The following is a 72,089-nucleotide window of genomic DNA, read 5'->3' on the forward strand; positions in this document are numbered from 1 at the left end:
TTGTAATTTTTTTTTTTTGGGGGGGGTAGAAAACGACCTAACATTTGTGGTGAAGACTTTTTTTGTCAACATTTCATTCAGCTTGCAACCCCCTCCCTCCTTTCAAAAATCCAGGGTACGTTACTGAACATCATTATGGGGTAGTTAGGTCTATTAGCCCGATTCATGATCCACAATATTAATTCCCTCTATACATTCCTTTTATCACCCTGTTTATCTACTGTATTTCCTCTCATAATGATACTGGTACCCACTTTCTGCATAATTTACAATGCAGCCATAATAAGCCCGCCTCATTCCATCAAACTACAGAGGAGTTTCAAGAGTCTCACTACTCATGCAGGACTATATTGCAAAACAACAGAACGGCGAGATAATAATTAAAAAAAAAACTTCTAATATGAGCCATGGTCAAGCTCGTACAGTTGGCTATCGAAATAGGTCTATAGGTATGCACTAGAAATCAGAAAGCTGTCGACAATCCCGGCTGAAATCACCCATCATCATCACGGTGATCAGGAATATATTCGTTGTGGTGCTTTAAAAAATAGATACATTCTTATTTTTTTCCTAATCGCTTTTTTTTGTCTCGATTCTTCGTCATAATGGAGGTACATGAGATAATTCCCGATGTCATCGATGTCGTTCCCGAGCACGTCGCCGAGATCGTCTGGTCTGATGACGTCAAGGCAAACATGGGCAACGAGCTATCTCCTACCCAGGTATGTGTTGCTTGATTATTTCAATGTTTATTCAAAGTTTGATGGTTAATTATATAGTTCTATGGAAATAAGTGATAGACTGGAATAAAATCAACACAAGTTGTATTGAATTCATTATTAAAAATTGGATCAAATTACACTTTGTCTTGAAATGTGTGTAGTTTTGTGGTTTATTACAATTTTTTGCCGAATCATCATAGAAAATTGGTTTGCGATTCCCGGGAATGGAAATATCTTTTAATTATTATATTAAAGAATATATACTATTCTCCCCTCAATCGATTTTGTGCTCTAATTTGCACTAACTTTAGAATGAAGATTATAAGAATTTAGGATTCAAAATATGTATATTGGAGTATAGGGCCAATATATAAATATCTCTCAAATATTCCAATTGATTACTGAGAAAATTTTATTTTTATCACGAAACACACATTTTCAATCCAATACTAGAATTATTCCATTCTAATTTTGATTTAATCCATTCAATTTATACAATATAATGCTATAAATGGGGGGGGGGGGGGGTACAGGGAGCAAGCGCATAAATCGCACCTCATCCGTCATACTGTCTTTTTACTTGTTCATCATAACTAAACTTTAATTTTTTTTTAATTCCCCTTCCCCTGAATTATATGCAATTCCTGTTCAGTTCAATTTATTTATCTCACTTGCTTTCAAGGTTTCTTCAAATGAATCATTGACACTTGCCATATTTCTTCCCCTTTATTGCGCCACTGATGTTTTGTATAATATGCCTTGGGATTGAGTCAAAATAAAATGAATCATACTGAGCATGTCAAATAAATCTATATATATCTCATTCAATTTCGTAGGTGAAATTCCCACCGACAAAATTCTCCTGGCCATCCGAGCCTGATGCTTTATATACCCTAGTGATGATTGACCCGGATGCTCCATCGAGAGAGGATAGGTCAGTGGGAGAGGTCATTCATTGGTTAGTTATCAACATACCAGGATGTGAGGTCAGTCAAGGTCAAGTTCACGCGGAGCACATTGGCTCAGGACCCCGAGAAGGATCAGGTAGGAACCTAAAATTAATTTGTGTCTTAGACGTAAACCTCATTTAATCGTATGAGATATAATTCATGATCACCACTATCTCGTTTGTCACGTTCGTCACCCTCGTAGCATCATCACCATTTAAAAGTTATCTTCGTCTTCATCTTCATTATCATCATTATCATCATCGTCATCATCATCATCCTTATCATCATCAATGTCGTCGTCGTCATCATCATCATCACCATCTTCCTCATCGTCGTCCTCATCATTAGTAATCTTCATATCAAGCAGCATTATATTACCATCTTTATCTAGAAAACGTAAAGACAGTCATCGTCACCACCATCTTTTTCGTCATCTTCATAATTATTATCCTCCTCGTCATCCACATCACCACCGTTGCCATCAATATCATAATCATTGTCATCATCATCATCATCATCATCATAGTCATCCTTGTCTTCGTCGTCATTATCATGAGTAATCTTTAAAGCAAGTAGCATTATCATCACCATCCTCACTATCATCATCATCATCATCATCATCACCACCACCACCACAAGACCATTACTGTCCCTGAATATCACTATTTGAAAAAAAATAATCATCTTTAATTCACCTTTTTTTAAACCAAACTATTATGATATTTTATTGTCTATATGTTACAGGTCTCCATCGGTACGTTTTTCTGGTCTACCGCCAGTCAGGTCTCCTGACCCCACCCTCGGGAGAGGATGCTTACAGACCCCGCAACAGCGAGAGGAGAATCAGGTGGAGAGCTATACGTTTCGCTTCGCAACACGATCTAGGGGACCCTGTTGCTGGTAACTTTTATCTGGCCAAATACGACGATTATGTGCCAACATTTTACAAAGAACTGCATGCGAATGATCCCGATCACGCTGATTAAGTACCAGGGGCCCGTTGCATAAAACTTTTGCCATAAAAAAACTCTGGCAAACAAAATAATGCCATTGAAAAATACCCATACCCTTCCGCTCTCAGCCCCTTTCTCCTTCTGACTTTCCCCCTCTCCCTTCGCCGCTCCTCTCCTCCCCCCCCCCTCACCACAATATCTCCCTTTCTCTCTCCGTCACTGTACATCTGTTCTTTTTTTACTACCCCCTCTTCCTACTCTCTGTTTCCCCGTCCATCCCATTGCCTCCCTCCCCTTCCCGACCCCCTTTCCCTTCACCTATCCCCCTACTCATCACAGTCAGAATTTCACTCGTACCTCTTTATCAATGCTATCACCCATCTTCAGTAGATGTAGATGTATTATTCCATATCAACCATAACAATTCTACTCGGTGAATTCTAATATCATTCATCATCATCCCTATGTTAATAAAATTATCATCAATATTCATCTGCAGTAGATGTAAATGTATAATTCGATTGTAGCCAATTTCATCAATGCCTGTTCAGTGTATGATATTCACATTCATAATCATTAAAGCCATCATGATCATTAATATCATCACAATCTTCATAATCCCCTTGTTATTTTATTTTTTATTTTGATCAAAATCTTCAGTAGATGTAGTTGTATTATTCAAAACAGCTAAGATAACAATGCTATAGTCAGTGAATTTCTGTGTCATTCATGATCACAATCAACACCACGTTGATAAAATTATCATTTTTATCAACATCATCAGCATCACCATCATGATCACCATCATCACAATCACCACTACTACCACCAGACCAACAAAATCATCGCCACCATCACCACCATAATCACCATCACCACCACCCCCACCACTGGAACCACCACCATACATTTTTGCTCTTATCACCATTATCACATTCACATTTTACCCATGATTTGCATAAGCATGAGATGACAGCTGATTAATTTGGTTGATAAAATTTATGATATATTTTAAAGAAATAATGCTGATCAAACATACATCACACAGGAGAGTTGACATACATAATTTCATATTGGCCCAAATGCAATAATGGATATCTTTATTGTTATGGGAGTACATGTTCATATTAAGACAGTTGTGAGCAATATAACCAGCTTTTATGAACATTGCACTAAACATGATATAGATTTTCATATCAAGATGTTAATATCTAGTAATACTCTTTAAAGGTGCAATAAACAGATCAAATTTAATGCCAAGTCTACCCCAAACAACATGATTTAAACATTGAAATTTCATCAGAATTATAATTTTAAGTAGGAAGATTAAAGCATTTTGAAATTCATATAAAAAATAGAAGCACTCACAGCAAGAGAGGTATTGAGGATCCAATGATGTACATTTTACAATTCTTCTTTTTTTTGGGACAAAATTCATCTTATCTTGCTACATGTATGTATCAACTTTACTTTCTTTGTTTAACAGGAAAGATTTAATTCTGATTGTTATTAATTACAGAATTTATCCATAATCTACTTAAAATATAGTTATCAAAACATTAATACAAATGAATAATTTGTTTATGATAAAATAAAGAAATTTCATTAGCTTTGGATATTTGGAAACATGATACATTTTAATTTTGTATTCAATGCATTTTCTTTTACTATTTACTCTTGGTGTACAAATCAACATCATTAACATTAAATTTTAATATCACCTAGATTCTAATTTATATACCCTCCTTGACTTAATTCGATTTTGAATAAATCATTTATATAATCAATATAATTTGTAGCACATTCAAAAGTAAAGCACAATTTGAGAGTGCTGTTTTAGTGTACCAAGGAAACGAATTCCACCAAAGTAGCAATAAAATAGGTCATCTCACATCACATTCCTTGCACAGTCAACAAAAAGATGTGAGAATGTGATATATATGTTCCATTGTATGTAAAAGTATACAATATTCTGCAAAATGTTGGTAAATAAAATGCTCAACTGTGAACCCTCAAGTTTGTCTGTTTCTTCGTTTGTTTTTTATCTATGAACAATTTCTAATAAACAGAACGAGACCGCTACATAATCTGCTTTTCAATGTCAATGAGGTGAACTTTAAACATCAACAAATCCCGGGGGGGCCACTTCTATTGACGAGTGGACACCATGCGCGACCATGGGGTCTCGAAAACACCCTAAACACGTATTTTCCATATTCTGAAAATACACCCCTTAACAAGTATTGGTGTGTGAAACCCTACCCTTAACAAGTATTGGAAACAAAACGATACTCTTGGCAAGTAGTCCCTGAAATGAACCCCTAAACAAGTACAGCGATATTTTATTGTTATATGTCACGGATCCGTCGGTTTTACCTTTACACATGGCGCAAATCGGACTCGTAATGTTTGGGGCAAAAAGGACATCCTTTATAAAACATTTTAATTTTGTTTTATCATCCCCGCTGACCCTAAACACGTAGCTTTCCTAGCGAAATAGATACCCTTTTTTCATTATTTTTGTGTTTTTGACACCCTTATCACGTTACATACGTAACGTGCCCTATCTTGAAAAAGACATCCTTTTTACGTGTTTTTTTGGTCGCGCATGGTATCCACTCGTCAACGTAAGTGGTCCCCCCCCCCCCCCTGGGAGCAAATTCAATGGAAATGTGCTTAAAGACAATCAAGACTCCTATTTGGATTTCCATATTTTCTCAGTTTTAGGGATCAATAGCATGATGATCAAATACAAAATTTGCCAATAGTGCTTGTTTAACCAGAAAGTATTATTTAACCATGACTAAAAATGTTAAGCATCTGAAATGACAAATAAGCTGGAGGGGCAGGCTGTTTGGTTTCTACTGGCCATTTCCAAATCCTTCTGGCACAGTATGAGGCCGGAAATTATATTAAAAAGAATGATCTCAGGGAGCGTTTCACGAAAGATTTCTCAGAAATTTCATCCGACAAGACTGTTTTATCAGATAGTTATCTTAGTAACAATGCTTCTCAGCCAATCATGATCAAGGAAAGTTGACAGATCTGACAAACTTTCAGATACAAAATGTTGATGAAATGCCCTCAGGTTACTTTCTCTCTCTTTCGATCCTTCCAAACGCCATTTAACTATGGGAAGAAACTTGACACAAGTGATCCATGTTGTACTTGGACAATCGACCATCATGTTCGAGTAAGAAAGACACACGCAATATGAGCATCTTTCAGCAGTGTATAGTGTCAGCACGTGTAACAACCATAACGATAATAACTCTTTCTCCTCCGGCCTTCTGGATCCTTCCAATTATCATTTTACTGGAGGAAGAAACTTGCCGTAATTGATCCACAGTGTGCTTGGGCACTTGACAACCTGAACAATAAGAAGAGGAACGAGAAAGAAAGGAGTTACAGAGAACCAATGAAGGAAGAAATAATAAGTAACAAATGGAAGTGATCTGCAAAGGGAATGTGAGAAAATAAAGAATGCCAGAGAATATGTGGATTACAGAGTTAGTGAAGAAGTGGTACTCCCCCCCCCCCCCCCCAATTTTTTAGATTCGGTATTACATCTCCATATCTCTAGAGACCGTTTCATAAAGATGTTTGAAAGTTATGCATAACTTTATACATGACTGGTAAACCTTTCTTGACTATCATATGATCAGCAGGTGTAATTCATTATGAATGTTGATCTTTGAATACTGGATGACTTACAAATATAAAGATATATTTACAAAATGAGAAAATAAAAGTGGTTGAATTCAGCGATCCTTACCTTGGTGTCAGTGTGGTCCATGACTGCATCTAACGTCAGAGGGAGCGGCTGGGGCGGTTCAGGAGTGACAGGCATGTTCCTCCTACAAAGAAAACGCCAAAATAATGGTATTTACTCAGAAAATATTACATGGGGGCTCAGGGCTAATTCACCCAAAAGGCCCCTAAGAGTCCTGAAAAACTACAGAAGAGCCCCCTGAAAATTGCCATAGGGTCAAACATAAACTTAAGAAAATGTAGCCAATTTTAACTGGTGAGCTCAAAAAGTAGCCACTGAGAGTTTTTTTAATTAACTTTTTGCCCTTGTACATTGAACTATAGATGAATATAATAATTGTATCTTTTTCTTTTTTGTTTTGGTCTATGGAAACATCCTTTGAAAATGAAGATTAACTTTACACAATGGACTTTAAACTCAGCAATATTTTCAATCTTCAAATAAGGCATAATAAAGAACCCTGAATATTTCAATGAAAATGCACTATACCAGTCAAATCTCAAGTAAGAAAAATTTATTCAAATTCTTACTAACCACCACCTCCCCTGAAAAAAGAAATCCATTTACAGATCTTGCACTACCGAAAATGACACAATAAATTGCTCAATATGTGTTCATGAATATGCACTATATCAGTCAACTCTCAAATGTTTCAATCAGACTTGTGCAAAAAAAATCCATGGCATATTTTGCACTAAATCTTATTTCTCTTTGATTTGATTCGACTGCAGCTTTTCTAGCCAAGAGACAAAAATTTAAGTCTTATAATGCCTTGGAAGCATTCTTTTTATCTGCTTTCTCAATAAATTTGTGAACAAAATATTGCCAAATTTGCTCCCAAACTTTGTTGTAAAGATTTATTAAGCCAAGTATGAACAAGGCTTTAATAAAGAAGGCACATTACCTCCTCTCTGATTCCGTAGACGTCAAGGAACTTCGTCTGCTCGACGACCTGCTGGAATAGATGATGAATTTCCCCTCCTCTTCTTCTAAATCTCCTTCCTCAGATATCCTCTCGATAGCAAAACCAGGGCTGGGTTGTCCAGGGTTGCTGCGGCTACGGCTTGGTCCTTGACTGGGAGATGAGGAGTTGGGAGGAAGCAGGGCTAGTCTTTCCACTCTGTCCTCCTCCTCCTCGGCTCCCTCATTAGCCATCCGCCTTGCGATATGGGAAAGCTGCTCAGATGGGTCCTGGGCATACAGCTTTGTCATTAAATTGAAAGAAAGAAAAAGGGCTAAATTGGCAGTTTTTATATTCTAGCTTGAAAAGGGGTTTAGGTACTATTGGAAACATCATTGTTAAATTAATCCAAGGAATACTTTTCCTGGTATCACATCACAATTTGCTCAGAATATTTTTATGCCTGCTACACAAAATTTCTTTTTATGTTGCAAATTTCTTTTACATTGGACTGTACCAAACATAGTTTACACCTTTTTCTCTTACAACAAGAAATGCTAATCAAATTTGATAGGAAAACATTTCCCCTACAATCTGTTGTCTTCTGAATTCAGTAATTTCAATAAGGTACATGGTTATAATAATACAACCCAGATCTAACTCATGACTAAACGAGAATTTTAGTCAACATTCTATGGAATGCTAGGCTATATGTTACTTCTAAGAAATTCAAATAATTAAATTATTCATTGAAATTTCTAGATTCCTCATTTCATCCTAATTTTATAACAAAGCTCATTAAAAAAAAAAATCTTGTTAACACAGGATTCCAATAATTTGTTCTTGATGAATGGTGTGGCAAGCTGCAAGCCATAAAAGTGTTGGAAGTCAACCTACAATTAACCAAACCAATACTATAATATCACAATGGATGTTGTAAGGGAACTCCCTGGGTTCAGCAGGCAACAGTATGACCAAATAACTCATTGATTTACATTCTATTTATTAACCAAGAGTGGCTCATTAAATGGCTGAATGCTGGTGTAGTACACTGAAAAAAAATCTTTATTTTATGACTGAATTTCCCTTTTTTTTCATGACAATGATATTGAAGAATTGATTATAACAAAAGGAAAAAAGAACATGAAACTCACCACATCACCTAGAGATGGTCCATTCAACACTCTGCTGAATTCATCTTTCATATCAAATATTCTGAAAAAGATTGAAAAAACAACAGTTAGTTACACTCTGATGGCAACACATTGCTTGTTGATTACTCTGTTTTCACATAAATGTCAAATTTAAACATTTCAAGGAGAATCCCTGTCACACTGTTTTTGCTACCCATAAATCATTATCATCTACATAGAGATTAATTCCTTAAAACTGTCATGAAAATTATAGACCTGAGAGCCTGTATTCTTGAAGGGTTTTCAATTGTGCCATGTCCATGAAACCATGGACTACACAGATTTGGTTTATTATTTCACTTCAAATCGGCGCCCTAAAGTGAGCATTTGTAATTGTACACAAAAATAAGCGTAATTATGTACAAAAATCTGCGTAGTCAGTGGTTTTGTACCATGGTAAAATTCAATCCTTTTTTAAGAATGCGGGCCCATTGGTTTTGCCATGATGGTGATAGACTATTTGAGAATTAGACAATCTATTTTGCAAGACAATATTTGCAATCAATCGCAAATATTCTGTTGCAATTTTACAGTTGATTTATCACTTTTAACTTTAGCAAATCAGATTACACTCCTTGTTTCATGGAGCAGATAAGCAATCAATCGCAAATTTGCAATTAATTGCAGGGCATATGCTTGATTTCGGGAATGAAAATAGACTTGCAATTGATCGTAAGTTTCTTGCAACGCCCCATGAGTAAATACAAAACCATCTAAAGCTTACCTCTGTGTAGCTGCATTGTTTGTGAGGGAAGACTGGTACATCTTACGAAGTCGACCGATTTCAGCGTTGCGTAGGCGAGCCCTCGTCCGGAATTCCTCCCGCATCAGCTCCACTTCAGGATCTTCCTTCGGAGGCTCAAGGTCAAGGGTGAAAGCTGCCAATTTAGGGAATTCAACCTGCGAGAAGGGTTTTGAAGCAATATCAAGGCATTATTTTAACTAGTGAAATAGAGTAAAAAGAAGTAGAGTATTGGAGACAAACTGACAAGATGAAAAATGGAGGAGATATCCAAAGAGAGAGAGAGGGAGAGATAACATGAGAGAAAGTGAAGGCATGGATAAAAACATACACATGAACAGAGACAGAGAGAGAGAAAGAACATAAGAGAAAGGCATGCACATCGGCAAGAACAAAAAAAGAGATAAAGAGGGGAATGAAGGGGGTAGGGTAGGTGAGAACAAAGTTTTGGAAGTAAAGTTGGTTACAAACTAATGAACAAATGACTAGAAATATGGCCATTGATTTGATTTGATACCTTTGAGTGAATTTTTGTTACTGGTAGTTTACCAAATATACCCAAATCTTGCATAGGTAACCCCTTTCTACAAGTCAGAATATTATCATCATCTTCTGCAAATATTAGGTCATTTCTTTGGTGAAAATCGAAGTTATTTCATCTCTTCATCAGTCTCACTTAAATTGATTTGAAATATTTAGTACAGCATTCCTACATCAATACATACAATACCTACCCTAGGACATTTTTGTTCCATTTCCAGGACCTTCGGATGAACAGGCTTCTTAGTCATGACAGCTTGTACAGCTTTCTGTAGAGCGATGATTGTGAAAAATAAAAAAATAAAACATGATAAACCATCAATTGACATTTTATGATGAAAAAAATTATACAAGTAACCACAAATGCCAAACAAGTTTTCCAGTAAAGTGTTGTATGTTATATAAAGGTACCACAGAACCATTTCATGAATGACACTATTCAATCTGAGATGTTGGGCTAAAAATATCACTTGTTTCAAAACCTTTACCTTCTTGGTCTTTAATCTATCCACTAGGGAGCAGTTTTATAAAACAGTCAGCAATTCTATACTGACTATAAGCTTCTAGAAATCCTTTCTTTCGATTGGATGTGAGAAAATTATATACATTTTCATGAAATGCTCCCCTGAAAATAGTTATTTGTCATAACTTTAAGAAAAGAAAGAAAAAATTTCATTTAAAATTCCACAAAGTAGCATTGACTTCTTAAAAACAAAAAGTGATATATCCAAATGAGAAATGTACGGAGGACCCACCATCCCATCTATAATATGTACCTTCTTGGTCTTGGGCTGTTGGATCCAGGACTGGAGGTAAGGTCCTCCCATGGAGTTAGGCCTGGAGGGCTCCTTGACCTCTTGGATCTGGTCCAGGTAGGCCGGATGGTGGGGATCCAGCTGACGCATGGAGGCCAGGGAGACGCTCTCAGGGATGGAGTCAGATCCTGGGATGAGTTGAATGTAAATAAATGCAGGAATCGTTAAAATGTCAAGTCATTATCATAACAGGCAACTGATTACTACAATACTTCTTTGCCATTTCACTAGTGCTCTACCTCTTTCTCACTTCGAATGCAATAAAAAATAAATTGCAAAACAGTCAACACCGCCTTCATCTACATGCACTTTCCATTTCATCGCATTTTGCATGCTTTAATCTTGGTTCTTCTACAACCAGTTTGTCTAGTAACCATACCGTGTCACTTAGCCCTTTTACCAATTTGTTAACTTCCAGTTAGACTACATCCATTTTATTCAATATCAACTAGGTCTAACACCACTAGGTATGTATGATTACATGGGCTGTATATGAACCAAATTTTTATTTGACAAAGTAAAAATAATAAGTAGATGAAGTGGAAATTAGAACAAGTGGGTATTGGACTTTAATAAAGGGTATCAGATTAAGTGGGTACTACACAAAGTTTGGTGAAGACCAAACAGCAATGAGACCAAATTCATAGTAGACCAAATGGAACAAGTTCATGTGGTATATGACTACTAGTGTCTTGTAGTCGGCCAACTGCTTTTAAAGCAAGAGAACATAAACCCTTCATGATGATACATGTAGGATGATGTAAATAAATATTTATAAAAAAAAATTATTATTTCAAGTTTCCAAATATAAAGCCTAAAAGAAATATATCAAACAAGGATGTTGGCATGTACCTGAGCCTTGGCTGAGGGCATCGCTACCAGGCACCACCATCTCCACTTCTGTCTTTGTAGGCTTGGTCCCAATACTGGTCCCCACACCATCCTGGTGTTCCGTTCCTTCCTCGCCAAAGATCTTCCGGTAGTTCTCCTTTTTGCTCATGTGCTCCCAGTACGCCCTCACATGCTCGTCTGTCCTCAGGCGCCCTTCCCTCGCAAGATGGTCTTGTAAGATCACAATCTATAATAGAGGAAAAGGATTTTCTAAATAAATGAGACTGAATTCAATATCATCATTTTAATATTTTGTATTCATCACTATTCTATGTAATCACTGCATGGCCAAATTGATTGCTGGCCAAATATGTGGTATACAATGTAAACTATCTGAGAAGTAGAATATAGACGAATTAAATATAAACCACCTTAACAATATATGCCCTTGCAGGTGATTTTCTTTATGTACAGTTCTCAATACCCCACCCCCTAAAAGCTCTTCATACTCACATTATGGAACTTAGTTTTTGATAAGCCTTTCAAGAAGGTATTATCTGTAGAGACCTCAGGATGATGCATCTGGACTTTAGCCTTCTGAGCTGCTTCTCGCTGTCACAAAAGATAGGCAGAATAAATAACTAATTCAATGCAAATGCTTACAAAAGAAATGTATCTAATATGAGGAAAAATAAAAATTGAGAAGAGAGACTATAAAACTTTCTTCAAAACACAGAATTGGGCAATTGCAGGTAGAGGAAGAGGGAATGCATCTAGCTATACCTCAAAATCAAAATATCTGAGGATAAAAAAAAAATTATCAGTACTTATCTAAATAGATATTCACACTTATTGCACCATACATGTACGTATTAGCACAATAGGCCCTTTTTATTTTTTATTTTTAATAAGAATTACTGGAGGAGGATAAGGAGAATAAGGATGAGGAGGGGGATAAGAAAAGGAAGGAGGAGGATATGAAGGAGGAGGATAAGAAGGAGAATAAGGAGGATGAGGAGGGGATAAGAAGAAAAGGAAGAAGGAGGATATGAAAGAGGAGGAGGAAGAGGAAGAGGAAAAGGGAGGGAAATGGGAAGGTGGAGAAGAAGAAGAAACATTGATTACTAAAAGAAACACATAAATAATAAAATATTCCAATACCTCCTTTTTCTCTTTCTTCAGCCTTCGTTTTCTGTTGAGCTCACTCTTCCTCTGAATATCTTTTCGCTGCTCCTCCACCTTGTCTGTAAGTGCATCCATGTACTCAAGATAGTAATGAGCTTTAAGCTTCTCGAGATCATCCAAAACCCTCATGTGTTTCTTTAATTGGGTAAAAGGGAGACAAACTACATTTGAATCAAGATTTCAACAAAGGTTGTTGCAAATAGCTAATCTGGTATGTACGGGGGGGGGGGGGGGGGGACACTCTATAGATTATCATTTTTGTTTTCCATACCAAAGAACTGACCAAAACCTGGTGAACACACATTTACTGCCACCAAATCTAAAGAATTGAAAAGAATCCTCTCTTACATGTATGTGTACATACGTATTATGTGTACATCAGTAAGCTCTATGATATTGATTTAATAAACTCCTAAAAACGTAAATTCTTTTCTGTATTTCCTAAATCTCTTTTTTATGTACCTATTTCTTTTTCAATAATGTACTTGGTTGCTTATTGTTCTGCAAAGCATACTCAATTCTGGTTATATTTTTATTACCATCACTGCTTACAAGTTGTATTTTTCCTAAAAACTTATCATTGACTTATAATATTTCATAAGCAAAATTGGATGCATGTTCTTCTGGACTTTACAAATAATGATAGAATTTCTCAGAAGTAATCATGCAATGACTGTATCTAAAGAAAATAAAGAAAGTGCACTATTATTAATGAATAAATGTACATTTATCACAAGAAATTTATGACAATTTAATTGAGCAAGAATATGAACATACATCTTTCATGGTTTCAAAAACAGGATTGAAATACAATGCAATGTAAAACTGTTAAACCACAACAATTAAATTTTACAAAGAGTGACAAAAAGCAATAAAAAACACCATGATTGGATTGTGCAAGAATAATGTCACAGAATTTGTAAAATCAAACTTTGAAAGTGAACCACATATTTTTTTTCAATAAGAGAATCACTAAAACAGAACAGGGATCCCTTGTAAACTTTTAATGGTGACTGCTATTAGTACACCAAATATGTATTTTTTAATGTGATTTATTTGTGCATGAACAGATGACTTCAGCTACGTTACAACTGTCAAAACAATTATTACTTGATTCAAACTAAACAGCAACAAAAAGATCTGTGCAACATCGCAAAAAATAAATAAATATGGCATTGCATCATTTGCATATACATGAAGCTCTGATAATGTGAAAACAAAATTTGATGCGACAAGACCCACATAATTTGCAAATAAACAAAATTGTGGAATAAGTTATATCACAACTTTCATCATGCCATCAATCTCACAAATATGAAATGACAGCAGTTACATATACATTTACATGTACAGTATATACACACATTTATCAACATTTTTAATAAGCTTTTGTTAGAAGTCATCTGAGGGGCAAACTAACATTACATGGGAGCATTTAAGTTATACTTTTATCTTTGTGAAACACCCCCATGTATCAGGGAGAGGAGGAGGGGAGTGATAGAGAGAGTGAGACTTTAATAGCAATAGCAGAAACCTCTCTGTTCTAGGTTATCATTGATTGAGGTATGACAGGGAGTCCTTTCACAAAGAAATAAAAATTACTGCTTAACTGCCAACATGAACATCAATAAAGAGACCGTACTTACTTAGAGCATGCCCCAAGAGAATGATGTCACCAATGCGGTGATTCATTATTTAACAAATGTAACTCGGAAATTAAGTGTAATTTTCAGTTGCACTTAAATCTTGGTGAATCCCTCCCCCTCCCCCTCCCCCCATTTGGACAGCCATTTTATCAAGAAACAGAAACAGATGTGAATGTGCAACTCACAACACTTACTAGTGCATTACTGACAGAAAAAACAAAATATATATACTGTGAAAAAAAAGACATAACACACTATTCAGAAAGTGCATGAGTGGGGTGATGGGTAAGTGATCCAATGCATAGAGTGCATAAATAGTTTGCTCTTTCTTACCAACATGGCTATCTTCAACTCATGGTGTATCCCACTTTTATCAGCATCTGTATCCAACCACTGATTGCCAGCATAAGGAACAATGATATCAAGAATTTGAGGGGTACAGGTTTATCACGGAGGGGGGGGGGGTAAGTTTTTATTCAAATGACTGAATAATACAACACAATGGCGGATCCAGGTCAGGGCACAAGGAGCACAAGCACCACTCAATATTCTAAGAATTATAAATTGAGTATTTATATATAAATCAGGGGCAGATCCAGGATTTTCAAAAAGGGGAGACATAGGCCTATACATGTAATTTTCCGAGGAAAATTTGACCAAAAAAGTCCTCACTTGGGTATGAACAACATACATGTATTCCCATTAAAAATACATGCAATGAATTTCAAAAGGAGGGGGGGGACACTTGTGTAAGAACAGCATATTTACATTAAAAATTTTGAAAACAGATCTCAAAGGGGGGGGGGCATTGGCCGGATGTGCCCCGCCCCCTGGATCTGCCACTGATCTAAATGTAAAACAAATTGTCGTCTGCCTCCACTCTAGTTTCAAATTTGCTGTGAGCCCCCTCCATTTCAAAATCCTGGATCCTCCACTGCAACATATTTCAGCGTTAAGAGTCAATGGCTTAATGAAATTCTTTGAGTGTTAATATGATTGAATAATGATGTTTGTCAAGGTGGGTGAAAAGAGAAGATAATATTCCTCCATGCAACATGCAATTAATAGTAACTGTCCCTGATATGTTATTAACCAAGTCTAGAAATTACAAGAACTTTCGAAAACCACCAAAAATCCCCCACCCCATGACTCTCGATGATATACAAACGAATACATGAATGAATTAAAAAAATATTGACAGATCATTCATTGACCTTTCAGTGTTCTGTTTACCAATCCCTCTGTGACCTCCTGCAGAAAGAAACTGCATTTAAATGCAACTAAAAAATTCCAGCACAAGCTCCATATGCTTGCTTTTGATGGTCTGAAAATCATCTTATGTTTGATTTTAGAGTTGTGTTTGTTAGCAACCCTTCCTGCAAAGTGCCCAAGAATGTCTCCTCTGATGTCTGATGACCACTTTTAGATCTTTCAGTAAATTTCAAAATTTTGTGAAGATGTATCACAATGTGCCTGTCTGAAGAGCTATACCAACATATTAATATCTCCATGAACATTTGACAATCTTCAGCGTCTTTGATAACTCTGAGACTTTACTGAATATATTATAGATGATACTTTTAATCTATCGAGGGATGTTCCACTAAAATTCTTTGCATTCTTTAGTCCAGAAGAGATATGTTGAGACATTGTTCTTTTTTTTCCTTTCTAAATAATAATTTAAAAAAGGTTTCAAAGAGCCTGAGCTGCATAATAGCCACTATGCATCATTTTGGCATACTTTGTGGAAACAGTAGTAATTACCTCCTTTAATTCTTTAAGTCTCTCTTTCTCCCTCTCGTCAATGTCCAGATCAAATGATTCTTTCTTGACTTTTTTCTTCTTCTTCTTTCCCTTTGCACTACTGACCTGTACAGTAAGTAGAAGCAAACATGGTCACATGACTTCATCTAAATTGCAGATAAATATTACAATCTTGAACAAAGTTGAAGAATTGAGCAGGATCATACATTTTTATTTTAAAATAAAGAAATTAAACTTGATAGCATTACATATGAAATTTAAAATGTATTTGAAGTTTGGAATACTAGGAATACTGAAATCAAGTCTGCTTTGCTGTAAGCTCTGTGGTTGGGTCCTATTGTTGGAGTTAAAATTATAACATTTCAATGGTAATTATCACTATGATTTTCATCATATCTCCTAGTTACATTGTTCCATTTCTTTAATTTTCATTTGCTTTTTTTATTGGAACAAGAAATTATGCATTCAACTTGTATTTAAAATTATAACGGTCACAAAATAACCCACTATAGCAAAAACATGACAAGTTACGGGCCCTGTCTTACGAATGCAAATTGTGATTGATCTCAAATTCACAATACTTTATAACAAATCAATTCTAGATCAATTGCAATATGAGTTTACATTAAATCTACATGTATTGTTACTCCTTTGTAAAATATGCCCTTGGCCCTATTCAGTGATGATTGTATTATAAAGAAAGAATTATAAACAGTAACATACCTTTGGAGGCCTGTAGAATTCATCTTGATCATCAGCATCACATGGCGGCTCTGGGACAGGAGCCGTGAGAAACTTCCTCCGAATTGTACCAAATGATTCACTGGAGGTTGGGCGTCCATCAAGGGCAAAGGTGGATGGCTGCATGTGACGCTGGCCAACAAGGGGCTTTGTTGTAGCTGCCATACTGCTACTCATACTTCTCACTAAACTACATGTATATTAAAAAAAAGAGAATATAAACCCAATCAGCTGCATCTTATTATTAGAAAAGCTATTAAAATTTGTTATGTTTTTCACGAAAACTTTTTTTTTTCAAGATGAAGGTGTAAAAATTGTAATGGGTCAATTCAATTGTATTTGTTTTATTTCAAATTATGGAAGTGAAAATAATTGGGATGGTTCCCCACTTCCCCTTTCACAAAATACAGAGAGGAAAGAGATTTTCATAGCTAGGGACTAATACAACAAGATAGCAAGCAATAAAAAAAATGGGGGGCTACTTTCAACAACTTAGTTCCTAAATCTGCAACACTGGAGATAAACTTGAACATTGCAATGAATGGGGATTTTCCAGGCTCCTTTTCAGTTTTCAGGGCTCTCTTGAGCATTTCAGTGGCAAAGTTGCCCCAGCCCCCGTGTTCTTTTCCCCTGTAGAAAAGTAAGCATGCCATTACCAAAATAAGCACATCATTAAGATAGGAGGTGAGGCAAAGTCTAAAGAAAGCACAGCAGTATAAACACAGCTGCTATGAATGCGGCAGCTACATGTATGGTTTTTTATCACTTATTTTACAGTATGATATGCTGGGATGAGTTGAGTGAATTTAGGTGTGGTTGAAAAAAATACAGGGAATAATGTCCAACAGAAGATAGGACGAACACAAGCCCAATCACACATCAAACAGAAGCAAACGGAGAGGAGATGGACTTAGCTCGGAACACACAGGAACATAATTGAACTAAACTCAATGAAGTCTGATAGTGCACCGATTTATTTGCTGGGCTTCCTTGCCTCAGTAAAACTTAGAAATGCATTACAAAATAAGCATATATTCAAATCAAGTAAAATCAACCAATCAATTTGAAGAGTGGAGGAACCAACTAAAAGTGGAAGTCTATTTCATAAAAATAACCAATAAGTGACAGAGGATGGAGATGAATGAGATGTTGGGATGAATTTACATAAGAATGTTGAACCAAAGAATCAGATGTAGGAATGTATTGATTGGACACATCTGAATAGGAAAGGAATGACAGGAGGAGCAGGTTGAAAGTCAAAAGGAAATGGATGACAACAGAAGCATCAAGAATGTAAACAAAGCTGAACTAAATACCAACAAACTGTTTAAATGTAAATAACTAAACTATTAAAGGACACCAAATGTCAAAATAACAGTCCTACATTAGCGACCACTTTTGACTTTTTGTGTGCAAATAATTTTAAACCCCTAGTAAAAGATAAAACCCAGGATTAGATCCACATCGATTTTAAATTTTTAGATATTTAGGCAGTTTTTTACCAGATACCAAGGCAAGTCCATAGCTTAGAGAAAATCATGACAACATCCATTGTTAAGGGCCTGTCTTGTATGTGACTATTTTTGCTACCCGCAGGTCGCGTCGCCCGCATCTCACACGCTGTTTTACTTTTAGTGTTACCCGCAGAATAGTAAATCAGAGACAGAGACAGAGTCAGACTATCAGAGTACGACGATCTGTTAAAATATAAAGAGTTTTTATAGTTTACTTTGGTAAACACTGCATAGATCTAGAGAGATCTTTTCTAAATATCTAGCTTCCAAGACCAAGTTCAATTCAAGTTGAACTTGAACTTTGAAGTTCCCTCGGCCTCGTCAGCTGCATCTGCAGAATTAGCGTAGACACAAGCGACGCCAAGCCAGAGCTACGGGGTACACGCAAATGAAAGTTACGGTAACCCACCGGGTGCCCCGGGTCGTCGCCCGGGTCGTCGCTGAAACGACGCTACAGAGTACAGTTCCTTGGGTATTGCTCTACCATTACACGAACTAAATGGGGGAAAAAACATTTCAAAGATTTGAAAAAATCACGGTGATGACTGACAATGAAATAAAAGTGATGTGTCTTTCATGAAAATAAATGTAAAACACTAAAAATTCATACCCAACTCGCCGATTAGCTACTTCGTTGTTGTGGTTACAATACACAATGTTTGTCGCCCTCTAACGTTTCAGCTCGTTCAGCTTCTAACTTGGCCGGCTTCGAACCAGACAGCACACGTACACACACAAAATGAATTAAGTTGCAGCCCCCCACTTTTTTTTTCAGTAACCTGCACAAAAAGTTGAAATTACCATCAAATTTTGATTAAATGCATCCTCCATCTCCAATACTTTAAAGTTTCCCTGATATAGGCCCTACATCATCTCTTTGTTTATCCCTTCCATCTGCTGAGAAAAAAGCACTACATCAAAATCGGACTTCAAAACAGATATATGCTCCAGTCAATTGTATGCAAATGAAGAGTCAATGATGTCATTATTTCTTTTTTTTGTAAACTGTTTACATATTTGACAGTAAGGACCCTCTTGATTTAACACACACAAAAAAGAAACAAATGCAACTCCACATGTTCTGGGAGGAACAAATCTTTGTTTCACAAAACAAAATATTTCATATTTCATATGATAAAATACACAATAAATGTGAGTGGGTGATATCATTGGTTCTCTCATTTTTAAACAGAACAGTAGGTGCATACAACTGTTTCGTGAAATTAAGTGAAATTTTAAATGTCATGAATTTTACATTTTGTATCCAATTTTGATAAACTTTTCAGTTCTGGATCGATTTTCCTTTTTGCTCATATCAACTCTTTGTTGGATGGACTTGCCCTTCTACCAAAACTTATGGAATGGTGCCAAAAGATTTTGAAGGGATATCGAGGATATTATACTTGCTCTGACTAGAAGAGCTCAAATTTTGTCATAAATGTGAACAGAAAAGAAAGGGGAAAAACAATGATGTCCATTCTCTATTCTTCTCTAATAAAAATTGAGGTAAAGAAACAGTGTGTGAAGCAATGGAGAAAGGTAATTATGTGATTTCCCAGTGATATCTAAAAAAAATTGTTTGGGATTTTATTATCAGGGAGGGAGTGGGAGAAGGAAAACCTTACAATATGAAGATGGTAAAACACCCCTAACATATTTTGTTTGTATGCATGCAAGTGGGGACACACACTCCCAAATATTATTTGGGAAGTTTGTGCATGTGATATTCACCAGTAACCAGGGACATTTGGGGATGCATACCTTTTTTATGAATATTTTAATTTCTGTATTTCTAAATATTTTCATTTCTATTTTTCAATTTTTTTTATTCTGTAGCCATTAGAAAGGGGGGGGACAGAACACACAAAAAAACTCTGGTGCAATATATCAATTTTACACTTTCATCTCATGTTAAAGGTGATAACAAGTGCACCCTCACACACACACACCCTCACATAAATGTTTAAGGCATTATAGACAGTATACTAGTAATAGAATGTAGTCATAACACATGAAAGCGGGGACACACTCTTCTGGATACTATACAATTTGACACCTGCCAGGGAGTTTGTGCATACTTTTTTTTCTAAATATTTTTATTTCTATTTTTCAAAATATTTTATTGTCAAGTGTAGCCATTAGAGAGAGGGGGGAACAGAACAAAATAATTACCCAGGTGCAATATATCCATTTTAAACTTACATCTCAGCTTTTTAAAGGTGATAACAAGTGCACCCTCACATAATTGTTTAAGGCATCATGGACAGTAAAATAGCACGTAGTCATAACACAAGAAAGCGGGACACATTTCTGGATACTATACAATTTGACACTGCCTGGGACCTTTGTTTGTGTGACATCACTATAAAAGTAATGAAAGGCGTTAGGTAAGTAATCCAAATTTTGCCAATTTTCTTTTCTTTCATCCCACGTATTATTTTTATAGTGTATGTGCAGTCCAATCAACAGATTGCCAAGTGTTCCCCATATGAGAGTGTTCTGTCACACTTACTCAAATTACATCCAGGTTGCTGGCTATTGCACATGCATACACGTTCTCTTACTCCCTCCCACGACTGAAATCTGTGCAAGCCAATAGAGCTTGATGCAGGATAATAATTGAGTCCGTTCCATTTGCTCTGGCGTCAATTGCTCAGCTGCAAATTCCACATATTAATGGAATAACCAACTTCAACCCTGGATTTAACACTATGCCCTATCCTTAAACTTAACCCTAAACATAACATAACACCCAATTGCAACCCTAACCCTATACCTTAGAGAAAATAAAGCCCGGAGCAATTGTCGCCAGAGCAAATGTCCTGTCGCCAAGTGAGACACCACCTCTCTATGTATGCTATAACCACAAAGATAAAACTCAATGAACCTCAAATTGTACATAATAATATGTAGTTTATTTACACAGTACACAAAGTCGGGATTTTACATCTTTTATGTACAAGAGGTTATAATTATTCACGAAATGTTAACAATTTTACATATTACAAAAGATGCCTATTTATCTATTTACAGAACTTATAATGTACATATAAAACAAGAGGAACAAGAATAATTAGTTGTAGCGTACATAGTGCATATTAAATTGGGATATCCGCCCCAAAAAAGAAAGAAACATGTTCACAAATGATACATTTTTTTGTAAAAGATTAGAGCGATAAAACTTTTTCAAGCATGTTTCATTCATTACAAGATGAGCTTCAATATAAGTTAAAATTGCTTTAAATTGATAAGAAAATGTGCGCTAGAAAACTCTAAAATTCACATTTTAATCAATACCTGCTAATATGGAAATAAGCTTATTCATCCTTCATTTTAATGGCTTTCTGCCAAATTCATTGTTCTGATTCTATAAAGAACTAGATTGGCAGACTTCAAAATAACAGCCATTTTTGTATGCATAGTCCATTTAAACAAATAATAATAATAATAATAATAGCCAATTTTTATAAAGCGCTTTTCCCAGAATGGCTCAAAGCGCGTTACAGCATATTATTACCCCGGTCATAGGATTCATTTCAATCCCGCACGAAAAGTGCACAATTTCCACTCCCTGGGGAGCATTCCTTGCATTCATCGCAGCCTTGTTATGGCGCTGGCAAAGTTTAGAACTAATACTGAGATCAAGTCAATAATGATTTTCTTCCAGCTCACCAAGTTAAAATTAAATACAAATAGTTAATTTGACCATGTGGCTCATAACCCTATTAGCATGCTATGGTTTATTAAATAAGTCATTTTTCTAAAGTAACTCCTCTTTTATGAAGGATGAAAATGCAATCGTGATATTCAAACAAAAGCAAGATATAAATATACATTGTTGACACTTTCTTCAGGGGTCCATTTCATGAAGACTTGAAATTTTGCAATTATTTTATCTTCCATGGAAAGCTTGATTGTGATTGGCTGCTGAGTCCTATTATACCATGGTATTTACCATAATGGCAAACTGAAAGTTACAATAGTTGTAACTCTTGATGAAATGGGCCCCCAGAATGATCTTGCACTGTACGCAGTTTGGTCAACTCGGTTTGAAATAGACAGTCATACATTACAAATTATTTTTCTCCTCTAAAAATGTTCCCATTCTGAGGAGCCATTTCAACCCTAAGTCAAACACATGATAAGATTTGAAGCATTTTACGGACAAACAATCTGACAATACTTGACAGTACTTGTGTTGGGATCAATGCTGGCCTTGAGATTGTTAATCATGAGATTAACAATCTTGAGATTGTTAATCCAACACAAAGTGTTTTCATTAAACACATGCACACAAATGATTGTACTGGTAATGCCTATAGCATTTCCATTTATTTCTATTAGGATAAAATAGAACCGATGATTGAAAGCCTTTCTCAAGGGCATAGGTGCTATGGTCCAGGATCAAAGCCCAGCCCTCGTGTGTCTTATCAGACGCCTTAAGGCGACCGCACACCTTACGATTGGTCTGCGACTCAATTTTGGAATAAAACATAGTAGAATTTGATTCTAATATTGAGACTTGGAATATCTTACTGTGTAATGTTCTAAATCATTGTACGAATACCTATGTTCAAATCTTTGACTATGCCAGACATTTGATAAAAGCAAATTAAATATCTAGTCGTAATGACGTCATAGCAGTCGTACGATTGGCTACGATTTGAAACTAATTTGGCCTTTACTCCAAAATAAAGGCTAACAATCTTACAAAATGGTTATATTAGTATTCTTTCAATTTTAACCTCAAATAAAATGATATGTTCCATTCACATTTTCAGAAAATGAGCAAAATGCGATTTGTTCCAAAATCAGATCACGAACAGTCGTAAGGTGTGCGGTGGCCTTTAGACCACTTAGCTACAGCTTCTCCAGTGCTGTCTAGGTTTACAAAATTGACTGAAATTAAGTCTCCCCCTCCCCCAACAAAAAAAGAAACAACTTGTTGTCTTTAAATGGGATAATCTACCATGTGATCAAGCTAAAAAACACATATAAAGCAGCCCCAAAGCCAGGGTTTCCAATTAGGGGGTTTGATCGGTTCTCTTCTCTTTTCTTCATCCTCATGTAATATTCTCTTGGTATAGATAATTTTAGGGATTCGACCGAAAACCCCCTGGCTACGGGTTTGCAGAGTTGGATGAAAATTAGCAAAATCCCATATTTTTGCTGTTTTCGATGTCATTTCTTATTTTAATTTAAACAAATTGATTGATCACATTTCAATCTAATCATTCAACTTAATCTCACGATGGAGTACCCAAATATTCAACAATAAATGACGGATGTTGGCTTCATCAGCTATGAACAGCATTTAATCTTCTCTTGGTGACCTTACGTCGATGGGTTTGGATGTTGAGGAATCTCCATACTTCTGATGACTTCAAGGTGATTGTGAGCTTCCTCTTGAAGATGTCTGACATGATTCTGGGGGAAGATACAATTGTATGAAGAAGGGTGTGATGGAGCTGCACAAGATATTTTACCTTCTTCAAATTAAAGCTAACATAATGCATTTGCACTAAACACAGATTTCAAGAGAAAGAAATTTAAATCAAGGTTAATCGTCAACATACTGTATCATCATAGATCTATATAGATCAGGGGACTGTTTCATGAAAGTTGTCAGTGCCAAAAATTTCAGTGAAATCCTTGATTTTGATTGGCTAAGAGGCACTGGTCTCTGACTTTTACTATGGTAACTGTTGGAGAAAGTCAACTTGTCAATGCTGACGACTTTCATGAAAACGGTCTCCTGGTTCATTCATATAAACCAAACTATGTGGAGTCATGACATTTACACTGAAAACCATCACACTGAAGAAAGCTAACACTGATAAAACATGTTTTTAGACAATGTATCTCTATTGCTTTGAAAAAGAAAATCATATGGTTTGAATGCAATGCGACAGCAATTAAACGTTTTCTATCAGCGCCAATGTGTTATGTTGTTAAGTAATCATGTTGAAAATTATGTGATATCGATACTCAAATGCGATCGCTCTCTTGGCCGTGACGATCTTAATAAACCACACTTTTCCTTGTACTTCGCTTGATTGTTGCCTTTATTTTATTGTTTATGTGATCACTAAGAACCATTTGGAACATATGTGTATATATAAAACACTTGGGCAGAGTTGCCAACCTGAACAAGAACATTTCAATAATTTAAAAGCTGAAGATCAGTATTTTGGTGAGGAAAACAATATTTTCAAAGAAATACCATAGGAAAACACATAAAGCTGAAACTCAAGAAATTAGTATTTTTCATCTCTTTTCTACTCATTTTGTTCAGTACTGGAAATCAGTAGCGGTAGTACTTAGCAGCTCTGCTTGGATGGTCATTTCATTGGATTCTGTTCAAACTCATTTTGAGATTTTTACCACAAGTGGCATTAAGGTTAATTGAATTCTCTTGGTAAAACTGATGATTCTATTCATGTGTATCAATACACTGCAGAGGGGCATCATGCATGGTAAGTTACAAAGAATTACAAAATAACAATATCGGACATAAAATATTCTTCTAACCGATTAAAATTCAATCTTTGGTATATGGCCGGAGAATGACTGATACTATCTGAAACTTACCTGTATTTTAGCCTTGTGTTCCAGAATCATTGTACACACTTGCGTGAGGAACTTATCGTAATTCTCTCTCTCCATCTGCATGGTTTGGCAGCCTTCTTCATATCTAGTGTTAACAAGGAGATAATGTAAAAAAAAAGGTACATAGCAGGTTGGAACATTTGTTTATTAACGGAAGCAAAATGAGAGAAATGGTGTCCCTATATTTTGGGCTATAAGGATTCGCAATTAGCTTGAGTGTCATATTTTCCTTTTATATACCGGTAGTTTTATATATATATCATTACCCCTGTCATCAGATCCAGGCATGCCAATACAGAATGTATGCACTTTCTCCATTCCCTGGAGAGTATTCCAACAAGACTGAATGACCCGAATTCACAAAGGTGGTTTTGAAACCCACAGTTGAATCCATGGTTTATGCAGATTTCCTGTATAAATTACGCTTAATTTACCACGTATTGGGCGGTGTATAAAAAAATGGCCAATGCTGATAAGTGCTTTTGTCACAGTGCGCCAAATTGACACCTGTTACTATTTTTAGATACGCTATTTTATTCATGAGTCCATTGTTTGAAGAGTGGACTCATGAATAAAATAGCGTGGATAACCACGACAACAGGCGTTAATTTGGCGCACTGTGACAAAAGCGCGCATCAGCATTGGGCATTTTTTAATATACGCGGTATATAAGCGTAATTTATATAGGAAATCTGCATAAACCATGGACTCTACCGTGGGTTTTCAAAACCACCTTTGTGCATTTGGGCCAAACAGTCTCCAAACTCAATTGGCATATAACATAGGCCTTTTCATCCTTCTTAATACTCATTCAACACCAGAGTGAAGAGTGGCAATATGTTGACCGATGCCTTGCCAAAGGATGCTATGCTGCAGTGGGATTCAAAGACATAATCCTCCAATTAAAAGGCAAGAGTCAAAACCACTACATCATGACACCAAAATGCTTACATTTACGAGAGAACAACAAATACCTCTTTGAACCTATAAGGTCTGCTAGCTCATCTTTACTCACTGTACCACCATCTAATAATTCATGGCAAATCAATCATATCAATTAATTGAGCCGATTCTAATGGAATAATTTTCTACAAGACAACTGTAATATTTCCTGTGTCAGCACCCTCAAAAATTCATTAAAAACATGGTTTGTCAGGATAGCTTTCCAGTAAATGTAACTTTCCCCTCTATAATATATTTGTATTCCAATAGTTTCTTTACTGCACCGTGAGTAAATCCTCATGAAGACCCGGTCACATCGATCCATGCAAGCCTTGCTTGTGACCTGTGGGTAACTATTTTTGATACCCGCAGATCACCCCAATTGACAGTATCTCGCAAGTTACTTACACGCGGTTGCCCACAGAAGCGCACGCAAGTCTGATTTACACGCAGAAAAGTTTGAATATGCTCAGAACTTTGTTCCGGGGCAATCACCTGCAACTCACCCACAAGGCTTGCACGGAACGATGTGACAGATCATTAATGGATACCGGCATGCTCATTAATGGATACTGGCATATTACTAATGTTTATATTTCTATCACTCTAGTTCAATAGGACATTCACCTGGACTGCATTTGTCTGACTTGTTCCTGTGTCTGAGCTACGTCTGTGCTACCTGATGCCCTAGCCATCTCCTTCTCCTTTTCAATGTCAGCAAGACGATCCGTCATCGCTTGAGTTTCGTCACGAGTTTTCTAGAACAAGAGAGACCAAAACAGATATTGTAATTATAATAACAATATGAATCATTTCTTTGTGATTCAGAATGAAAAGATTAGAAAAACATAGGTTTCTGAGTGTGCAGAATGGTGTTTCGGCATGGTTTGTGTGATACTAACAAAAGAAAATGCATGATAGAACAATATTATGTGATATAAAGGTAGCATTTCATAAATTGAAATAAATTTTGACTAGAAACAGAATGAAATGCACTTTGAAATATTACATAACTTTAATGCTACATGAGCGGACATCGCAAAAGTTGCTCAAGGCTTTTTCACGTTACAGATTGATCACAAAACACATTTAAAGGTAAATTCCAGTTTTGGTAACGATCTCAAAATGACCTTTTACAGAATCTAATATAATGACCACCCAAGTGTCTGTTTGTATGAATAAAAAATATGTGCCAAAGGATTCTGGAAGAAATTGTGTAATTGCTGAGAAATAAGCAAAATAAGCGCGGATTTGGTCACTTCCGTCGGGTCTTTATTCCAGCAATAATAATACACTGTCCCACGTGTGCCTATCTGTGTTTGCGATCTTCAGCGTGATCGTATTTCAGCTTAGATTTTATGATTTCACAAAGTTCAGTTTATGTAACTGTACCAGATCTAGATCCACGATGATATAGTCATACTTAACCTTGGTTTTACAGACTTTCTCACGAAATTAGTGTTTTACTGCAACTACTGTAATTTAGCTTTAAAGAGGGGGGCATAATGGCTCGAAAATTAAACCTTAAATATGAAATGTAGCTTAAATGTGGACAGTCATCGTATTTTATGGGGTGAGCTCTTATAATTGAATAGCCAGCGTATGAACGGAACTTTATCGGCAGTCATTTTACCTCCTTGAATGCATTGACATCTTTCTCTAGTCGCTGAACTTGAGATTCCAGCTTTCTGATCTCTTCTCTCTTTCCTTCTGTCATCTCTTTCACCTGCAAATATAGACAAAAGAGAAATTAATGTAACAACATATACCCAAGCATAACATTCATTAATCTGCAAAATAGATTACTAGTATGCTGTATTGAAAAAGTATAATGCTGGATGTTCTTATCTTACCTCCCCAAACGCTACTTTTCATGAACTTGCAATTCATTGCAAATCAATATCAGTCTCAAAGGTCAATCATAATTCTTGCAAACAATTGAAAATGTATGATTAATTGTCAGTAGGTTACTTATAAATTGTATAAATTGATTTGTAATCAAATGCAAATAACTATGTTGTAACAACAAATAGGAATCATTTCAATGAATGTGAGGTTGACTCGTGCAAGTCTGACCATCACAAACCGATCTAAATTGCTATTCAATGCCAAGTGAGATTTGAATCTTGACCTGCTCGTCTCAGGTCCTATATAGTGTACCACTAACCTGATCAAGAGCCTCCTCTTCATTCAATCTCTGACTGTGGAGCTTATGAACTTCGCCATTGATGTTCTTCTTCAGTTGTATCAATGCAGGCTGTAAAGAAAATGCAATATGATACAATAAACGTTTCATGTTAAATCAGGTAAAAATATTTATAAAAATCAGTTTAATTGGTCCAATTGCTCTTTGCTAGAACTACACTGGGCTTGGTCTAATACCCACATGGAGCATTTTTTTCCAGTCTAATGTCCAGTAGGTCTAATTTTCATATTGTCCACTTATCATTTTTTTTACCTTGTCAGATGAATTGGATATTACATGAAATGGGTAGACAATAACTAGGAATAAGACAAAATGCTCAATTGGCTATCAGACCTAATGGTTAGTTCATGATATTATTTTTATTTATTTATTTTTATTATTTATTTGGCCATAAAAAACATACAAAAATTGTACAATGTAATTACATAAATACAATTTGAAATTGAATAATTAAATATAGATAAGGTAGAAATGAAAGAGAAGAAGAAAAGAGTAAGAAAACGGTTTTTCCATGGGCCAGGGCTCGCAAAAGTAAAATTCAGTACTATTGCCCAGAGGCATGCGAGCCCTCATGGAAAAACCGTTGAGAGAATATTGCACATTCAATATATAAAATTGCACATTATTAAAATTCAAATAAAACACATTGACAAACATTATTTTAAAAAGTATGTACGTAACGCCAGGCAAGATACAGTAAAAGAAATAAAGACGGGTATTGGGAAGAATTTAAATACCCATGCCGGACTGATATGTGTGTAATGCTTAACATAACATAGCACAAAGATAACTTAGATTTGTGTGAGGTACTAGAGCCTGAAAAGCAACGATGAAATAAAATAAGGAGGAATGCCCTAGACAACAGCAAGAGCATGCCTCCACATTCCTATTAATGACATGTGTACTCGCCAGGCTCCAGCACCTAATACATAACAATCATATGGTGGTAGATAAAGCAATCGTAGACCAATCAGTAATTTACTGTTTACAAATGGTAATCAGAACAAATGGTTAATAGACAAACTGGTTATAGACAAAGAAGCTGTAGACCTATTGTCAATTTAGGTTTTACAAAAAAGATCCTCTTTGTGCGTGTTTTTTTTTTATAACTATTTGCCGGACACGGACAGAACCCCTCCTGCACCACATTAATATCAAGGTGCAACATTGACAGGGGCTCTGCTATTCTAATTCAGCTCACAATATGTTTGGATTGGTTTACTATAAAGAAAAGCTTTGTGTGTACACAGTACAATGCGATGCACTCATCACTATTGCGTATGTGTGTATGAACAATATATTTAATGCACTCTGTGTGTATTGTGAACATAATGTGACTTGAGTCCAACTTAGCATTCTGCTGTATCAGTATGTGCCTCGATTTGAACAAATCGTGCAAAGAGTTAAAGAATGTAAAGCCTACCTTTATTGTACTGACAAAGTCCAACATGGGCGAATGTTGAGTGTAGATGGAATGAAAGTTGAGACGGAGCTCGTAGTCGATACCGTGGGCATTCTCTGCATCGGCCGGGATCAGCTTCAGCTTACGAGCAAGGCTGTTGTAAGCATTCACTTTCCTCTCAAGCTGCATAAAAAAATCAGGAGAGCATTTCATAAAACAAATGGTCAGTGAAAGTTATTGTTACAAGCTACTGAAATCTAAGCATTTGATTGGCTAACTACAAATATGTCAGTGAAAATCACTATTTGCTAATGAAAGATTCCCCAAAATAGCAACAAAAAAGGAATATTTCCCTGAAGTCAAGACAGTTTATTTGAAGAATTTTTGCTTTTTACTGAACAAAAAAGTACCATATTATTAAGTAAATTCAAAGAAATAACTTTTGAAAAAAAAAGTTGTTTAAGTGTACATGTTAATTGCTACATAATAAAAAAGTTAGTGATCAATGACATTCCAAAACAAAAGTAAGGTACCTCGAGCACACAGCTTAGCGATTCGATTAGTATGCTTCATTAAATTTCATAATCAATGTCATCATGATTAAAAATCCACCTTAATAGACATCAGCCAGTAAGCTCTAAGTTCCTGGGCCCAAATCTATAGGCCCGAATTCACAAAGGTGGTTTTTAAAACCATCGGTTGAACCCATGGTTTATGCAGATTTCCTGTATAAATTACGCTTATTTACCGCGTATATTAAAACATGTCCAATGCTGATGCGCGCTATTGTCACAGTGCGCCAAATGACGCCTGTTACCATGGTTAAGTACGCTATTTTTATTCATAATTCCACTGTTTGAAGAGTGGACTCATTAATACAAAACAGTGGACTCATGAAAAAAATAGAGTGGATAACCACGGCAACAGGCAATAATTTGTCGCACTGTGACAAAAGCGCGCATCAGCATTTGGATATTTTTTAATATATGCGGTAAATAAGCGTAATTTATACAGGAAATCTGCATAAACCATGGGTTCAACCGATGGTTTTAAAAACCACCTTTGTGAATTTGGGCCATGGGGTTTGATAACCTGCTTATTAGGGTCACTTTTCTTTCAATGCAGTCTTATGACCAGGATCCACTGCCCAACATCTACTCACCTCCTCTTGCTTCTTTGCGATGCTTCGTTCCTCGGCCCAAATCTCCTGGTCCAGGGCCTGATTCTCCCTCTCCACCTGATCCAGACTGGAGTTAGCCTGGCGGAGCTCCGTTTGCATGCGCTCCACGTCCTTCGCTGATAGCTCCTGATGCTCCAACTGGTACTCCAGACGAGCGATCGACCCGTCAAGCTCAGACTCCTCCAGCTCTGCTCACAAAATAGGATATTTCACCAGGATAGGTTAATCAAAATCATTTTTTCAGCAAATATTCTTTTTTCCCCTAATATCAAGAAAAGTAGATTTAAAAATACACATTACATACATGGGGGGGGGGGGGGTTCTGACATCTATTTAAACTGAAGGGATTTTCAGGTCAACATAATGGACTGCTAACATACTGACATTATTTACAGCACTGCAAAAACATCACATTCTCTCCCTCCTCCACTCTCAAAATCACAAAAATGTGAAATCTGTAATCTTTTCATGTCGTCTCAAATGTAAGACAACATGCACTTGCACCCACTGTTTTTTCAATCACGTAACGTCACCAAAAACAGATTTCCTGTGGCCATACACGTAGAGTGTGGTCTAAGCAGTTGCTATCGGTGGTCAATTGGGTCATTACCCTACGCTGACCCAATCTAAAACTATCCAATAGCTTGAGTTTATAATGCAGACACTAATGCATGTCTTATACACAATTAGAACCCATTACTACCTAACCTTTTGTTTGCATAAATAAAATGTAAAACATTAAATTTTGTTTCCCTTTATTTTACTATACTTAAAATACATGATATAGGTTTGGATTTCAAAGCGTAATTCCTCTAAAAGTTAAAAGAGTGGTAGCCATGTTTACCCATTTGTCCTAGATGAAGATCAATTTCCTGCATCTTGAGTTCGTGAGTCTTCTTGTGTTCTCTCAGACTGACAAGGTAGTTAGAGAACCTCTCACAATCAATGGTCTTTGCCTTCATCTGCTCTTGAAGGTTTGGAATGCGACTCTGTAATAGGAGAGAGAAGGAAGGTTGGAAGACAATCTAAACTATTCTAAACTTGTAATATAGAGCATTCCCACAGGTACACAAGTAGGAGGACAAGTAATAAAAGCCTCTGCATCAAACCTATTATATAATTGTTTTTATGATCTAAACAGGTTTTCCCAATGATATGTCCTTCACTGTTACCCAATCTGAAACTGTTCTATACCTTATACCAGGGCTCCACACTAACCCTTTTTTTCTACTGGTCCAACCTATTCATGTCGGACCAGTAGATACCCAGTTTTTCAATTTTTTACTGGTCCGAACCTAAAATCTACTGGTCCCAAAAAATAAAGAAAACATTAAAAAAAGGCGTGAGTTTATTTTGCTGTCCTTTCTTGTTACCCCCCCCCCCCAAAAAAAAAAATGAAGGAATGAATGAATGAAAGACAAAAAGAAAGAAAGGAAGAAAGAATAAAAGAAAGCAAGGAAGGAAGAAAAAAGCAAAGGTAAAGAAAGGATAGATGTGAAGGAAGGAAAAAAAGAAAGAACTAAAGAAAGAAAGAAGGAAAGGAAGGAAAGAAAGAACAAAAATAAGAAAGAAAGAACGAAAGAAAAAAAGGAAGGAAAGAAAGGAAGAAAGAAAGAAAGAAAAAAAAGAAGGAAAGAAATGATGCAAGCAATAAAGAAAGAAAAAACAAAAGACAGAAAGTAATGAAAAAAGAAAAAGAAAGAAGGAAAGAAGCAATAAAACAAGAAAGAAAGGGTAAAAATAGAGATGGAAAGAAGGAAAAAAGAAAGAATAAAAGAAACGAAGGAAGAAAAAAGTAAAGAAAAAATGTGAAGGAAGGAAAAAAAAAACCAAAGAAGGAAAGGAAGGAAAGAAAGAACAAAAGAAAAAAAGAATGAAGGAAAGAAGGAAAGAAATGAAGCAAGCAATATAGAAAGAAAGAACAAAAGACAAAGTAATGAAAGAAAGAAGGAAAGAAGGAATAAAAAAAGAAAGAAAGGGTAAAAGGAGAGATGGAAAGAAGGAAAACAGAAAGAAAGGATTGAAAGAAGGAAGAAATCAAGAAAAGGGAAAATGATAGAAGGAAAAAGGAATGTTGGGAAGGAATAAAGAAGGAAGGGAGCAAGCAAGCAATATAAAAAAATAAAAAAAAAATGTAAAAGAATAAATGAAAGGAAGAACAAAAAAGAAAGACCAAACTTCAAAGAAAGAAAGGAAAGGAAGCAAGCAGTAAATAAAAGGAAGAAAGAAAAGGTAAAAGGATAGATGGAACAAAGGGGAAAAAGAAAGAACAAAAGACAAAGAAGAAAGGAAGGAATGAAAGAGAGAAAGGGCTGAAAGAAGGAATAAAAACAAGAAAGGGTAAAGAAAGGATGGATGGAATGAGGAAAGAAAGAAAGTAACAAAGAATGAAGGAAAGAAAGGGGAAAAGAAGGAAGGAAATGAAGAAAGAAAGAAGAGATAAATATAGGATGGATGGACTCAAGAATTAAAGAAAGAAGGAAATCAAAAAAGAAAGAAAAAGAAAGAGCATTAGAAATAGAGAAAAATATTAACAGGACAGAAAGAATGAAAGAACAAAAGACAAAGAAAAAGGGAAAATTAAAAAAGAAAGACAGTAAAAGAAGAGAGGGAAGAAACAAAGAAAGATTGAATAAAAAGAAGGAAAGAAAGATTGAAAGAAAACAAAGGAAGAAAGCTAAAACTATCATCATAAATAAATTATCAGTTTCTTTTTGGCTCAATTAAAATATACTAGTACTAGCTACGAAAGAAACCAAGTGTATCAACACACACACAAATGCATATGTGGGGCTATCATGTATTCAGACGATATCACTCGAAACCCGATCTCTTTGAACTAAAACAGAAGTGAAAATTTCTCCTTTTACTGCTTACAAATGACAGAGTTACCCCAATTTTGGCAAATTTTTAGGAAATATGGACATTATAAGAGCTTTTCATTAGTGTGAAATGTGAATTTTGACAGTTCTGTGAGAGATTTCTGCCAGAGGTTAGCCAAGCTTCGTTCGTGCAGCCAGTAGGAAGTTTACCATGTGGGCTGTGTGGCTGGCTAGCCACGTGTACACTGTATGTTACCCTATCAAAAATTGCATGCGATTCATTCTGTGTGTGTTCTGTGTGTGAATGCTAGAATTTAACGGGAGGAAAATGGTTCGCAATTTGAGTCATGGAATATTTTTCATGTTTATGTTGGACTAGCGAATTTGACCATTTCTGAAAAAGTTACTGGCCCAACAATAGTTTTTATTACTGTTTATGTCGGACCCATAAATCTTGCTATTTTTGGAAAAATTACTGGCCCGACAATGATATTTTTTACTGGTCATGTCGGACCAGTAAATCTTGCTATTTCTGAAAATCTACTGGTCCGACAGTGATTTTTACCGGTCTGGGACCGTCGGACCGGCGCTAGTGTCGAGCCCTGCTTATACAAACCAAGTCCAAGCAGTGAGAACTTCCCATCAAGTGAAAAAGATGACAGGCAAGTAAGTTATTTTTACACTACTAGGTTGAGATCAATCGTCGTGGTCTAGTGGTTCTGACTCTTGCCTTTCAAACAGAGGGTCGTGGGTTCGAATCCTAGCCATGGCGTGTTTTCCTTCAGCAAGAAATTTATTCACACTGTGCTGCACTCCACCCAGGTGAGGTGAATGGGTACCCGGCAGGATTAATTCCTTGAATACTTGAGCTCCTAGGCAGCCAAGCTAAAGCCGGGGTAATAATAGCAGGGCCCGCTGGGAGAACAGTTTTCGGAACTGAAGTGGCTAACCTGGGTAAATATACCGCTATTATTATTATTATTATCAAAATAATGGGTAAGAGTTGGACCTGATTCTAAAGTTGCTATGAGAGGGAAGTAAGTACCTGCTGTTGTTCCAATTCTTGTAACTCTGCTTTCAGTCGTTCTTCCTCTGCTACCAGATTGTCCATGTTGATATCTCCACCTTTGCTCATCTCTAGATCAGTCAAGTGGGAAAAAAAATAAACAGAAAAATCAATAACAGTCTGACCACGTTAATCAACCCTTCATTAATCAAGACGCCTCAATCCACCAGCTGGGCAATTCCAAAAATGACAAACCTTTTTGTACGTCCGACCCCCACTTTCCTCAAGTTTTACTTCAATTCATCAACTGACCAAGTCATAGTCCTTTGAGAACATTACAGACTTTCATAAGAACCAGAAATCAGAGACATAAAATTTCATGAAGGTCCCATAAGGCATATTTAGGGGGTCCGATGTACATATTTTATGGAATTGCCCAGCTGAATTGCCCCCTTTTCATGACTGGAAAACATCAGTTTTAATAAATGTCACGTTTACCAGCAAAGTGACATAATAGCTAATACAGAGTCATTGAGTAAGTACGAGAACCCCAAAGGCATTATAAAACTGATTCCTTGACCCTACAAATTTCCATCAAAAATTCACACTTCATTACAATAATATCCCTCCATTCACTTATACGGATGTAAGCCGGGTGACAAGACAGTTACTTCTGCAACATTTGATCCGGTCGAAGGGAAAAAGCAAGATGTCGTGGGGACTAGCTAAAGTCATTTAAACAATTGTTCGTCATGGTAACAAGGTATGGCAATAGAAATATATGCTGCGTCATATTGAGAGCTCCACTGACTTACATCAGCTGGTGCATAGAATATTCAAATTAAGTGTATCATATACTTACGGATAGCTTCCCTGAGTTTCCTCTCATGCACATCATACTGATCTTGTCCATTCATGTACTCAGCATAAGTATTCTCTAAGTAGTCAAAGTGCATCTGTTGTATTTAACAAAAAATGTTTTAAGAAAATTCTGACTAGATAAAGTAGATATTAAGGCATATATTCAAGTAGTTGGTAAGGCCAGGGTTTATTGGGTTGCCTTATGACTTATCATGGAACTTATTTGATCTCCCTTTTATAAGTCGAGAAAAGGAGATAAAAAGCGTACATTAGTTCAAAATCAATTATTCTTTAACTATTTCCTGGATTATTCATTGGCATATAAGTGCCTATATAGGAATGACAATTCTGGTTGGCTTTGCAAGAATGTGATCTTGCCCATAAGTCCCACATGTTCACTTGATGTTAAGTGTCTAACATCAACTGAAATTTTGAGATATAATTCTTTCAGAGTCAAGTAAAGAATGGAATATTCCTAATTTTCTTTGCAGGTGAATAATTTCAAAAATAAATGGCCAGCAGAGAGAATTTCATGCACATAAAGATATAAAAAAGTGATTTTTCAGAAACTTTGGTGGGGGAACCTGCATTCTATTAGCTGGTTTACCATAACCACCCATAACAGAAACATGGTTAAATTACTTTTTGTTAAAATAAACACAACTATGCTACTTACCTCTGAGTAAGCTTGTTCATCGAGACAACCAGGAACATCTTCATCAGTGAACAGTATCTCAGATACCCTTGTGTTCATGGCATACTGCAAGGATTCAACAGATGATTGTAATGGCAGAACAATGTTGAAAATACATTTCTGGCTTGCACCAAGTGTTAGACCCCTGTTACACCAAATTTCCAAAGTAGTCTCGGGGGCGCCCCGAGACCAGTCTCGGGCAGGTTTCTAATCCGGTCTAAGTGCACAATCCTACCCGAAACCCCTGCTGAGCAAACCTTTCTCGGACCGAGCCCCGAGACTGCTTTGGATTCAGTGTAAACACAAACCTGCCCGAGACTGGTCCGAGACAGGTTCACTTGATGTGCTACACGTGGAACGATTATCCAAACAACAAACACAGCGCGCTTGGCGCTCTGCCAAACCTATCTCGGACAGCTTTGGTAATTCGCACAGAAAGCTGTCTCGGGGTGCCCCGAGACTCGTTACGATTCCGATGTAATAGGGGGTAAAAAATTTAGGTCAACTTTTTGGAAACCACTCTTGGGGTGCCTCGAGACTGGTCTCGGGTAGGAAATCCGGTGTAACAGGGTTCATAGATAGCATTGGCATATTCAATCTGAAACTTCCCTAGCAAGCCTTTAACATTCAATGCTGATGATGAAGAGTTGCCCTAACAAGACCTGAGTCCAGTTGAATAAAAGCTGCTATTGATGTTACTTTGCCATTCAATAGTGACTACCATGGCAACAATGCTCAACAGCCAATCAAAATCAAGAATTCAATTAAAGGAGAATCCAGCCTTGGCCATAAAATGTTGTGTTGGGAAGGAGAAAAATAAATAAAAAAGAATGGTGAAAGTTTGAAAGAAATCGGAAAAGCAATAAGAAAGTTATAGCTGCTTTAAAATTGAGATCATTAATAGTATGTAGATTTCAAATTGGCAACTGGGTAAGTAAATTATGACAAGGGGCAAGGACAACTTTCCCATAGGCCATGTACTTTATTATCAGTGATTTGTGGTTTTCTCCTAAGTACCCATTCCCCTGCGGCAGTGATCTAAATATAACCCAGGTAGTATATTGTTTAATGTCCTCATGAAAGAAAAATATAATTTGAAATAAAACTTTTGGGAAAAATGACATTTTAGCCATAATATGAAGTGGAGTACATGGAAGAGTAGTCCTTGCCTTACATCACTATGACATCCCATATGCGGCCAATTTGAAGTCTCCATGAGTATAGTGATTACCAATATTTATAACTTTTAAAAATTCATAACTTTCTTGTTGTTTGTCCAATATTGTTCAGACTTTCACCTATCAACTTGTCTGATTTTTCTTTTTCTTATAAAAACAAGTTTTTATTTGGGTTGGATTCCCCTTTAAAGACACGACTGGATGACAAAGTTACTATAATAGTAACTTTTATGCAATGGGCCCCAGATGAATATGTCAGGCACAAATTATTGCAAGAATAAAGGGGTCAAATGGCCAAGTTCACTAAGAGTAAAGCAATATCATATCGGTAGCTTTATTTTGTGATTTATAGACATAGTCCTTTTATGCATAACTTTTTAAGTGGCAATAATCAAATTTCCAAATATGCAAACCTGATGCAATATCGAGCAGAATTAAACTCCAGAACTTAAACCTTTTGAGTGACAAAAAATGGTCATCCCAGCATTTAAATGAGCTAGGACAAACACGGTTCAGAGTTTATTAGTGAGCGGGGATTTGTTTTATAAAGATGTCTGCAAAGTTATGCATGACTTCATACATAACTTCATGCATGAATGGAACATGTTCTTAGGTGCAAAGTCAGTTACATAGGAATATGTCATGAAGAACAATAAAGGGTCATGTGTAAAGTCACTATAACTAATGATCAGCTTTATGAAACACCCTCGGGGGGCTGCTTCACAAAGATTTAAGTGTAACTTAGAGTCGCACTTCTACTCTGTTGCAATTGGTATATAGCGCATTACCACACTGGCCAGATCATGAGCAGGTGAAACACACTAACGCGTATCCATCAATTACATTAGGCGTTAAATTACATTGAGCACATTGGCGCTTAAGCATGACTCTAAGTCACACTTAATCTTTGTTCTTTGATAAACCACAAGAGATTTTCCTACCTGGATGAAGTCACAGAGCCAGTGAAGAGCAGCCAGGACATGAGGCCATGCATGAGAACTACCAAGGGTGCACATGGAGCTCTTGGAGATGGTGAAAGGATATCTGAAAATAAAAAAGGTCACAAAAAAGAATTAGCTGAGAGGGTTTACCCAGGCTTAAATTCACAAAAATACTCTAATAGAGAAAAATCATGCAAACAAGTCACTAAAGATTTCATCAAAATCGGATGAGGAACAATTAAGTTATGCCATTAAATAAAGTTTTGCATTATTTCTGTGATATAGTTCTTTGCATGTTTACATGAATATGCAACAAGCAAGCTGATGGTCTCATCTCCCCACTATATTTTCTATTATTTTATTATATTTTAAGTTGACCCATTCAAAGCTTCATTTATCATGAAAACTATCCATTTCAGGTATAAATGGATAACCCGATACATAATGCCTCAAGCATCCACTGTTAGCGACTACGTATGATAGGCAGACACCCAAAAAGATCAAAGTTTGTTTATTTACTTCAGTTCTTTGAATTTTGCTGGAATCTCCTCGTCAATCTTCGGGCCAACAACATAGTCCTCATCTAGGAAGTTGTAGAGGAACTGGAAGACTCGGACAAAATCTTTGGTTGTTGGAGACATCAACTGCTTCACAGAAATGGGATGTGAAAAACCATGTTCCTGTAAGAACTGAAAAGACAGAATACAATATTTAGCCAAATTTGTCTTGAATAAGATATGGACATGATTCCAAATAAGAATTTGGTCAATTGAAATAATAATAAATGACTAATTGATAATTGCATATCACATTTCCGTAGGGAAGAATCCAACTTCTTCTAAAGATAAATAAAAGCGCTTTCAGTGGGTTATCCAATGAACTTGGTGCATTGCTACATGTATGTCCATGCATAAATTATCAATTGTTAGGCATATGATTGAAGCCCTCTTTTAAATCTAAAATTACCATAAAAAAGCAACAAAACCAAATTTGTCTACAGTACTCTGAAGTTGAACATGCACTTTAATACACAACACATCACTTTAGAATTCTTGTGTCATTAATTTACTGTGGCCAGTGAATATGTGTTTATAATTCACATAAGCTTTTAAATTGTCATTATTTATGAAATATCAATGTATAAAAATAAGAAACACCTACATCTATGATCCTCCTGATTTCTTTTTGCATGTAAGACTTGTCACTGATTGGACGTGATTCCCGAAGTACCTCTCTTGACATGTTGGAACGCCCATAGCCACTGGAAGGCCTGAAAACAATCAAATTAAATCTGCCATAAATTTTCACTAGATTATGGTAAATACAATCAGGCACCTTATCAAAAGTCGGATATAATGAGCAACTTGTCGTTTTGTAGCCATTTTCTAGTCCTTTTGAAGAACAGCTAGAAAACAGTGATTATCACTAGTCTGCAGGCACAGACCCTGATTGAGACTTTGATCAACAAGTGTGTCTCCATGCAAAGACTAGCACATACAAAACTTGCCGTTTCAATTGAGCGAGAGGGCCTTCAGTACAGAAGGCATGAGTAGGCTGCAATTCAGACCCTTTACTAGAGTGAAGGGTTTGCACAGCAGACTAGATTATCTCAGGCATAGCATTTTACATGACACTGCCACAAAACATTGAGTTTTGTTAATTTTGCACAGTTCTGTTCACTGTGATAGAGCAGTGTCTTGTCTCATCATCACAACAAGAGACAGATTTAGGAGACCCATTGTGAATGGTACGCAGTGTTGTAAAATCTCACCATAAATGTGCTATGCAGGTTTCCATAAATATTCTCCATTGTTTTGTGTATCATGACTGAGAGGATTAGAGATGACCAGGACAGCATATCCTGTAATTATTGTTCGGATGTTTTATCCCACTGTAACGATAGTAACAGTGCTTCTAAACCAATCAAAATCAAGAAAAGTAGACCTGACAGCTTGAAGGATGAAAATGTTGGTGAAACCTTCCCTGGATACCACCTGCAGGATTAAATGCCTATATCTAACTTTTGAGCAGGTTGCTAATATTAGGAATTTTACAATTATGTCACACTTCTCCCATTGTCCTATCCTCAATGAACAATGTGGCCCCCAAAATAGATCTTGGAGTGTTTACAATATTCATATTGAACATGCATTTTTCATTCTTAAAGGACAAGTCCACCCCAACAAAAAGTCGATTTGATTAAAAAAGAGAAAAATTCAACAAACACAACACTGAAAATTTCATCAAAATCGGATGTAAAATAAGAAAGTTATGACATTTTAAAATTTCACTTAATTTCACAAGATAGTTAAATGCACATCTTGGTCGGTATGCAAATGAGGGAACTGATGACATCACTCGCTCACTATTTCTTTTGTATCTTATTATATGAAATATGAAATATTCTAATTTTCTCCTCATTGTCCTGTGAAACAAAGTTTTATTTTGCCCTGAACATGTGGAATGACTATTGTTTAACATCTTATGGTTCAGTCAAGATGGTCCTCATTGTCAAATCTGTAAAAATTGAAATATTGTACAATTCAGACAATAAAAAACAAAAGAAATAGTGAGTGAGGGACATCATCGATTCTCTCATTTGCATGTGAGTGAATTGTGCATATAACTATTTTGTGAAAAATAAGCGAAACTTTAAAATGTCATAACTGCCTTTTTTTCCGTCCGATTTTGATGAAATTTTCAGCATTATGCTTCTCTGATTTTTCTCTATTGATTCAAATCAACATTTTTCTGAGGTGGACTTGACCTTTAATTACATGCAGACTGACTCCCATTTTAGCCCATTGTTACCACATACAGACATTACCTTCTAGTGTTGCTGAAGCCAAAGTTGGATTTTGGGGCGGTGGACTTGCGGGGTCCTGCGGCCCCTGCACCCGATGACCGACGCATGAACCCATTACCTGCAGCTCGGCTTGTTGAAGCAGCAGCTGATTGAGATGAAATAAAAAAGTTTGGCAAATTAATGACATAAATGAAAAAACTGAGGGCTGGTGTTTAAAGTAATGTTGTTGAGTTTTTGAAAGGCAAAAAAAATAGAAGATATGCAATCAAAAATGTGCAATTTTCTAATTTGACCAATGGATGATAAAACATCTCTGGAAATCAAATCCAATGCAATTTGAAGTTATGGCCATTTAAAAAAAATGAGAGCACAAATTGGCAAGTTGGTAAACTATATCATGGCAAGTGATCAAGACGTTCAGAGATTTGTGCCCCCCTTCCCTCCCCGACTATTTACAGCACTGTTTCCCCTTGGGGTTATAAAAATACAACATACATGTACATGCAGAGCATCTCTTCATAAGAAAAACATTATTTTGAGTAAAATTGTCGCAAAGGTTGACAATGTAGCAAATTTGTGTGTACAATTAGATCAAATTGAGCACTTCAACTTCATACCCTACATCACAATGACACCACAAATTTATTCTCCTATCTTGATTCTTTGAATGTTTGACAGAAGCAACGGCATGACAGATATCTACTCACCATTGTCGTGTTTGACCCTGAGAGGACCCACAGAAGATCTTCTGTTCCCTGAGGAGGAAATGGACGCCCTGCCTGCACTCTGACGATGCATGATGATTGCTGGAAAAAATAATAGTTTGAGACTTTGATTAGTTTGATATCATATCATTCTTGTCAATCATGATTCATGGGTTTGCTTTAATAGATCTATCTGAATTTCAGCTAAATGTACATGTTCTGTACATCAAGCATCGGGAACCGCTGTAGATCTATATCGGCTTCGATCTCGACACTCTTTTGTATCCTTCCTCTGTTAAGGTCAGATATTAGCTGGAGTAACAGAAGAAACTTCCTATGGGTTACTAATGCTATTAATGTTGCTGAGGTTTTGACAGGATGATGAATTTCATCACTATGCAACTGCAAGAAAATTATAAAATTTTTGACCTTGCCACTCAGTGACTTTTTGCTTTCAAGCCTTGCCCATCTTCTGAGACCATATTTGTGATGCCCGGGTACATGTTTCCAAATTATGCAACATTTTGACTTGTAATTTGCATGTCAGACCCAAAATTGCTCAAAAACATAATTCTGTGTACAAACTAAGTCAATGCAAATTAGGTTAAAATAATGTAATAACACTAGATCTATTGTTTAAAAATGCCTGTGCCTGCGAAACAGCAGATTCTTCAGTCCATCCGTCTAAGCTAGATCTAATGTTAGTCAGTAGAGGTGCTGGTCAGAAAATTGGGATCGTCCCAGTTTACAGCCCAGGGTCTGTCTCAGTTTTCAAAGATCCCTCTCTATCTACACAAGAAATCTAGGAAAGTTCATTCACCTATCAAGTGCCAACACCAAAGTGTGCTAGTCAATCAGGTTTTATAACAAGATTATTGGAAGACGGCAAGTCATGAAAAATAGATGGTGAACTAACAAGTTAGGGGGAATTGAGGTCACTCATTCACTGAATCTATTTTTAGGCAAGTCTCAGTCAATCTACCTCAGGCGATGGTTCGTATAGGCTCCACTACACTTCACTAGGAACCGCTACCCTCCGCTCCACCTATCCAAACCCTCGGGGACAAATACTCGCTCTTAAAAACCAGTGACAAACTGTGGCACTTTATGGTAATAAAGGCAACATATCATGACCAAAACATACATTCAGCTTACTCTACATTGACTGAACTTACTATCGGACAGACTCACTCTTTGCCCTTTCTTCAAGAAAGAATTAAATTTTGATTTTTGAAAACGTCTCAAAATCGGTGATTTGAAGCCGGTTCGCAGTACCCCACACGTATTAATTCACCGCTGAATAAAAAATGGCGAATGCAAGTGTGCACGACCTGTGCACAATTAATTTGCATTCGCCATTTTGGATTCGGCGGTGAATTAATATGTGGGTGTGGGGTACTGCGAACCGGCTTCAAATCACCGATTTTGAGACGTTTACTGTACAAGAAAGGACATGATAACAGTGAGTCTGTGTCCGATAGTAAGTTTAGTCACTGTAGAGTAAACTGAATGTTTGGGTCATATGTTGCCTTTGTTACCATAAAGTGCCACAGTTTGTCATTGGTTTTTGAGAGCGAGTATTTGTTCCCCGAGGGTTCGGATAGGTGGAGCGGAGGGTAGCGGTAGTGAAGTGTAGTGGAGCCCATACGAACCATTGCCTGAGCCTGAGGTAAGTCAATCCCGAAAATTGCTGTCTAGACCCTATCTATGTCACGCAAGTAGCACGCAGTGGTAGGCCTAAGACAAAATAGCCTAACTTCCCTAAGTGAAAAAAAATGTCCCCAGCATAATAAATGGCATAAACAAGTACTCAAATAATTAAAATTTATAAAAAAAATAGGGTGTCTGAAGCCAAACTGAAGTGTCAGCATAAAACAGACTGATTTAGGGGAAAATATGGCACGTTTTTTTGGGAAGTTCAGGCTACAAGAAAAATGTGATCTGAATTGATTATTAACTTGTGTTTGGCATGTATGGAAAGAGAAAATTCAGGGGCTTCTTTTGACAATAAGGACAAGTTTATATGATCATTTTAAATAAGGATTTAGAAATAAATTGCAAACCCTTATTTTTGTGTGTGTTGAGATTGCCATTTCCCCATGCATTTTCTATGGGAAAATGAAATTTCTGTTTTGCACAATTTTTTTCACTTTGTCGCAATTTTTCATTGTGATCTGGTTTCCAAATCTTTATAAAAATCATACCATCAGAAAGAGCATAAAAAATCCTATTGGACTCTTTATGGACAAGTTTTTGGCATTAATAATAAATTTATAACAGCTCTCGGAAGCTAACAATTTGGATTTGTGTGTTTCCATTTCTTAACTACATGTACAGTCTATGGCAGAGAAATGCTGAAAATTGACCTAAGTTCATTCTTCTTTTTTGCAGCCAATAATTTGATTTTTTTCAAAAATGTTACATTTCTGTCAGTCTGAAGGTCATTTCTCTTCAAATTCACAAAGAAAATGTGATATTTTCTTGAAATAAGAAAATGTTTTTTTCTCCAGACACCTAGTATGGTGAGACTACCACATATCGACCACCTCTTTTGAAACCGACCACCTTGCGCACGTTAAAATTATTGCGTATTACAAACGATACGCGCGGGAGAGTAGGCGCAGTGTCCATAGAAACGGTAAGAATCGATTTTACGAGAAAAAAAGAAGCAACAAAAAGTAAAAATTTAGTAGAATTAATCAAAATTGTATTGACCAGACCCAAACCCCGCTGAAAAACCAAGAAATCCGATAGGAAACAGCTTTAGAAGTTAGAACAAATATCCGTCGTCATTCGTCGAATCATGTGCCGGAGCTCGCAGTGGAAGTAGTGAGACGATAATTTAGCATGTTGACATCATAGAACTGATTTTGAAGAGTAAAAATATTTCGCCACCGCGACAAGAATCGGCCGTAAACTTAGCATAACGCGGGTGGTCGGTTTCAAAAGACGGGTGCAAATGAGCAAATGTAAAATCGTTGTATTCGTTGTTCGTCGATATATACGCGGATTGAATCGGAGTCGCCGAGCGAAAAATAGGAATCTGATCTGCTCAATTTTCTGCACAAATGAGACGAAAACTGGGTAAAATTGATGAATATTTTCGCAGATACGATGCTTAGAAGATTAGGTGGTTGATAAGGGGTAGTTCCAACCATATTAATAAGAAAATCATGACAATGATTGATCATGATTATTTTTCTCGACTCTGAGCTGGGTTTATTATGAGGATATCCTTGTTTTCTGGGACAATCCCAATTTTTGGACCAGCAACTGAGCAAGTAACGGACATCTTTCCTCTCCCATCATCCCATGCCAGGCCATGGCATTGACTTTACAACGAGCGCACACACACCAACATACAAGACTTATTTCAGGGTAAGCCATAACTTCATAAGGCCACGGTTAGTGAGTTAGATTCCTTCTTTCCTGCCACTGCCAGGTTATGGAATTCCCTACCTCAGGACGTCGTAGACAGCACCTCAGCAAACATATTCAAGAGTGAGGTGCAACATGTCAGACTATGTTAGTCTGCATTTGTTTGTAAATATGTAAATATTATATATATAACGTCCATGCGCAGTGAGTCGCCATGTGCAATTTTTTTACTGTTGCGCCACTCACCTGTCACTGCCTGACTACAATGGTTCTAGAAATCTTTTGCAATGTTGAAAAGTGTCTTGTGGCATCTGATATTAATCCTCAGTAATTCCCTGAAATGCTGCAACGTTTGGTTAAAAGATCCAGCAAAAGACAAAGGAGTTAAGCGCAGTCAAAGTCAGACTTGCAAACTTGGTCCGTACGGTGCGAATTTAAGCTGCCATTTTTCTCGGGCGACGATTTGAGACGCCCACACTAAGCAATCGATGTTTCCAAAACTGCCCGCTCAAGTTACCAATATTTGGTATCAAAATATAGATTATAAAAAAATGCTCACGATCATTTCATTTTGAAGGTGGGGGTGACAATTGTTATCAAAATAAGAGGGGTTGGCGACTCAACGTATATCTTAACCCACGGAGAGGTTTCAACAATGCAGCTGAGTCAATGCACTTTTGTGTACGATCGGTGCGTGTGTGTGCGCATGCGCGATATGTCTGTGTAGTAAATGTATTGGATTTTTCGAATCGGCGACTCAAAATATACCCATCATTGTGTCGCCGTTCCGGAAGTGTGTAATTCATGATGTTCTTACTAAAAACTGTAGCAATTTCAGGAGAAAAGTTTATCATATATTTCAAAGGATTTGTGGATACTTTCATCTCATACAAAGATTTGGGTAAGAATTTTTTTTTTTGGTTGCAAAATTGAAGGTTGAAGACTGCCGATGGCGACTCACTGCGCATGGACGTTAGGCCTACCGTATCTGGATCTGGATGTATATGATGCAGGGCCCTCCTGGGCATAAACGCATCGGGTACTTGACCTGGATTTTGCCGGGACCGGCAGGTGCAATACACCGGGTGAACACCCTACTCTTTGACGAATAGTGTATTGGTTTTAACGTGCATAGGTTGTACCTCTCCTATACACGGGACCAACATTTGCGTCCTTTCCGATGGACGGAGTGTTTTCCAACTGTATTCACACCTGCACTGAATACAGTGGTGAGACACGCTAACACACAACGCTATAGCATCAGACTTTTTTTGTTAGATGTAGGTATGTGCGAATACGGGCGCATCGCGAGCGCTGGTTTTGGCTGCACGGTTTTCGCGCGGGTTTCGCTGCAAGTGGCATCGCCTCTGTCTGGGAGGCTCATCGAAAATGGGGTTTCATGCGCATGCGCACATAGTTGATGCAATCTCGTGCCTTGATACAGACAGTTGAAAATGTGCTCTTTCTGTACATATAAGTTTCAATGTGGATACTCGCCTGTGAAGTGTGGATATCGGAGCTTGAAAGTTCATCAAATTTTTGGATGCGCAAATGATCGAAATTTTTTAATGGTAAGTAGAACTACGATCCAATTATGTATCTGAATTGTTATAGAATATATTCAAATCAACAAAAAAATCAAAATTAAAAGATTCTATCGTTGAGCTGTCCAGATATAAGAGACGCGAGCTACCCTTGTCACAGCCGGTCTCTCGGCAGTCGAGCTGCCCGATGCGGTGGGCTCCCGTCCGTCTTTCGGCAGTCGAGCTACCGGTACCCGATGCGGAGGGCTTGGTGACGGGAGCGGTCGATAGTGAGTCGTTCATGCTGGATTGAACTGGATCTAAATTGTTTACTTGATAATATTGTGCCTTTTTCTGAAAATGTCTGTCATTATACCGTAGATTGTTATTCTGATATTGATTTAAATATATACATTTTGTCACAAAAACATTCTTTCCTCCTAAGGTTATAGAGTCAACATGTTTTACTTTGATTGTTCAATCATGTTTTATCATTTGGAAACTGGATTCTTTTGGAAGTGGAATATTAATGTTGACTTATTAAATTAAAATGCAAAATCTATAGTGTTTCTTTTTTTTCTTTTGTAGAAAAAAAATATATTTTGAAACTTTTCAATCATGTTTCATTATTTTGAGACTGAATTTGCTTTTGAAAGGGGAATATCATAAATGTTGACTTTTTAATTAAAATGCAAAAATTGTTAATTTTTCAGTTTCTTTTTTTATATATTTTTTAAAGTTTCTTTTTTAAATTATTGTATTGTTTATTTTTTCATTTTTGGGGGGTCATATTTCATTATTAGGAGACTGGATTTGCTTTTGAAAGGAGAATATCTTAAATGTTGATTTTTTTTATTAAAATGCACGAACTAGATGTTGTTTATTTTTTTGTTGTAATTTTTTTCACTCTTGTAAGAAAATACATGAAAACTCAGAGGAAAGAATATTTCATTTCCAGATGGGTCTAAGTCATGTATTTATGTTTTCTTTATTATTAATTTTACTATTTATTTTTTTATTCACTTTTCTTTTTTTAGGGGCGCAGGTGGGGGTTGTGTTTTGAATTGGAAAATGGGGATGGGATTGGTACAAGTTTTTGTGTCACTTTTGTTTCTCTTGTTTTCAGTGCTTGTTTGGAGCTTTGATGTCTGTTTTGTTGTTGTTTAGAGCTTTGTTATATATTTTTCCTGGTTGTTTTTTGTTTTGTTTTGAAAGAAATAGACCACTCTTTTCCTTTTCTTTTGGCTTCGACTAATAATTTGAATTTATTTATTTTTCTTTAAAAAGAGAGCTCAAACAGGGCCTTAGTAATACAATGTATGTATACAAATATAAGACATTGACAACTGATAGAATATATTAAAACTTAATTTTCGTCCTTCTTGATACTTGAAATAAATTGCATACAATTCTACATACATATTTTACACTCAGCTGCTCATTCCTTCTAAAAAAATGTAATCACATGTCCATTGTCTCTCAAATCAAAAGCTACATATTATACATGTATAACAAATTGTTGAAACAATATAATACATTAGGAATTGGTGAAACAATCAAAATCATCAGAAAAAAGCACACATATTTTTATTTGGTCATACAAAGTACAAAAGAAAATGTTTTATATGTAAAAAAGGACCCCCGTACATACACATATACAAAATTACAATACTAAGTTGAAAAAGAGCTTGTAATTTATATCAGAAAAACAAAGAAATACATTAGAAATTACAATAACAATACTTTAGACAAATTCATTTAGGAAATTATCTACATGATGCTGTCTTGATGCCAACTAAATTATATGAATTATCTATCATAATCACCTTCATTTGGCAAAAAAAGAGGCGAGTAATTGTGATTTTGTGTTATTTGCATAATTAATTAGAATTAATTAGAAGAAATTATTTTACACATAATAAGAAAAATTACAAGATGAATTGATATACATCAATTGAGCATTCTCTCACCTTTCCATTGATACCTAAATTACTTCATAGGACTCAAAAACAAAGAAGTTAGAACCTGTTGAAGACTTGGGTCCAAAATGGTCACAAAATGGTCACAAAAATGGGTTCTGTACTCCATTGACTTTACATTAAGACAATGACCACAAATTTGGATGAATATGCGCAACTTAAACTGGAATAACTTTCTAATTTCTTGATGAAAATTAAAGTTCTTGGTATCATTTTAAAGGTCTTTTTAAGAGCTTTCAAGTGATACCAAATTTATTCATATTTGATGATTTTCATTTTTTTTGTCACATACCTATTAGATGCGTTTCGGCATGAGCGGGACTCGAACCCCTCACGTTGAGATCTACGATCTTATCCGAAACATGCGCTCTAACCGACTGAGCTACGCTGCCTCTTAAATATGTTGGCTTTTTTTAATTTTATTTTTACCACACAAGTCACAACTTCAATGGTGGATTCTCAGCACTCAGCATTCAAATCCACAATACAGTACGACAATACACCACAGGTGGTATGTACTTATATAGGAAGAAGAAGAAGAAGAGATCTGCGCGTTGCTCAGCATGCTCAGTTAGCTGATTGTTTAAATTTGGAAACGACGATACGGCGGTCTCAACTCTCAACCAGCTTCAGGTCTTGGGCTCCCCCGCTTTCGACGGCGTCGCCAGCGCTAGCTGCCTCGCTCCCCGGCCCAGCCAAAGCCCAAACTTGCCAAAGCCAAGGACAGTTATGGTTAACAAAGTATTGATTCATTATACTTTAGTAATATTGAATCGAAAATGCAACACATAAAATTACATAGCTCATCTTTGAACATATATCTAGATCTATAACAAAACAAAAAATAACATTTGATAGCAACTCACATTGATCTTTTTCCCAGCCAAACCTTGTTTTTTTTCTCGTTTGAAATTGAGCGGTCAAACAATTCAATGCCGTTGAGGGCGTGCTTCGGGAGCTTTTCCTTCGTGTAGCTGCCATGCTCATATATATCATCGGGGTACATACCGGTACTGTAATAATGGGGCGTTACAAAAAAAAGTATTTTTAACGGGTATTTTTATTTGTTTATTATTATTTTTTGCACCTGGCCGCTTATATGTTCTGAAACATCTTTGCGGCTTTACATGTTTGATATTGACTTGTAAGAATTGCAACTTTGATGGCGGCAATTTGATGGGGCGCAGAGAATGAAAAAGGGGAAAAGACTGATGAGGGGAGGGAGATGTCCGGGGTGGATGTCCAGGGGGCAGATGTCCTGATACGTACGAGAAAAGGGGATAAAATAAAAGTGAATATATGGGCTTGTTCATCATGACCATGATGATCATTAGTTAGGAGGGGAGGGACCGGGGCCAGCACAAATTCCCCGGGTTATTTCCCCGAATATAATGCCGAGATATTTCGCAATACGAAATAAAGGGCGTTTGGGTTATATTTTTTTTACATTTTTAGACATCTTTCAGAATACACGCAGCACCCTCAAGGTAATTTTTGTTTAGGGGGGGGTGCTTCAGCACCACAGCATTCCCGCTTACTGTAGGGCCTCGCTACTATACACCGTACATAACATGCAGTATAATTACCCTGGCTTTAGCAGATCAGTTATTACGCGCGCCGCGTTTCAAGGAATGCTGCTTGATTTATTGAAAATAAATAAAAAAAAAACAATTTTTTTTTGTTTCAGATTTTTAACACTTGTTTAAACTGTTAAATAACTACAGCAAATAGTTAAATCTAGCGTTGTGTATAGAAATAAATTGAGCAGCGTTTTTTAGTGTGTGCACCTCGGAATAAAATAGATGCCCATTATCATTAATATCACTATCATCATTGACAATAATTATCCAATAATTATTCCCTAAGGCTATGACGCATTAAGTTTCTTTTCAAAAGAGTTTGGATTAAACTGTGTTTTCCCCCCTTTTTTTTCAAAATGTAGTATAGCCTATAACATCTGTTTGGGTATGACTATGAATTCCGTTTTTCACTACTAACCGTGTGTGATTTCCGTCCGGAAAATTTTTACAAGCAAAAAAAAGGGGGGTTCACTATAAAAAAAAAAAAAAAAGAGGTAATTTTGCTTACATTTCTTCATTTCTTGACACCTACCAAATTCCTGGCGGCTACCTTGTGGAAAATAATACACGCAGCACCCCCAACAAAAAAAATATTGCTTCCCCCGCTTCCCAGTGCCATGAAATTATAACAAAAACACAAGACAAGTATGAAGATCCTGATAGAGAAGACATAGATACTCTGTCTGATTAGTGAATCAATTTCGTTCTCAGTATAACTAACAACTGTAATTTGATTGGCAGTTCAGGGAGCGACATATAACATGTATAATTATAGTGAATGCATTTTACATGTGACAATCTGTTGAAAAAATGGGACAGTGGGGGCCAAAAAAACGACATTGATGCGGCGTGGCTTAAAATGCTAAAAATCATTACAACCGATTTTCTTTAAAATGCATGACGTCATGCTGATGAGGACAACAATCTGCTTCAAACAGTGGCGTAGTGAGCAAAAAATGTTGTTAAAAGGTTGCGAGCGAGCGAAGATAGATAACAAAAATTTCGACATTATTATAATACAAAATCAAATTTTGTGATAGGTTTTGAGATAATATTAAAAAAATATTCACCCTTCTTTCTTTCCTTTCTTATTTTTTTTCTTGGTCGTATTTTTTTTGGGGGGCATTAATGTACGCCACTGGCTTCAAATGAGATATGTAAAGGTTGGTCTTGACAAATCACCCATTTATAAAGATGTATAAAGATATGCATGATGAAGACACAAAATACAGTTATCAAGATTATAGGCTTCAGCAAGAGTATAAAATGAGGAATATCGATCAGGACGCTCCCTGTACCGCGTTTTTCCGTGGCAAATAGTAAAGAGAGATTTTTGAAATAATAGTGTCGTTACGAACTGCATTACACAATTGAATGTTTTATTGATCATTCTTTCTCAAGTCATGGAAGTCACCAAACTATGCTTTTATTTGCAACTGAAGAGTTTTTTGTAGGAGAAAGTCAAACTTATAGTATATATCTATTATCATGTTTGATTTTGTTTTGAATTGTTGAAAGCAAAGAGTGCTTATTTAGAGACTTCTGGGGAGCGTTTCATGAAAGGACTTGTCGGACGTTTTATCCGACAAGTCCCATTTTATCCGACAGTTACCATAGTAACAGTACCTCTCAGCCAATCAACATCAGAGAAAGATGTCAGATCTGACAACTTGTCGGATGAAAATGTTGATGAAACACTCCCCTGATGAAGTAAGAATGAAGCGCTCATGGCTGAATTATATGCAACTTTGAATTTTTATTTTGTTTGTAGAATAGCATTATTTCATTCTATTTTTTTCAGAATGATTTGTCTATTGTAATGTTTAAAAAAGTAGGTGAGGCTAATGACTTTCGTCTGATTGTCGTTCTCATGCATGCCGGGTCGGGGGACACACGAATAAAAGTATACTTTGACGCAGACCCAGTCAACTTAAACTCCAAAGCAAAAATAATTGTATTGTAATGTATACTGACTTTAAATATCAAGAGTCGCAAACAAATATTGGATCTTCACAAAACAACAGAACATAATTTTCATAATTTATACACTGCGTGGCAGAAAAAAAATGAAACCGTAATTTTGTGTAATTTTTGCCATCATAATCATAATTTTGCGTCATGAGCTTAACCTTAATGAGAAGATATGCTTCCTTCTTTCATTATTTTGGAGCCCACCTCAACGTTCATAATGCACGCATGACTTATAACATTAGCAAGTGGTGCTACCAAATTTCAATTTCCACGAGCAAATTACGATTTCAAGCGCGTTTTCTGGCTTTTACTGCTATCTATTCTAAAAACAAATTTCATAACTTAAATGTCTTTTTTTATGAGACCTCATGCGTGAAATATGATTAACGCATGGTCGAGGAAAAGTTGCATGAAAACATGCTTGATTTCTACCTACTCGACGGATCATTGAAAAACAAGCATTTCCGACAAAACATCAGGCAATGGGCTAATTTATGATTATAATGGCAAAACAAAAAAATAGTACTCTGATACGTTTCTCTTTTCGTGGAAGCACTACATCAGTTCAGAAAATGAAAGGTGTAGGTCTTTACTCTTACAGTAGCTTTTCTTAAACAATGGATTGTATCTTCGTGAGAAGGCCTTATACATATCTTTACTGAAGCACTCTTTACATATCATCATATATCAATGTCAACGACCTTTGACGTCGACTTAAGTATGATACAAAACCTAGTTGATATAATCTGAGTGGAAAGTCTTGTCCTATCATGAGGGCTACGCTTACAATCCATATTGATTAATCATGTTAATGGCATACTACTTCGAATATGATATATCAAGATGTGAAATTTCCCTTAATCAGTCGAGAGCGGGCTGGCATGCGATCTGTGACAATTGGGAGGGTGTCATAACCTGTATCTGCAAAACAACTTCATTCGTTTGATCAGGTAACATCAATTAGTCAGTTTATCAGTGAATTTCATAATTATTTGTCTGGAATCATTATGAATTATGACCATGCAGATTTGTTCACTAACATCTATAATCCCTCTGCTAGATATTCTTATGATCTTTCAGGAGAATGTCTACTTTGTTGACGGCTTGGGGCCCTCTACTCGTTTTTTGCAGCATCCTGAAAACAAGACAGTCCACGAGGGTGAAGATGTGTCATTCCATTGCTCCTTTCAATCAGAGCAAACATTCACTTCAGCTTCTGCTTTTTGGGAAACCGGATTGACCAAGAAGCTAGAGACAAACAGTAACATGTCCATCTCAAGTTCAACCAACGTCACCACGAAGGTTGTGACTTCGGAACTCACCATCCGAAGAGTGAACAGGAAAAGAGATGGGGAGGTTTTCAAATGCACCATTCTCCTGCAGTTCCTCAGTCCCCAAAGACCTGTAATACTGATGTCATCTGACTTTGGTAGATTGAATGTCCAGTTCTTTGACGATGAACTCCTGTGCAGTGAACTCAGCGGTAGATTTGTGCTTCAGGAAGGAGAAAACGTGTCCATCATCTGTCAAGGGCATATAGGGAATCCACCAGTTCAGATCAGATGGGTGGACGAAAAGGTTCACTTGCTAAACACTGTTTCCACTGTATCCAACAACATGCATTCAGTCAGAGGCAATGTTCTGGTGACAAAAAGTATACATGGCGAAAAACTAACCTGTGTTGCGACAAGTACTGGCTTTCCAGGGCAGACAAGTAATTGCTCGATCGGCCCGTTCATTGTTACCTACCGCCCTGAGGTACAGATCATCCCAAATCAGGTAGAGGTGGTTCCAATGGTTGTTGCTGAGTTGAATCTATACTGTCGTACAAGTGCTTATCCCGACGTTGACGCTTACATATGGACGTGTGAACCCAGCAACCTAGTTGAGTGTGATTCTGGAAGTTCAAATTTGACCATAGACGTTGAAAAGGTGCAGAATGAAGATTTCCTCAATGTTACTTGCGTAGCTTCGAATGCTGTTGGCTCCTCACATGGTCGCTCTTTCGTTGCAATTAAGCAATTAGTAAGTAGTGATATTTCTGAATGTTTATTGAACGATACCCAAGCTTTAATCAGTCTACAACCGCAAATATCATATAGAGAGGAAAGTGATCTGAATATCTTCCGATGTCAAACCACAGTTGATCCAATTAGAAACGTGTACTTTAGATGGTATCTTAACGGATCTCTACTATCAGAAGAAAATGGCATATACAACGTGAAGATAACTTCCACAGGTCCTCTTGTTTTTGCCCTCAGCCACATTGTTGTTAGAGATTCTGGTATCATTGCATGTGAAGTCGTCGCCAGCAACTATCCGCTTCAGCGATCATTCTGCGTTTTTAGTATAGGCGGCTCTACAACGCCTACCATTCCATTTCCAAGACGAACGATCTATCAGACTCCCTACACCATGTACACGGTTCAGCAAGACCTTTCATCGGCTTCAGCAGACGGATCTGGTAACTCAGTCAATAAACGAACAGACACACCTCTGAGCAAGACATCAACGATGGTGACGATGGTCATCGTTGTTGGGACTGGTTTAGTTATCATTTTGGTAACATCATCAATGATCTGTATTTTGCATCGAGTAATGCTTCGTGGTGGTGCCAGCTCTAGTCAAAGCCATGTTGCAGCGGAACAATCAACAAGTGATTCAGGCCATAAAACTGGAAGCCCTATAAAAGAGCGAATGGTAGTGTACGAACTTCCCGACCAATGTAGCTGGAAAGACAGACACCTGCATCACACTTTAAGGGATTCCGTGTACGATGGCAAGGTATACGAGTACGGTCAAGATTATGACACATCTGGTAGATCAAGTGCATCCATCGAGTCATCCGCAATATCTTCTTCCTTTGAAGACGATATTGTTGACTCTAGTGATGTTCACGAAGAGGAATATATTGACATGTCACAGCATAATGTCACGTACATTCTGTAAATGGACGTGATCCGTTTTAAATTGCCACTTACAAGACATCTTGCGGCAATTGGAAATGTTAGATCAAAATACCCTAAACCTAAAAAAGGTTTTTTTATACTAAACTTGACGTAGATCCCAGCAGTTACATTCCTAGAGTCATGATAGTACTTCTTTTAATTCGGGGTATCAAGAAGAGAAATCTTCCTCATACTTTCATTATTGTTGATTTATCATAAACCTTACTTGATAGGCGAGCAAATTTATTAGTTCTTTCAAACTTAATATTTTGTTTGGTTTTGGTTTCATCGGTTTCCTTTGAGATTTTAAACCCTTATTAAAGTTTCTCATATTGGACTTTAAAACTAACTTAAATGCAAATAACATGGGTTCTTTCATCCTTTTTTCTTAAAAATTTTCGATGAAGAGGAAATTATTTTCCTAATTCCATATTCCAAAAGACATGTTACATAATAAGACGGTGAAATAATTTTGGACAAAGTGTAACATTAGTAATTGTTTTTATGCGTAAAAACTATATATGGCTCTCCCCAAATTTATGTTACCAATATGCCTAATGTCTGCCCCTGTACAAAACACGAATAGTTACTTCAGATTAGGACTCTTCTAAAAGTACCATCTTGTCATTTCATTGCTGATTGCTGTCCAAAACTATGAAATGTGAATAACCAACACATTTTGGCGCATAAGGTTTCAAAAATCACAATATTTGTGAAGCCATTAGTTTGTCTATTAAATAATGTTCACACATGATAATGTTAAGTTTTTAGCATAAAGGCCTAATTATTTGGAGCTCGTGGAAGAAGTCAATGTTCCTTCTAATGTAACGTGAATAACCTGAAATTGTTCTTTCCATAATTTACACGTCCAACGATGTTCAAAAACTGATTTACAAGTTATTTTCAATCGAAAAAATGATTTTCATGGATGCACGATATATTTACTTCGGGCCTCTTTGGTTGACATGGTCAAAGTATTAAAATCATATTGAAGGAATTGATATATATTTTTTACACAATGGACTTTAGCATTCATGTCCGACCTCGAAGTCCATGCATGCAATGCTTAATCATAATAGCCTAATAATATATTTTTGGGTCAAAGCTCAGTAAGGTAAATTGCTCTTTTTGTTTACCCTTCATTCGACATAAATATTTTGCTTTGGTATACACGCTTTATCTTTGCTGTATCTTATTCAGGGCCCTGGGAACAATATTTTTACAGGGTGCTGATTTATTTGTGACAAGCCCCCCCCCAAAAAAAAAAAAAAAAAAAAAAGTTGCACTACAAAATGTAGGTCGTTTTGGTCCCCAGAGATTTGACAAGAAAAAAGGGTTTCACTACAAAATGCAGGTGATTTGGGGGACATTTCTCCATTTTGCCACACCTACCAGAGTTCCATGGCGTCCTGCCTGTGGAGAACAAAACACCCGGAACCCCCCCCCCCCGGAAAAATCTTGGGGGTGCTCCAGCACCTCCGCTTCTCATGGCCACGATCTTATAACATTTAATGTTATTTTAAAGAATCGTGGATTTTCATGTTTATCATTTTAGACTTATTGCATACACATGTTTTTTTAATGAAGAATGTAATAAAGATAAGTCTACATCCAAACACAATTTGGTGTAAAGATTTTTTGGGGGACGACGGGTGCTTTTATGACGGTGAACAAATGGGGTGTTAGTATTTCCGTCCTGCAAATAAATAAACCATTTCACTTTTTTAACAGGTCGTGCTCGCATCCATTCGTTGACGTATTGAAAATTATAGAAATTTCCTATTGTCTTGTTGCCCTTTGCGGCATAACGCTTATACACCTGGAGCCAGTCGTAAAAAAAAACTCGGGGACCGACGAAATTACAGTCGACGCATCCGCCGACGAGCAAATCTCCATTTCTAGGCGTCGTTAATGAATCCGTCGTGCAAAATGAAACCACCACCTGACAAAAATTCCGCTACTCAAGTTTGAGGAGTAATACATTTCGTATTGCCCGACGTCTCCTCAGTCGTGGCGTCACTTATAGACATTTCCTAAAGTTGCAGCGGCGTTTCAGAAACTACAAATTTTCTAAGGGTGAGAATTACGGAGTCTGCTTCGAGTCTCCTCAACGCCTCAATCAGATGCATAGATATTTTCGCATGGTCTCAGTTGAATCAGCGTTGTGTCAAAACCTTTTTCAGACGTCGCGAAGGCATCTTCAAAAAGAGGCGTACCCCGGGGGCGTACGTGTGAAGATGGGTGAAGGGGTATCGTTTAGGGGGTGGGTTCTCATACCGATTTCTAGAGTGCTGTCTATACCCCCACCCCTGCTTCCCAGGGACATGAGTCAGCAGGGGATGGGGGATGCATCTCCCTAACATTCCGGGTGGGGAGATGATTGCACAATAATCCCTCCCAGTTTTCAAGTTGGATAAAAAGTTGTAATGATTATGACACAGGCTTATAATTATTATAATCATCATGATCATTATTGATATTATTATTATTATTATCATTACTATCATCATCACCATCATGTTATAATTATTATTTTTATTTTCATCATCTTCATCATCACCATTATCAGTTATACATTACAATGAAATCAATACAGAAATTTCGATTTTTTTTTCTCGCTCGCTTGTTTTGCTCTCTCTTGTTATCATTTTATAAAATAATAAGTAGGAGGGTATGTGTATGCAAATGCACATGTGTACTATGTTTACATGTATATACACATAGACAAGCACTGACGTGTTGATGGGACTTGGAGGGCACCCCCCCCCCCCAAAAAAAAAAAAAAAAAAAAAAAAAAAAAAAAAAGCAGCAAAAAGCGAAAAACGATGAATTTGTATTCCCGAATACCATGTCAAAATCTATCACAAACTGAGATTTTCATTGGAAGGTCAATATTTTTGCTCGCTCGCATCGTGTTCTTCACCCCTCAAAATATTTGGTTCACTACCACCTCTGCACACACCCATACATTTATCATTTATACGTGTACTTACACACATCCACCCATATACGCACGTAAGCACGCACCCCCCTCCCCCACGTACATGATACATGCATATAATGTTTAAGAACAACACTGAAAAAAATATCATCGTTCTCTGCTATATATTTTATTTACAGTTTCGAAATAAATACAATACAGTACATATTTCGAAGCAGACTATTTCTGTCACAATATATATATATATATATATATATATATATATATATATATATATATATATATATGTATATATGTATGTATGTATGTATATAAACACTATATAATGCTGTGGTAAGGGGCGAGCTAAAGGGTTCTTTGTGGGCCAGGGTCTGAAGAGTTTAACCGATGTAAGTCGGTCATTCGATTAATTTTTGAGTCTGGTGGAACGGTGAAATTCACTGAGAGACATTGTGAGTGGAGTACCTGTGCTACACACTCTTAAAAAGATTGAGTAAAAATTTACCCGGTATTGAGTAAAAAGGGAACATGCATGCTTGTTGAGTAATTTTTCCTCCATATTGGGCAAAATGCATGTTTTAAGGGTAAATTTCAACAAAATATTGCGTAACATTTACAACGTATTTGGTATCATTTTACCCGGCATTTACCAAGCAAACATGCGTATGTTCCCATTTACCCAATATTGGGTAAAAATTTTCATGTACGTAATATACGGCGCTAGCACTCAAATGTCAGGAAAATATACTATACAAACTAAGGTGATAATTAATAAATATTTTGTGTCCATTTCCATATAATACGGTTAAATCATTGACCCTTCAATTTTTCATTTTAAAGCTTTCGATAAGGTAGTTTTAAAGAAATATCACTGATTCACATTGTTTGTTCATATTATGTCATGACTACTAAGTTAGAGAAAATTTTGAATAAAAAAGATAAGAATACAAGATTAAGCTTTAATTCATGGATTGTAAAGGCTCTGTTAGAAATTGTATCAACTTGTTTTGTAGTTCTTGCACCTTGGTGATACAAAGTGGGATATACTTTACTGGATGTGGGATTATCAGTGGTAGTTCCGGTCACATTTGGTGGAGACGGAAAGACAAAGTCATCGCAAGCGTCTTGGGTGACGTCATATTTCCATTCATGGCTACAGCACTGGATTGGGTTCGAGGATATCATCCAGAATACGCCTTGCAGCAACTCGCCATTTCTGGAAACTTCTCCATTATATGGCGCCTTGACATTGTCTTGAAAACAGTTCAGGGTTGTGTTAGGAACGGTTCCTGCAGTGGCCCTACAGTGCACCTCTTTCCAATAATCCTGGCGGATTGGCGGTATGAAGCATTTAGCTTTTCCAGGAGGAATGACAACTTCAAGTTCAATCACTTGGTCTGTATCAAAACGTCCATTGGAACCATACAATAAGAACGAAAATACATATGACCCCTCGTCTTTGGCATCAACATTCTGGATGGAAAGGTTTACTTCGAGAGAATTGACATAGCTTTGTTTGACAACTTTGAACCTGTCGTTTTGACTTATGTGAATAAATCCTTGTGGGTCGATATGGCCATTAATGCAGAAGGGTCGACGCCTCAACTCATGACGAAGAGTAAAATACGGAGCTGCGTTTGATGAGAAGGCCGATGGCCAGCTTGTATTGAATAACAAGGTAACAGTTTCTCCTTCTCGAGCAGTTATATTGCGGGAATCAGTTGATATTGTCAGTGTTATGAGGTTGAGAAAGAGGATGGACTGGGACAAAGTATACATGCCAGCTAAAGTACGTGTATAACCAACGCCATCTACGTCGTGTCATCTTCTCTTTGAAAACGATCTGCATTAACAAAAAATAGAAAGACAGTCTTCTATAAAAAAAAATCTAAACAATCAAGATGATTTATGTATTGTATTTTAGGTCCATATCGTACCACATATAATGTTTGTTGGTTTGTTAAATCATTTTATCTGACTTGACGACAGCGGAGGGACATATCGAGGTGACTGAAAACTATGATCAAGTATACGAAAAAAGTAAACGGGGAAGAAAAAGAGATATGGAAAGAAACACTATAGAAATTACTTCATGACACCTGATGGAACCACTAACTCTTCGAGAACCATGATGACAGTATTTATATAATTGACTCACAGACCGACAAAATCCCATCTACCATCAGTGACAAGACCGCCCGCACTCTCTGACAAACCCTATGAAAACAACTACAAGTTCTGTGAAAATTCCCCTATAACCTATAAATATTATCACCCCTCTAGGATACCCCCCCCCCCTAATTCTGGTAACAAACACTATACAGTTTGAACGAAAAGCCCGGTAAAGTGTTTTCAAACAACATGAAAAACATGATGGAAATTATGAATAGGGGCAATATCAAATTTATGATTACCATCATATTACTTAGACTTAGGATAATTATAATGACAATTATTGATTGTGATCGTGATTCATGAACGCCTTAATCTTCGGTCATTTGCTTCAAAGGGAAACAATCATGAAAATTGAGAAAGTGAATGTACCAATAAAAATATTTGAAATGACTAAATATTGTTATCAATACAAATTACCTTTCTGAACTTTCGGGATGATATCCTAACGTCGAACACGATGACCACACTTAAAAAAAACCTCCGTGATGTACGGTGGACGATTTTCACCTGGAGCATGAAAGATGGAATCTGCATCATTCAAACTGTTGAATTTGATTTGTGCTGCGTAGTGCAAATATTATTAAAACAGGGAGACCCAGGACCCAATCACAGTTAACTGACATATCTTTCGTGAGTACACACATTGTTATTTAGATAACTGATCATAAGTGGGAAGGTTCTGAATCAGCATAATTTCTACCCAAATAATACTTTGCTCTCTTCCAAAGATGTGTAAGTTATCATGATTGGTCTTCCTGTAATAAAAGATAATGGTATTGAAACTCGGTACTTTTTGGCACATATTGCACCAATATTTGCTTTGATGTATACCTTGAACTCCACGGTTGATTGTTTTTTTGTTTATCATTATTATCTTTTATTATCTATTTTATTTATTTATTTATTTCATTATTTTTTTTTTTTTTGGGGGGGGGGGGCAAAGCGGCCAGCGAAAACGCAGCCAAAAGGATCATCCGTAATAGTCTTGTCTGTTAGCGCCAAAAATACCCCAGTTGTGGACACGGTGGACAATTTAAAGCATGAATTTCTCATGACCTTTATTTGTTTAAATAGTTCTCATGAAATTTGACACATACATTGGTAATAGAGTAAAATGTGCAAGATACATATTTGTGTGTGTTTCAGAAATTGTGTTGCAATGGTAACAACATATTGTATGGAAAATTTTAGGTAAAATAACTTGCGATTTGAACTTCTTCATCAGTTTTCAACCGATTCTCATGAATTTGACATCCACATTGGTATTGAAGTAAAGATATGCAAGGCAAATTTTTTGTGTGTGTGTTTCAGAAATTGTGATGCCATAAATATGGCAAAATTTAGGCAAAATACCTTGCAATTGGACTACTTCATCAGTTTTTAACCAATTGTCATGGAATTTGGCTCACAAATTGACCTTGAGGTAGAAATGTGCAATAGACTTTTTTTGCCTTTGTCAGAGAGTGCGTTGCCATGGTAACTACATACTATAGCCAGAAATGCAGGAAAACTCCTTGTGGATCAAACTACTTCTCAGTTTTTAGCCAGTGCTCATTAAAGTAGGCACAAATTTTTATCTTGGGGATGAAGATTCGTATTCTATGATAAAGGGGAATCCAACCTTGGTCACAAAGTGTTGACTTTCTCACATCACTCTTTGCTCTTGAGCTTCACCATACCATATCATTTCGTACCGTGCTGACTGGTATGATTGCATATTTGAAAGGGCAGGGCAAGCGCAACTAGTTGAAACTGGGCTGAAGATAGCGGCTTGTTTGGCGAAGATCTTTATATGCCATTTTAGACAAGAGTTATGACAAACTTTTGTATAATTAATTTTTTTTTCATATTAAAAGGATGCACAAGAAAAATATTTCATATACGTATACATCATATTGGTAATAATATCATTATGTGAGAAGTGAGATTTTATAGATAGAGTCAATGGCGACAAAAGTCAAATATGACTAATCGCCACTCAAACCAACATAAGATGAAGAAGTCCCCCCTCTCCCCCTCTTTGTCTCCTTCTCTAACGGTAGTTTTTTTTGCTATTTTAATCCATTATCATTATCTAGCAAGTATTATTCCATTTTGAATGCTTACACCTACACTGAAATATAATACCACGACATTTACTTCTTTTATTATTCTTTTATCTCCATTTTTGTATTTATATGTTTTATTGGGTCAACACGGACCAAGTATAAACAAAAATAACAAATCAAACATAATCAAACTATTTACAAATAATCGTAACATCATTAGGACAAAAAAAAGAACATAAGTGATAATAATAAAAAATAAAAAAGCGGAAAGTTTTATGCAATGGCACAGACATGATATTTAACACAACTTTGATGGCAAGTATTCGTATGATTATACACAGTTAACAGGATATGTAATTTTATCTCCATTTTTGCTATACTATGTCCTGAATAGTACTATTATCAATATCTAATGTCTACTTTAAAGAATAAACTTGTAGAATGATTAAGCCATTTGCTAATAGTATTATTCAGGACGGAGTTTCTGATTCTGTTTCCGTTTATGGTAGTTCCAGTAGGAACTCAGCAGGACAGTTTTTTTTGCTGGTAAACGCCAAGCTGGTATATAACCAAGGAAACATTTTACGTCTAAGTTAATAAGTCATAGTGACTTATAGACCACACATATTACTCTCGGGTTTTTTTTAAATCAAAGTGGAGAAAATGGCAGGGTGTGGATTCGAACTCACAACCTTGCGATTATGAATCCAATGCTCTAACCACTGGACCACACGACCCGAGTTAAAAAGGGAATAATAAATGTATTTCGTTATGTATTATATTTTGGTCAAGGTGTATCGAATTCATATTAACATGGTTGCAGCACTCAAAATGGAATAATTATTGCTTGATAATAATGGATTTAGTTCTTTTCCGAAAATTCTCAGTGCAAATTTAAGTTTTATCACTCAGTTCTCCCATACCTTCAGTCACCAGCAGCTGGAAAATGCCATGGTGATATAGCTAGAATATAGGCGAAGAGAAAGAAGATTATTATTTGTTCAATGAACAGTGAGTAAGTTTGTCTTTACTCCACTGGAAAATTGTTTTTCACTTTTATTGGAAAATGACTGTGTTTGTATCCACAAATTTTGTTACTGAAACCTGATATTTTTTTCAATCTTTGTAGGATGTAGAAAGCAGGGGCGGTCACATAAATATATTGAAAAAAAAAAGAAAATAGAAGGCTAAAATCTATTTTGCGCATATATTTTGGGGTGTGGTGTGTTGTTGAGTCATGGATTTGAAAGTAAATTTTAAAACAAGTGCAGAGATACTTGTAAACATATATATTTAAAATTATTTGTATGATTAAAAGTACTCTTTAAAATAGCAAAAAAGGGGGTACTTAGAGAGGGAGAGAGAGTAAATAAAATGAGGTATGGTTAAGCTCACGAGCATAGAGTAATGTGAGAAAGTCAGAGAGAAAGAGTATGAACGGAAGGTGAACAAAGACTATATAAATATATATATATATATATGTATATATACGGTAAAAATTGTGTCAGGCTTTGGTGAGCTGATGATGGTATTTATGATGGGATGGGTTCAATCTATAATATTAGTTTTCTATGCAGTGCGTCCCACAAAAAACGAAACCGAGATTTATCAATGATTTATCATAACTTAATCACAAATACAATAGACAAATGACCTACCATTGTAAAGCTTAGAATTTCCTCTTTCATCTTAAATTACTTAGATTATTTCTCATTCACGCATGAGTGAGCAAAAACAATTTGAAGAGGGGATACCAAAAAGTTATTTTGAGGGCTGTATCTGGGTTTCAAAATGAAAACCACATTTTTAAAAAGTTCAACATCTGCTCTTTAATTTGATACCTCAATTACAGAAAATGGTCAAGAAATAACAAAGTTCTGATTATTTGAAATAAGGCTTGAATTTCAATTATTTCATAAAATGAAGAGGTTTTACAGGCTAGCGTTCAACTGTTCAAACTCACTCGACACCCCGTTTTGTTGACGATCAGCCATGCAATAAGGCTTTTGTTAACCGTGCGATAGCTTCTGTGGGAAACCGTTGAAAACACGTTTATTTAATGAAATTATGGAAATACAAGCATTGTTTCGAGGGAACATAACTTTTCTATTTCTTGACCATTTTTTGTGATTAAGGTATCAAATAAAAGAGCAGATATTGAACTTTTTAGGCATGTGATTTTCTTTTTGAAATTCAGATACCCCCGCCAAATGAGTATTTGGTATCCTTTCTTCAAATTGTTTTTGCTCACTCATGCGTGAATGAGGAATAATCTAAGTAATATCAGATGAAAGAGGAGATTCTAAGCTTTACATTGGTAGGTCATTTGTCTATTGTATTTGTGATTAAGTTATGATAAATCAACGCTTAATCTCGGTTTCGTTTTTTCTGGGACGCACTGTATAGTAAAAATGATGAAGAGAAATAAATTGAATAACACTGGAACTTGAAAAGTTTGTAAAATGAATGAAATTTATTTTTTTGCTTTTTGACAGTTAAGAAATTTTGATTTGCAGAACGAAGGAACCTATACTGGGAGTGTATACCTGAGTTAATTCAGAGATATATTTTGGAGCATGTCCACGAAGAGATTTAAATGTTAGGAGAAAATTTTTGATTGTATCGAAATTTTCTGCAACATTCGGAGAGCTTGACCAGACTTGAATGAGATATATAATTGATTGTCATCAGCATATATCATAGACGAGAAACTATAGGAATGAATAAGATCTTCTAACGGTGTCGTGTAACGAGTACAGGCCCAATGACCGAACCTTGCGACACCCCCATTTAAGTAGAGTAGGATCAGATTGTGAGCCATCAATGATCACCTGCTGATATTGTCCAGTAATGTAAGAGTCAAACCACTTTGCTACAGTTCCAGCGACGCCAAATCGTGTTTTCAGCCTGGATAGAAGAACATCGTTATCAACTGTGTCGAAGACTGACGTTACAGTAAGTCCAAAATCATGAGGATAGCAACATTTCCGTAGCGCAGTTTCAACACTAAGATCTTTTCGATAGGCAGACTGTCAGGATGCGAGAAGGGAGTTTGCAGTAAGTGTTCAGTAAATTGATTTGACACAACTCGTTATATTATTTTGCCCCAAAAGGTAAATCTGAAATTTGTCTTTAGTTCCTTAAACGTTCTGCATCCAGTGACAGTCTCTTTAGGGTGGGAGTGACAAAAAGCAGATTTGAGCGCCAAAGGGAAGACTGACTCCGCATACAAGTGAATCGTTGGTAATGTCCGCGATGGCCGGTACCTGCAGGAGCTCTACACACTGGCTCTGGAAGAGGATCTAGGTCAAAAGATTTTGTTTTATATGACCTGATAATCTTTATTACATCTGTTTGGAAAACTGCGACAAACCTCTCAAGATGATGATCCCAGGCTTCCCCCTCCACAACAATGGAAGAAGAAGAAAATGAAGATCTCAATTGTCGAATTTTACTGTCAAAAAACTTTTAGAACTTCTGAGCAATCTCATCACTTGACTGATGTGATGGCAATGATTTATAAGACTTTTCAGCTGTCATCTTGTCAATCACATTGAATACATGTAGTTATTTGATGTTACTAGTAGACAGGAGTTCTTGAAGATGATGACACTTACAGTTATTGACAAGTTGGTAGTATTCCCTCGTTGCTTTCTTCATGCCATCAGATATTACTGTTGTAGATGAACACTTGGTCTTTATCCATCTCATTTCCCTTACACGAAGCCTTGTTTAGCCTTCCTGATTGCGTCGTTGTACCAATGAGCATAGGGACGCACTCTCCCTTTCCTTTTCTTTATTGGTGCGTGACGATCTAGATATAGAAGCAAGACAGTTATGGGTGATTCCATACGTGTCGTACGGGACATTTAGAGAACATTTGACAGTTTTTTGACAAGAAACACAAAAATATTCCAGTAACTAAAGGTGATCATCAAGTACTACCAGAGTGTTAGAAAAACCAAGACTTTACATGACTTGAATTCACATCCTGTATAATACAGATTTAAAATAGTAATGTGTCGTACGCAGTGGCGTAGACAGGTTCGTACACCTTGGGGGGATGACTGGGCTGCCAACGTTAGTGAGGGCGCGAAGCGCCCGAGCGAGGGAGCGAAGCGACCGAGCGGGGGGAGGGTGTGGGAGGGGGGTGTCCCCCCTCCCACGGTAGGGAGCTTTTGCAATTTTGAACTTGAAATCGTGCAATCTGATGCATACTTAATGAGGTAAAATAACACACACAAGCGCGCACGCACACACACACATACTCACCCCCCCCACACACACACACACGGGTGCGCGCACCACACACATACTACGCCTTGAATGGACAGACATACATCGACAAGATCTACACACCGTGGCATACGAATACAGAATGGACTGACACATAGTATTGCATATTGAATCACATGTACGTATTTATTTATCTCTGTGAATTTTGCTGTTACACCTCTTCAGAAAAAAACCAATGTCAACTGTGTACACGCAGGTATAGTCTTTGTTGTCTTGATATGGGTATGTGGTTATGAATGAAAACAGCCTCTGTGGCCATTTGTGAATAGAACACATAAACAACAAACAAATAACAATATGTATGTTCATTATAAAGCATAATGAATACGTACATACTATGCTTTTTTTTACCTCAAAGAAACAGGCATAGTATCCATAGATGGATATTGGCTGGCGGCTCATTAACATACAGATACAAAAAACATAAACAGTATCACTATGATCCATGGAGTAACAATACTGCTCTGTAAGTTTGTTAAGAAATCGGAACCATAACGGCATTGCATCGTTTCAAATTAGGGCATTATTTACTTCTATTTGATCTCAGTCTTATAATAGTAATAATAATAATAATAATAATAATAATAATAATAATAATACAAATAAAAAATAATACTAATACAAATAATAATGCTAATACTAATAGGTTCCTTTTATCTCGCATTTCAAGACAGGGTAAATTCACACTGCGCTTTACATGAAACAAACTTCTTTAAACATTTCAAACTTATGTCTTCATGCATCAATCAACATACTTTAAATGAATACAAAACAAAGTGCATCTTAAATAAAACAAAAATAAATAAATAGTTAACAATACAGAAAAGATGTAGCTGCTGCAAGCTTAACAACAAACTAATGTATACCAGTCAGTCCTGATATCAGTATTAGTGTAACAATAGTCATATAGTAGGAGCATGAAGTTGAACAATTCATGATTATACATAATTATATATGTTTGTTTGAATAATACTTGTTATAAAGATAGTAGTATGGTACTCTCTGTCACGAATTATTATGTATACTGTTGTATCACATTCATTTTCTATTCTGTTTTAGATTGCGCTGATGCATTTTGCACACAATGTATAATGCCTATAACACGAGTGGGCCAGACCACACATGTATTTCAATAAAAACCGACTTGAGAAAATAACGTGTATATAAATATATAAATAAATAAATAAATAAATGCATATAATGTATATATATATGTATAAATATCATATACCTGTAATATAATCTGATATAAACTAATAAAGTAATAAATAAATATAATACATATCGTATATGAGAAGGTATTGCTAGTACTCGGTTCGTGCCTGAAAAGTAGTCTCGATGAAAAGAAAAAAGTTGTTGCTTCATTCCCATACCAAAAACAGCTTGATTAACAGTTGCTAATCAGATAATAGAGACATGCGGTAAGTTGGTAAACTTACTTAAGGAGCATTCATGGCTCAACAAACAAACATATCGGTCTCTTAGTCAGTTTTACTTTTGTAGTCTTGCAAATTTGTGTCTTAGAAACCAAATATCTTGCGCCTCTTTTCGTTCCTGCCCAGTAAATACTTGTAAGATTTTCTTTTTTTTTACCGTCTGAATTGGCTTTCACCGTGTGAATGCGGCTAATAACAATAAACACAATTACAATAATGATGAGGATTATTATTATCATCATAATTATTATTATTATTAATATTATAATTGTTATCATTATTATTATTACTATTATTATCATCATTATGACTTATTAAGTAACCAAATATCATTCCCCAAAACCTGGGGGGGATGATTGTACATGCCATCCCCCCCACCTTGTGAGATGGGGGGGATGCATCCCCCTCATCCCCCCCGTTGTCTACGCCCCTGGTCGTACGGACACAGAAAAAGTGGCTTTTTTAGAAACCTCAAGTTTGTACTCTAAAGTCTGTGAGTTGGACTGATAATTTTCATAGAAACTGAACTCAAATTGATATTCAATTACCCTAGAACAAACACATCTATGAAAGAAAGCAAAATAAACATTCATGAATAAATAAAGCAAATTACAATTTTCAAGAACATTGTGGCGTACGGGACACTCAAAATGTGTCGTACGGGACATCTCTAAATTGAAGCCAAACTTTCGTACTTTATGTCTCTGTGACGTCTTCAATCACTTTATTTGGCTGATGATAACGATAATCCTATCAAACTAAAGACATTCATTAAGTTAGAAACCGCTATTTGCTGAATATTTCTGTCAATATATCATAAACAAAATAATGTGTCGTACGGGACACTTGTGTGTCGTACAGGACACTTCTGTGTCGTACGGGACACTTGTGTGTCGTACGGGACACTTGTGTGTCATATGGGACTCTTGTGTGTTGTACAGGCACTTGCGTGTTGTACTGGGCAGCCTGAATAAAACAATGAACTTTTTATCAATCAGAAGGGGAGCATTGCCCCTAAATTCTTCCTTTTTAATGAAAAGTCTTTTAATAAGTAGTCATTCAGGACAATATGATTAAGTAACCTCAATATATACAATCGGGAGCAAAATGTTATCATTTTTTTTTTCATGATAGGAAATGTACAAGGGTTCATTCACAGCATGTTTACGAGCTGAAAAACTTGAGGTTTTGTGTGAAGTTATATTTCAGTGAATTAATTGATGATTTCCAATACACTATTTAAACAATGAATGAATGAAACTGTTTGTGTAAATTATGGGGCTAAAATGTAATAATTTTTCATATAAAATGTTATGTACATATACATGATATATATGTCACAACTGTCACTTGTAATTCCACAAAATATTTTTTTCTAAAGAAATGTGGTTCTACTTTTTCAAACCTTTCTGCATTTCATGAAAACATATGGTTTGTCTTATTTTCCAGATTTTTTTTTTTTACAACTTGAAAAAAGTAAGGAGTTTCAATACTGTATATAAAAAATTAGTGATCATCAAGGGAAGTCCAAATAGATGATTGATATGTAATTTTTTTTTACATCTTATAATAATTCCACATTAGCATGCAAGAAGAAGTCCATCTTCCAGGCTAGGGTGAATCAATTATAAAGGTTTTCTTTTCATGCTCAATGACAAAGAAATTAACCCGCTCTGACCAGTGAAAATCACCAGTTTAGCTGAAGGGAATCACAAAAGAATACACCTACATGAAATCAATTAAAATGGTTAGAATCACCTATTTCATGTTCTATGGAGATAAAAAAAAGTGCTTTTTCAGTTCACTTTATGTCAAATCAATTACTTGAATTAAAATAGGCCTACTATTTATAGTTTCTGAATCCAAATCCTGCAAAAAAATGCATTATATATTGTGTGTCGTACGGGACAACTTTTAATAGTACAATAATTATTGAAAAATGAAGGGCAGTAATTAGATCCTTATGGGATAAATCGATCACCCATGGGTCAAAGAAAGAGAAACTGACATTGTGAAATTGTATCATCAAAAATAAAATTGTAGGAAAAACTTTTGCATTTTCATGTGTCGTACGGGACATTGCCAAAAATAGGTTCGGAAAAATCAGGGCTGCCCCTATTATAGATCATGAAAATGTTGTAGATATTATTTGGAACCATCAATGATACATTATTCAATTGACCTGCAATATTTTCAATCTTCTCGTGCTTTGCCAATAATTGTTTCAGGCAGTGTTTGTACTTGAATATTTAATTAGCAAAATTATTGAAAATTAAAAATTCCATTGTTCCTCCCCCCAAAAAAATATATCTGACTTCACCTTTGGTTAAAACTCATAATTTTCATAAAATTTAGGTATCATAGTAAAATATTACACTACTTATGACTTATTGAAAGCATGTTGAAATTTATGATATTTTTGAAGTTCTAGTGTGGAATCGCCCTTATTGGAATCTATTACCTTTTGGTCAATTTCCATTTCCTCTAAGTTTATAACTATAAGGGGAGTGAAAAGGTGGTTGCATGCTGGATGATCTGATTGCAAAGTCTGAGTTACCACAATTTCCCTAATTAAATGATCATTATCCCTCATGATAACCAAATCAAGAGTGTGTCCTTTAATATAAATAGGTTAGGTTATACGCTGACTCAAACCCGCTGACTCCAGTACAATTAAAGGGGAATCCAGCCTTGGCCATAAATGTTGTGTTGGGAAGGAGAAAATTAAACAGAATGGTGAAAGTTTGAAAGAAATCGGACAAGCAATAAGAAAGTTATAGCTGCTTTAAAATTGAGATCACTAATACTATGTAGATTTCAAATTGGCAACTGGGTAAGTAATTTATGACAAGGTGCAAGGACACCTTTCCCATAGGCCATGTACTTTATTATCAGGGATTTGTGGTTTTCTCATAAGTACCCATTCCCCTGGGGCAGTAATCTAAATATAACCCAGGTAGTATATTGTTTTATGTCCTCATGAAAGAAAAATATAATTTGAAATAAAACTTTTGGGAAAAATGACATTTTAGCCATAATATGTATTGGAGTACATGGAAGAGGAGTCCTTGCCTTACATCACTATGACATCACACATGCGGCCAATTTGAAGTCTCCATGGGTATAGTGATTACAAATATTTACAACTTTTAAAAATTCATAACTTTCTTGTTGTTTGTCCAATATTGTTCAAACTTTCACCTATCACCTTGTCTGATTTTTCTTTTCCTTATAAAAACAAGTTTTTATTTGGGTTGGATTCCCCTTTAAGTGGTTTCCCTATCTTCTGTGCACCTAGAATCTGTCCAGTATGACCTGTATTCATCAGTTCTTATTTGTTACAAAATCATTTCTGTCGATTGTAACAAAATCTTTCCCGTCGATTGATTTTGTAACAAAATTGCTGTCGTTTGATAAGAAATGGTTTGTTTTTTATTTCGTATCAGAATACGTGGCTTTACACCTGGCGCCCCATAGATTTTGCATGTAAAACTTCACAGGTCACCATACTCATTGCTTCTGACACTTCAATGGAACTTTTAGCAACAACACGATGCCCAGTGTTTGACAGCTGGATGTATTAGGAAATTCCCATATGTAAAAAAATAGCAATCTAACCATTGCAATACCATCGGAAAGTTACCTTAATCAAATCCTATATCTCAATTTTACAATGAAATATATTGTTGTGTTGATAGGTTCATAGGAACTGTGGGGTTTATTTTCAGATAGAGGATCAAATGTTTTGTTAGACTTAATATTTTTGTGTGTCCCGAATTGAAAACGTGGCACAAGAAGTGCCTACAATGAATTAAACGCCTTTCATGAAACATTTGTGTTTGATCGAGTGCATCGAGATTGAAATAAAAGGGTGTTTTTAAACGAACCACAATCTGAAATTGCAGAACTTAACTAGGTTGATAAGACCATCTAAAATGGGATCGCGTCAGCGGTAGAGAAGTAGTTTCGGAAATAAAGGGTGGTCTTAGTTCGGCGGATTCCGGATTTACCTGAACTACAGGAGCATGTTGAACTCTAAAAGAGTTTAATGAACAGTTAACGATGTTTCCAATAAAATGTTCTGATTGTGGCAAAACAGTAAATCTCTGTTTCTTGATCTTGTCTAGAAATTTTAAAATGAACGGCCATGATCAGTTGAACCTCGTGTATTGCCTTGGTAGGGTTTGTTATCAG

At 36.3% G+C, this 72,089-nt stretch overlaps 3 protein-coding genes across 9 annotated transcripts; 1 reads left to right on the top strand and 2 right to left on the bottom strand.

The window, feature by feature from the left end:
- Window positions 1-290: 290 nt before the first annotated feature.
- LOC129258469 (protein D3-like) lies at window positions 291-4,641 on the top strand. Its single transcript, XM_054896733.2, has 3 exons — window positions 291-722; window positions 1,559-1,766; window positions 2,417-4,641. Exons 1-3 carry the CDS (start codon window positions 606-608, stop codon window positions 2,656-2,658), a joined length of 567 nt encoding a protein of 188 aa, XP_054752708.2. The 5' UTR covers window positions 291-605; the 3' UTR covers window positions 2,659-4,641.
- Window positions 3,610-19,209, bottom strand: LOC129259054 (uncharacterized). Of its 7 annotated transcripts, none has more exons than XR_010293350.1 (15): window positions 19,071-19,142; window positions 16,738-16,945; window positions 16,015-16,119; window positions 14,584-14,643; window positions 12,581-12,739; window positions 11,933-12,031; window positions 11,441-11,666; window positions 10,550-10,716; window positions 9,968-10,042; window positions 9,216-9,391; window positions 8,453-8,513; window positions 7,302-7,600; window positions 6,401-6,482; window positions 5,283-5,995; window positions 3,610-4,843 (listed from the first exon to the last, which is right to left on the bottom strand). XR_010293350.1 is itself a non-coding variant. In XM_064098339.1 (14 exons), exons 2-14 carry the CDS (start codon window positions 16,930-16,932, stop codon window positions 5,933-5,935), a joined length of 1,767 nt encoding a protein of 588 aa, XP_063954409.1. In that variant the 5' UTR covers window positions 16,933-16,945; window positions 19,071-19,122; the 3' UTR covers window positions 3,610-5,932. The 7 variants fall into 7 exon arrangements, 4 of the variants coding, with proteins under 4 accessions (XP_063954409.1, XP_063954408.1, XP_063954407.1 ...); XR_010293349.1 differs by lacking the exon at window positions 19,071-19,142 and adding an exon at window positions 18,880-19,049; XR_010293351.1 differs by lacking the exon at window positions 14,584-14,643 and having other exon boundaries at window positions 19,071-19,209.
- Window positions 19,210-22,593: 3,384 nt separating this feature from the next.
- On the bottom strand, window positions 22,594-49,450 carry LOC129255719 (kinetochore protein NDC80 homolog). The gene is made up of 17 exons (XM_064098340.1): window positions 49,367-49,450; window positions 41,624-41,722; window positions 40,938-41,061; window positions 39,272-39,380; window positions 38,630-38,799; window positions 38,111-38,213; window positions 35,974-36,057; window positions 35,299-35,392; window positions 34,476-34,567; window positions 31,453-31,597; window positions 30,591-30,796; window positions 29,450-29,611; window positions 27,988-28,077; window positions 27,454-27,546; window positions 26,448-26,578; window positions 24,861-24,963; window positions 22,594-23,696 (listed from the first exon to the last, which is right to left on the bottom strand). Exons 2-17 carry the CDS (start codon window positions 41,712-41,714, stop codon window positions 23,604-23,606), a joined length of 1,890 nt encoding a protein of 629 aa, XP_063954410.1. The 5' UTR covers window positions 41,715-41,722; window positions 49,367-49,450; the 3' UTR covers window positions 22,594-23,603.
- Between the last annotated feature and the right edge of the window lie 22,639 nt (window positions 49,451-72,089).

Source organism: Lytechinus pictus, chromosome 4, assembly GCF_037042905.1.
Source record: "Lytechinus pictus isolate F3 Inbred chromosome 4, Lp3.0, whole genome shotgun sequence".
Lineage (NCBI taxonomy): Eukaryota > Metazoa > Echinodermata > Echinoidea > Temnopleuroida > Toxopneustidae > Lytechinus > Lytechinus pictus.

Coding starts and splice junctions, on each gene's coding strand:
- LOC129258469 (XM_054896733.2), top strand. CDS start 606: ATGGAGGTACATGAGATAATTCCCGATGTCATCGATGTCGTTCCCGAG. Junction 723..1,558: donor ACGAGCTATCTCCTACCCAG/GTATGTGTTGCT, acceptor TCAATTTCGTAG/GTGAAATTCCCACCGACAAA. Junction 1,767..2,416: donor AGGACCCCGAGAAGGATCAG/GTAGGAACCTAA, acceptor TATATGTTACAG/GTCTCCATCGGTACGTTTTT.
- LOC129259054 (XM_064098336.1), bottom strand. CDS start 18,307: ATGGATGTTGTCATGATTTTCTCTAAGCTATGGACTTGCCTTGGTATC. Junction 16,946..18,257: donor TGGACTTGCCTTGGTATCTG/GTAAAAAACTGC, acceptor ATATACATGTAG/TTTAGTGAGAAGTATGAGTA. Junction 10,717..11,440: donor TGCCCTCAGCCAAGGCTCAG/GTACATGCCAAC, acceptor AACTCATCCCAG/GATCTGACTCCATCCCTGAG.
- LOC129255719 (XM_064098340.1), bottom strand. CDS start 41,714: ATGCATCGTCAGAGTGCAGGCAGGGCGTCCATTTCCTCCTCAGGGAAC. Junction 30,797..31,452: donor TCTTCATCTAGGACAAATGG/GTAAACATGGCT, acceptor TTTTGTGAGCAG/AGCTGGAGGAGTCTGAGCTT. Junction 24,964..26,447: donor GTCAGACAAATGCAGTCCAG/GTGAATGTCCTA, acceptor TGTTAACACTAG/ATATGAAGAAGGCTGCCAAA.